The 69,845-nt window shown below is 48.3% G+C and overlaps 3 protein-coding genes across 7 annotated transcripts in view; all 3 read right to left on the bottom strand.

Moving 5' to 3' along the window:
• Positions 1 to 7,692, bottom strand: part of PLPBP (pyridoxal phosphate binding protein) — a 17,773-nt gene extending 10,081 nt beyond the window's left edge. Inside the window, exons 1-4 of the mRNA XM_028095341.2 lie at positions 7,577 to 7,692; positions 5,995 to 6,102; positions 5,881 to 5,916; positions 4,965 to 5,040 (exon numbers count right to left, since the gene is read on the bottom strand). Coding sequence (XP_027951142.1) covers positions 4,965 to 5,040; positions 5,881 to 5,916; positions 5,995 to 6,102; positions 7,577 to 7,675 — 319 coding nt within the window. The 5' untranslated portion in view covers positions 7,676 to 7,692. The remainder of the gene's footprint in view (positions 1 to 4,964; positions 5,041 to 5,880; positions 5,917 to 5,994; positions 6,103 to 7,576) is intronic.
• Positions 7,693 to 12,827: 5,135 nt separating this feature from the next.
• On the bottom strand, positions 12,828 to 30,079 carry ERLIN2 (ER lipid raft associated 2). Of its 5 annotated transcripts, XR_003607771.1 has the most exons (13): positions 29,013 to 29,259; positions 28,680 to 28,801; positions 27,103 to 27,184; positions 25,773 to 25,819; positions 24,052 to 24,113; positions 23,761 to 23,886; positions 20,492 to 20,565; positions 20,274 to 20,332; positions 19,630 to 19,721; positions 18,692 to 18,781; positions 16,689 to 16,768; positions 15,905 to 16,298; positions 12,828 to 15,341 (listed from the first exon to the last, which is right to left on the bottom strand). XR_003607771.1 is itself a non-coding variant. In XM_028095339.2 (12 exons), exons 2-12 carry the CDS (start codon positions 28,784 to 28,786, stop codon positions 16,104 to 16,106), a joined length of 1,014 nt encoding a protein of 337 aa, XP_027951140.1. In that variant the 5' UTR covers positions 28,787 to 28,801; positions 30,020 to 30,079; the 3' UTR covers positions 12,828 to 16,103. The 5 variants fall into 5 exon arrangements, 4 of the variants coding, with proteins under 4 accessions (XP_027951140.1, XP_027951141.1, XP_027951139.1 ...); XM_028095339.2 differs by lacking the exon at positions 29,013 to 29,259 and adding an exon at positions 30,020 to 30,079 and having other exon boundaries at positions 12,828 to 16,298; XM_028095340.2 differs by lacking the exon at positions 29,013 to 29,259 and adding an exon at positions 29,740 to 29,996 and having other exon boundaries at positions 12,828 to 16,298.
• Positions 30,080 to 60,642: 30,563 nt separating this feature from the next.
• Positions 60,643 to 63,665, bottom strand: ZNF703 (zinc finger protein 703). Its single transcript, XM_028095336.2, has 2 exons — positions 63,239 to 63,665; positions 60,643 to 62,241 (listed from the first exon to the last, which is right to left on the bottom strand). The coding sequence occupies exons 1-2, from the start codon at positions 63,479 to 63,481 to the stop codon at positions 60,709 to 60,711; spliced, it is 1,776 nt and encodes a 591-aa protein (XP_027951137.1). The 5' UTR covers positions 63,482 to 63,665; the 3' UTR covers positions 60,643 to 60,708.
• Positions 63,666 to 69,845: the final 6,180 nt, after the last annotated feature.

The following is a 69,845-nucleotide window of genomic DNA, read 5'->3' as shown; positions in this document are numbered from 1 at the left end:
GTACAAATGGCCAATAAACACATGAAAAAATGCTCAACTTCATTTGTCATTAGGAAATGCAAATCAAACCACAATGAGATACCATTTCACATATTTTTTATTACATCACTTTATCTCCTTTGTTGACTTATTAGCCATAACTCTCTATTGCGTTATTTTTTTGGTTGCTTTATTTTATTTTATTTTTTAAAGTAAGCTTTATGCCCAATGTGGGGCTTGAACTTATGACCCTGAGATCAAGTTGCAACGCTCTACCAACTGAGCCAGTCAGGCACCCTTATTGGTTGCTTTTAAAGTTGAACTTATACACAGTCTACCTTAAAATGGTGTCATACCACTTCATATAAAGTTTAAGAACCTGCTAATAGTGTACTTCTGTTTCTTACTTTCCTTTTTGTATGTTACTGTTTCAATGCACTTTACTTTTTCATGTTATAAATCCCACAATACATCATTATTTTTGTTTATATAACATATTATACTAATATAACAGCAGAGAAAAATTAATTAAACTAAAAGTAGTTCTCTGAGGAGACTGATAAACTTGATAAACCTCCAGCCAGATGGATTAGGAAAAAAAAGAGAAGACACAAATTACCAACATCAGGAATGAGTTGACATCACTACAGATTCTACAGATATTAAAAGGATAATAAAGAGATATCACAAACAACTTAATGCTCATAAATTTATTACTTTAGATGAAATGGGCAAACTCCTCGAAAAACATAAAGTAACAAAGCTCATTGAAGAAAAAACAGATTATGTGAATAGTCTATTAACAAAACTGAAACTATAGTTAAAAACCTTCCTACAAAGAAACTCCAGGCCTCACTGGTGAATTCTACCAAGCAGTTAAGGAAGGGACCATACCAATTCCACACAAGCTCTTTCACAAGACTCAAGAGGTGGGAATACTTTCCAGTTCATTCTATGAGGCCAGCATTATTCTGTTACCAAAGAAAAAAGATATTACAAGAAAACAACAGCCCATGTCTCTTATGAATGTAGATGCAAACATTCTAAGCAAAACTTAAATCAAATGCAACATTACAGTAAAAGGATAATACTGCCTGACCAAGTGAGCTTATTCCTAAGAATATAGGGGTGGTTTAACATTTGAAAATCAATAAATATAATTCAATATGTTAATAAACTGAAAAAGAAAAACCCATAGGATTATTTCAATGGATGCAATAAAGGCATCTGACAAAATCTAACACTGATTCTTGATAAAGCCTCTCAGCAAACTAGGATTAGAAGAGTAATTCCTCCTTCTGATAAAAGACATCAAGAAAAACATGCATGTACACTTATAGCATTTCTATTCAATACTGTATTAGAGGTATTAGCTAGTATAATAAGGCAAGAAAAAGAAATAAAAGGCATCCAGATTGGAAATTGTCTTTGTTTATAGGTAACATAATTGTCTACTTAGAAAATTATATGGAAATCTGCAAAAACAAAACAAAACAAAAAACCCAATACCCCCACTAGAATAAGTAGACTTAAAAAACTACTAAGAAACTACTAGAATAAGTAGAACTACCAGCATGGGTTTAACAAAGTTGCAGGACAGAAAATGAACATACAAAATCAATTGTATATTAGCAATTATATATTAGCAAAAAAAATCAGAAATTAAAGTAACAGCATCAATAATAGTATCAACAGAGAGCATCAAAATATAAGAAAAACTTAGATATAAATCAGACAAAAGATAAGGAAATTCTGCACAATGAAAACTACAAAATATTACTGAGAGAAATTAAAGAAGACCTAAATAAATACTGAGCTATACCCCCATTAATGTGTTGGGAGATTCAGTATTTTTACTATGTCGATGTTCTCCAAACTGATCTAGAGATTCAATATAATCCAATCAAATACCTGGCGGGATGTTTGTTTTGTTTTATTTTGGTAGAAATTGACAAACTGGTTTATATGGAAATGCAAAGGATCTAGAATAGCCAAAATAACTTTGAAAAAGAAGAACAAAGTTGGGTACTAACAATACTCAATTTCAAGAATTATTATAAAGCAGGGCGCCTGGGTGGCTCAGTCGTTAAGCGTCTGCCTTCGGCTCAGGTCATGATCACAGGGTCCTGGGATCAAGCCCCACATACCCCAGAGAGAGGGAACACAAGCAGGGGGAGTGGAAGAGGGAGAAGCAGGCTTCCCGCTGAGCAGGGAGCCCGATGAGGGGCTCGATCCCAGGACCATGGGATCACAACCTGAGCCGAAGGCAGACGCTTAACAACTGAGCCACCCAGGAGCCCCAATAAATAAAATCTTAAAAAAAAAATTATTATAAAGCTCCAGTAAATCAAAATAGCATGCTATCAGTGTAAAAGTAGGTAAGTAGATCAGTGGAACAGAGTAAATAGTCTAGAAATAAACCCATGGATAGCTGATTTTTGATAAAGGTGCAAAGGAATGAAATGGAGAAAGGACAGACTTTCCAATAAGTAGTGTTGGAACGATTAGATATTTATATGCAAAAAAACCCCTAACTTGGAATCATACGTTGCACCATTTACAATAATTAACTCAAAGTGAATAATGAAGCTTAATATAAGACTGAACAGTATAAAACTGCTAGGAGAAAATCTGTATGATTTGAACCATAGGGAAATATTTTTTAGACACAACACCTAAAGCACAGTCTATGAAAATATATATTGATAAAATGGACTTCATCAAATTAAAAACTTCTGCTCTTTAAAAGACACTGTTAAGAGAAGGAAAAGGCAAGCAATAGAGTGGGAGAAAAAATTTGCAAAGCCTGTATCTGATAAAGGACTATTATCCAGAATATATAAAGAATTCTCCTGTCTGAAAAGTAAAAAAATCCAATTAGAAAACAGGTAAAAGATTTTGATAGACACTTCACCAAAGAAGATAAATGGACACAAACATGTGAAAAGATGTTCCGTATCATTAGCCATTAGGGAAATGCAAGGACACCACCACATACCTACCAAAATGCTAAAATTAAAAGAACGACTACGTGAAGTGTGGACAAGGATGTGGAGGAACTTGAACCACTGCTGGTGGGAATGTACAACGGCACAACCACTTTGGAAGACAGCTTGGCAGTTTCTTCAAAAGTTAAACATACATGATGGGTAGCGGGTTTCAGTTCTAAGAGAGGAAAAGAATTCTAGAGGATGGATAGTAGTGATGGTTGCAAACAATGTGAATGAACTTGATGCCATTGAACTGTATACTTAAAAATAGTTAAGATGATTAGTTTTATGTTATGTGTATTTTACCAGAATTAAAAAAGTTAAACATATATTTATCATGTGATTCAGCCATTCTACTCCTAGGTATTTATTCCAAGAAGAAAAAGTCCAGGGGTGCCTGGGTGGTTCAGTCTGTTAAGCGTCCGCCTCCTGATTTCAGCTCAGGTCATGATCTCAGGGTAATGAGATCAAGCCCCACATAGGGCTCAGCGTGGAGTCTGCTTGTCCCTCCCCCCAACCCCTACTGCTCACATGCTCTTTCCCTCTCAAATAAAAATCTTAAAAAAAAAAATTCTTACAAAGATGTTCACAACAATTTTTCCCCCTCAACTCTATAATAATTTTATTTGTCATAGCCCCAAATTAGAAGAAACCCAAACGGCCATCAATAGGTGAATGGTTAAACTAAAAGGAGTGAACTACTGACACATAAATCAACAAGATTAACCTTAAAATAATTATGCTGAGTGGAAGAAGTCAGACCAAAAAAAGTACATACTATTTATGATTCCATTTATATAAAACTCTTAACAAGGTAAACTAATCTACAGTGACAGAAAGCAGGTAAGTAGTGCTGAAGGAGGGGGGTACCTGGGTGGCTCAGTTGGTTAAGCATCTGCCTTTGGCTCAAGTCATGATCCCAGGGTCCTGGGATCGAGCCCCGCATCGGGCTCCCTGCTCAGCGGGGAGTCTGCTTCTCCCTCTGCCCCTCCCCTCTGCTCATGCTCACGTTCTCTAAATAAATAAATAACAAAATCTTAAAAAAAAAAAAAGTAGTGTTGAAGGAGGAATTGGGGGAAGAAGCAGAAAGAAGGGGTTACAAAGGACATGAGGAAACTTTTTGGGGTGATGGACGTGTTTACTATCTTGACTGCTGTAATGGTTTCACAGGTACAATCATATGTTGAAACTAACCAAATTGTGCACTTTAAGTATATACAATTTACTGTAGGTCAATTATACTTCAATAAAGCTGCCTAAAAAAATAAAGGTTATTTTAATTTTGACACGTTGAGAGAAGTATTCAGTTCCTCAAACAGATCTCCACATGTCATTAGCATATGGTTAAATCCTTCCGTAGTTAATTCTTAATTTACTGTACTTTACTGTATTTTACCGTATATATTTTATTATTACATACCGTGTTTGTTTTATTGTATGTTATTATATTTACTGTAGCTTTTTTTTAAGATTTCATTTTTTTGACAGAGAGAGAGCACAAGCAGAGGGAGTGGCAGGCAGAGGGAGAAGAAGAAGCAGGTTCCCCACTGAGCAAGGACCTGATGTGGGGCTCGATCCCTGGACCCTGGGGATCACGACCTGAGCTCAAGGCAGACGCTTAACCGACTGAGCTACCCAAGCACCCCTATAGCCTTACATTTAAAGGGAAAAGGACAAAAATGTCTCCCTTGTCAAGTGAAAAATTTTATGGGCTATAATTCCTTATAATTTATTTGAAAGACCACCAAATGATACCTAACATTTCCAAGTAGGGTAGGTTTCCAAGTATAAACAACCCAGTCAACGGTGAATTCATTCTGTTCTTGATATGAGGCTTTTTCCTCATACTAAGAATTAAGATTTCTTTTCCCAAAAAACTCCAAAACACAAATGGTGAATTAGGACTATTCTAAAAGCTGTTCCCTTTTCCAAAGAAAGTAGTGTAAGTAATATAATGATAGAGATTTTGTCTTCATATTTAGAATTTTATCTTACCCATCAATTTGTTGACATTTTGTTTCTGTAGGTGCCCAATGAAGTGCCATCTGATATCAGGACATGAAGAAAGAATCTGAAGAGAAAAAGGTAACCATGTTTGACTTTGAATTTATGAAGGCCTTGCTGGCTCAAATACCTTACACACTCCCTTCTGTCTTTTCATGTCTATGCAACAAACCACTATCACCATCTTTAGCCAGGCAGGTTCCTAAGGATACTTAGAGAAAAACCTAAGGCTTCTACTCTGTTTCTCTTCCTTGTTCCCATCAGCTCCTTCTATCTTTTAGATATCATCCATGAAAAATGAACTGATTGTGGAGAACCTGGCTGGTTCAGTTGGTAGAGCACATGACTCTTGATCAGGGTGGTGAGTTCAAGCCACACATTGGGTGTGGAGCCTACTTTTTTTTTTTTTAAAGATTTTATTTATTTATTTATTTATTTGAGAGAGAGAGAGAGAGAAACAGCATGAGAGGGGATAGGGTCAGAGGGAGAAGCAGGCTCCCTGCTGAGCCGGGAGCCCGATGTGGGACTCGATCCCAGGACTCCAGGATCATGACCTGAGCCAAAGGCAGTCGCTTAACCAGCTGAGCCACCCAGGCACCCAGGTGTGGAGCCTACTTAAAAAAAAAAAAAAAGGATGAACTGATTAAAGCTTTCAAATCTCAAAAGGACCCAGGATTATAGCAAGCTCCTAAATCACCACATCCAAAAAGCTGCAAAGGAGAAAACTATAGTCTTAGTGTTAATAAAGAAAGAAAATCTAGCTGAGAAATATTTGGAGCTCAAGGTGAATGTAGACATTTCTACCACCAGTTGACCTTCCTGTAAAACTCAACCACCATAATGGGTCTAACTTTCAACTGAAGGGCCAAGATTAGATACAAACTGAAGGATTGAGGTATCCACTTACTTTAGGATTTGATGCTTTTTCTAGCAGTTCTTGAACCTAAAGGAAAAAAACAACACGAGTCAGAAGCCTGGCAATCACGACTCTTCCAAAGGCAGACTGGAAAAGGACTCTTACGTAGTTCTCCCCGAAAGTACGCTGGCCATGACTGTAGGCTTCAATCACCATGTCTGCAGGTTTGGTTTTGCTGACTGCTACTAGCCGGGGCTGGATGGCTGGGAGATCCTGCCAAGAGGGAAAGAGCCAAATGAGTGAATGTTTAGGAATATTATCCCAATGAGTTCTGTAAGATGGATCCCATAGAATCAATCGGCATAGGTCTTAACTTGACATCCAGTAAGCTCCATTATTCCAATACTGGAGGGAGACCAGCATCAAATAATGTTGATCCAATGTCTTTCAAATGTATGGCATCTAAATCCAGAGTGTTAGCTATTTTAACATCTAGTCTCTCTTAGGAGAACTGGGAAGGTAAGTAAAAGCAGTATTTCCTTAAAATGCGGTCTTTGACCAACTGCATCAGCATCATCCTGGTGCCACTCCAGACCTACTGAATCTGAATCTCTGGAGCTGGAGTCTGAGAATCTGCTATTTAAACAAACTCTCCAGATGATGCTCTTGTCTACCAAGGTTGGAGGTTTAAGAATCACTTCATTAAGGGAAGGCATTACCCTCTGACTAGAGGGGATGCCACTGCTGGCTTATGAAACTCCAAGTTAAGTTTTGGAAACTCATTCTGGGCCTGGTATATTCATTAACATTGCCCCCCACATTCCAAAGTGGCCTGTATGGCTTTGTAATTTACTGTGCAATCTATCAAGAACCAGTAGCAGAACTGAGGTAGGGACACCAAAAACTCTGGACTCAGGATTAGGCCCATATGACCCCCCGTATGATGTGTACGGCCATCACATAAAAAGCAGAGCTTCTCTGCATTCTGCTGCAACCAAATCTATACAGAGGCAACAAGAGATCCATCTATCCTCATATATCTCATTCATGTACCCCATCACCCCCTGCAATTTTTACAGAATTACTGTATTTTTTTTTTTCAAAGATCTCTTTTATTGTCTGTGTGTAAAACCAAGCAGAGGCTCATTTTTCTAAGGGCAGCAATGATACACTCACAGCGATTCAGTAGAAATGAATGAGGGACACGTCATGTCAGGCACAGTGGATCCTCCATTCACGTGGATTACTCTGCTGCTTAGAAAGACCCATAACTTAAAACAGGCACAACCTCATGTCTCTGAACACGACATGGAAGAAACCTTGAATGCTTTTTTCTAACATGATTGTGACAGCTAATTTTATGAGAATCACTATTTTCAAAGGCCCTGAAGAGAGAGGAGCGTCTGGGCACAGGACTGGCGCTGCTCCAGTCCGCTGAGGCTTTTGACCTTTACACAAGGCGGGGTGGGCAATGGCCGCGATGTCGGAGGTGGTCATTTTCTCGGGTGGTGGACACCTTCTGCTCCAACTGAACCAACCTCCAGAAAACCTGGCAGGCTCATTGCGAGGTCACGGAGGAAACCCTTCGCTAGCTTTGTGGGGGCTCTGCAACCCGCGCCGACGCCAAGGCGGCAGGACGGCTCGCCGCCAGAGGACCCCCTCTGCGTCACCGTGACGACCCATTCCCACGCGGGCGTCCCCTCCTGAAAGCAGCGGCCCACCGTCCCCACGCTGTCTCCTTCCTCACCCGCGGCCGCCGTGCCACCGCCTGCTGCACGCGCTCGTTCACTGTCCGCAGTGCGAACCCGACTCCCAGCTCCGCCGACATGCTGCCTGCTCTCCACATCCCCAGGGACCAACGCCGAGCCCAGACCCCTCGCACCCCCAGGCTGAGACCGCTTTCCGGTCCCGCCCAGCACGCGTCTTGTATGGTCCAATCGCCGCTTACCACCGAGTCGTCTCATCCAATCGACACTGGGGCGGGGGCGGGGCGGGGGCGGGATGGCGGGCGGCTCCGCCCCGCGGCGGCGGCCATCTTGGGGAGGGCGCCCGGGGCCTTGCTGGGGACATGCTGGCCGGGCTCCGGACGCGGGGCTGGGGTGTGGAGGCCGCCTCTGGAGTAGTCCCGGTGCGCCCCCCGCCCCGGCGAGCCTTCCACGTCCAGCTGCCTGAGCCGCCGCCCCTGGCCCTGTGGGAGCTTTCTGACGAAAAAAAAGAGGGCCTGTTCCTGGGTCCTTGTCCTTTTCCAAATGCCCCACAGATCTGCCCGTCCCTGGCGTTCAAAGAGCTGCGTGGGTACCAGGACTTGAAGCTGCTGGAGCGGGAGACATGGCTTTTAGTGTCTCAGATGAGTCTTGTGAGGAACCGGTTGTTAAGAGATATAAAAGAAAACTGTTTCTAAAGAACACGGCCTGATTCAAATGTGTGGTTATTTCTTCTTGTCATCCTTGAAACCAGTGCTGTCCAATTGAAATATGCGATCCACACAAGTAATTAAAGAATTTCCAGTAGGCGCATAAAAAGTAAAACATTTTAATGAATACATTTAACCCAGTACCTCCAAAGTTTCACTATGCAACCAATAGGAAAACTCAATGAGGTGTTTTTTTTTTTTTTTTTTTTTTAAATTTGGCAGAGAAAGAGCACAAGTAGGCAGAAAGGCAGGCTGAGCGAGAAGCAGACTCCCCGCTGAGCAGGGAGCCCAATGCGGGGCTCGATCCCAAAACCCTGGGATCATAACCGGAGCCAAAGGCAGACGCTTAATCGACGAGCCACCCAGGCACCCCCGAGATTTTTTTTTTTTTTAAGATTTTATTTTTAAGTAATCTCTATGCCCAAGTGCGGCTTGAATTTAACAACCGGAAGATCAAATGTCGCATGCTCTACCCATTGAGACAGCCAGGCGCCATGAGATTTTGTTTCATTGTACTTAACTTACAAAACTCGCTGTGTAGTTTTGATTTACAGCATGCCTCAGTTCGGGCTATCCATATTTCACAAGGTCAGTAGCCACCTGCGGCTGGCGCTCCTTACTGGAGGAGAGCACAGGCAGCTTTAGACGGCTAGCATGACCTCGGCACACATTCAGTCCAATTCTTGAGTGTCCTATGTGTCCAGCTCTGGGCCACATGAAGGTCATAAACATGAGGAGGAGCCAAACAATAAATTTTACTAATACAGTAAAATACAAAGTTTGATAGTCAGATGGTGAAATAGTAGGTGCTGTGGGTACGTAGAAAGAGATCAGTTGTGTTAAGGAAAGCGCTTTTGTACCTTTTAAAGATTCTCAGGCATTTCAACTTAATGAAGTGGGATGCTATTATGTTGGAGAAAAGGCTAAAGTTTGTTCCTCAGGTTGTCTTGGGGCCACTCGGCTTAACTTCGAATCTTCGGGAAATAAAGGGCAATATTCTTTCTTCTCTCACCGTCTTCCCAGACCCCAAGAATGAGATGAAATTTTGTATGTTGTGCTCTGGGAAAATCACTTTTGAACAGAACCTAGGGTGCTTGCCATCAAGGACTACTTTTTGGGAAGTTTCTCTTTACCAGGTACAGGTAACTGGGTTGTTTGTAAATTAGGGTTGCCAAAGACATTAGTAGGAATTATGTTGAAATAAAATGGCTCTGGACTTGATAATTTTTACTCCTGACAAAATGATAACAACACATGATTAGAACAGGCTTTCATGGTGTGAATAATTTGCTGTAGAGATAGGGAGTTGAAAGGCGCTAGGTAGCAGTCAGTGGTGGGAGGAACAAAGGGCATTATAGCGACTAAGACCGCGGTAAAGAGATGTATAAGGAAGGATTGGGTGAACATGACATACTTAAAGTGATAGGCTACTTCGAACACATTTATTTTCTTTTTTAAGGAAAGAGAGCACACAAGCAGGGAGGGGCACGGGGAGAGAGAGAATCTTAAGCAGGCTCCATGCCCAGCAGAGAGCCTGACATGGGGCTCCATCCCACGACCCTGAGATCATGACCTGAGCCAGAATCAAGAGTCGGATGCTTAACTGACTGAGGTGCACAGGTGCCCCTGGAAAACATTTTAAAAACCATAAATACCTCATCAGATCTAAAGGATGTGCATAGAATCCAGGGGATGGGTTATTATGACAACAAGCAGGAGTCTTCATTTAATAGATTTCATTTAATACGTCAGGTGTCTTCTTTGAATTTTAAGGCCAACCTCCCCCACTCCCATTCCCCATATTGATGCCAAAAAGGCATCGTTAGAGTGACTTAAGATTTCAAGTTAATAAGGACAGTGGTGCCAAGATTGGGTAGTGGTGGCATAGGACTGCCACACACTGAATCTTGGTTTCCTCACTAAACTGTGATCTTGGATAAGTTACTGAAGTTCTCAATTTTTCATTTATAAAATGGAGTCCGTGTCTCCTTCAGAGGTGCAGTGGGGATCAATCAAGATAACATGTGTAAGACACTTAGCAGAGTGCTCCCCCATAGCAAGTGCAAATGTTCAATAAATGTTAGTTTCTCCACCCTGCTCATCTATTCAGTCAACATATATATAGGGGCATTTCTCTGTAAAGATAACTTGGGGGGAGACCAGGATGAGTAAGACAGGCTTTACTGTGGATTCATTTCTAAGATGCTTTTCACCTCTAACATTCTATAACCTTATGAAAATGGAAGTAAAGATCAAGGTGACCCCAGTCTCATCATTTCACATTTCAGCTATGCTTCTGAATGAATTTTATTCCACTTTTTCCCCCTTATTTTCTAGTTTCTTCTCTTCCACTTCCTCAGACATCAACCATCTAATTTAACACTTCATTCTTCCCTAATCCTTGAAAAATGGAGGTCCACAATCACTTCATCACCCATAACTGTCTTCAAATTGCTCCAACAGTTTGCAAGGACAAAGAGGAAGAGAGAAAGATTAAAAAGCCAAACACCCAGAGGAACAGATTTTATAAATAATTTTATAAAAATGTAGTATACTTATTCACCGTAAATGCCATCAAGCATTTAAAACATTCACCTCTGTCATCTGAGGCCCTTAATTACGAGAAAAACATTCATGGATTTTAAAACTGTTTCCTTCTGAGCTTACTGTGATTCTTTTGGGAGTAAAAAAAGATAAAATAATAGAAAATTACAGTTGCTTGGTTACTTAGCTCTAAAGAGAAATGGAGAAATAATGCCCATGTCCCAGTTTAAATGAATTGAGGTGGAGAAGCCATCGCAACAATCCCTCAGCAAACATACGGTCACATTTGGCTTTTGAAATGTGAATACAGATTCCAGAACCATAGACCTGGGGGAGGACCTTTAGAGATCATTTGATCTTTCATATAGAATGACATTTAAACCATCCCAAACAGCATAGACTCTCCCCAATTTCTGAAGACCATCGGAGAAGAAAATGTTATTTATATTAATCCCTGGATTTATTTTCTATTTGCACGCAACTACTTCTCCTGATTTCAAATTTTAGCCAATCTTAAGTGAAATCCTCTAAAATACTTTATTCTGCAAGCTAATTTCCTCTTCATTGGTCTCAGAGGAGCTAGAGAATACCTAGCCAACCCTTATGCAACTTTTATAAAGCAAAGTCGTTAAATTCCCCTTCTGCCTTTTATGGGGTCAACACATGGGCTTTATTTTTAATTTTTTTATAAGAGTTTATTTGAGAGAGAGAGCGAGAGCGAGAGAGTGAGAATGCACACGAGCAGGGGCCTGGGGAGCAGAGGGAGAGGGAGAAGCAGAATCTCTGCTGAGCAAGGAGCTGGGCCCAACAGGGGTTCAATCCCAAGACTTGATCCCAGTCCTGATCCCAGGACTCTGGGATCATAACCTGAGCCGAAGGCAGACACTTAACCAAATGAGCCACCCAGGCGCCCCTGGTTTTATTTTTTTACTTTTTAAATTTTGGTTTTAACATTTTGTTTTGCTAGCCTCCTCTTAAAAGTCTTTTTTTCCAAATTGGAGCCCTGAACTGGGAATTCCCCTCAAGAGGGCCAAACCTGCTTATTTTGTACATATGACATTTCTGTAGATGTACGTATTCTCAATACTGTTCGCTGCATTCCAATATTGTTCCCTTTTTCCTCTTTGTGCTATGATCTTATTCTGTGTTATCACATTTTTTTGATTTTCTACTTAGTGGTACCCACTTAATAGCTGTGTGCTTTCTAGCCTGTTTTCCCAGCTGACTGAAAACGTTATACTCGGCAGGCCCAGTGCTAACCCCTTCACATGCAGGATTTCATTTAATCCACTCAACCCATTTTATAGATGAAGAAACTAAAGTTCAGAGAGGTTAAAGAATTTATTTAAGACCATATATACAGAAATGGTGGAGCAGGGATCTGAATCATGGCAGTCTAACCGAAGGGACTACATTCTTAACTTACCTATTTGATTGTAAGTTCATGTTATTTGTGTAGGGGATCTCAGACCAACAGAGAAAGTTTGAGAGCACCGTTAAAAAACCTGAGGAAGCCTGGGCTTGGGTTGCCATGTTTGGCAAATAAAAATGCAGGATATCCCGTTAAATGTGTGTGTCATATAAATAACAAATAATTTTTTAGTATGTCTCCTGCAGTATTTGAGACATACTTATACTAAAAGTTATTAGTTGTTTAAACGAAATTCAAATTGAAACAAGCATTGTGTATTTTATTTGGCAGCTTTAGGCTGGGCAGCTTTCCAGATTACAGACTGGGACTTTCTCACTGAATTGATATCAAAATGAGTTTTGGGTCAACTGAAAGCATCTCTACCTTTTGGGCCAGAATTGCAGCAGTGAATGGATTCTTTAAAATGATCAATTTCCATAGCACCTACCAAGAATCATGCCATGTTTACAAATTACTTATTGTTTCTACCTTGATAATGGGGATAGCCATCTGAATATATTTTTAGGGTGATCTTGCACTCCACTCACTAGGGAGGGACATTTTATTTCTTTATATCACCTATCCTAATATTATCAGTTATTGCTAAATTTCACTTTAAAAAAAAGTAAATACAAAGAAGAATGATTTTATTTAGCAAGACTAAAAATAAAACTGAGACATAAATTAACACCTTTAGTGTGGTCTAAAACAATTTCTCCAGCTATCAACCCAAGGTGATTAATCCAGCATATTATTTATAGAGTGATTAATAGAAGAATCATTTCTCGTTTACAAAGGGGGTCATTAAACTGTTGGGGCTCTTTGAAAGAAGAATTAGTTTTGACTATTCAATCACCAGCTTACACAAAAGCAGAAATAAAAAGAAATGGAAATCCAAACACAAACTGATTGGCTATTACTTCTTTTCTAAGGAAGCAATAGAAACAGTGGCTCGAACCCTACTGAGTAGAACTAATGAAGTAGCCCGTCAAGTTCAGACACACAGAGTAGTCACTAGCCAACAACACACAGGTTTATTCTCAACTGAGGATTGAGGTTTACCTTCAATCAAACTTAAATTGATAAGTCAGTAAAGACGATGATCTTACTTTCACTACTTACTCGCTGTAAATGGCAAAGTCATCAGTGCAGAAAGATACATAGACCCATAGAAATCACAACAGATCATTTAGAAAACAACTTTTTTTTTTGGATCAATATATTGCCAGAATTCTTTCAATTATCTTTTTTTCCTCCTTCAAGTTAATATGACCACAGATCCCTTCAAGTTTATATTAGTCTTATAAAAATTATTAACAAACTTTGGCTTCCTTGCAAATATTCTATCCTTATATTAAAAAAGTGATTAAAAACAGTACTGAATATGAACCACTTCTGTAAAGTTTAATGAGAAACATTCAACCAAGGTGACTTTTCCTTGGAAAAATCCTACAAAAAACTGAATTTTATAAACAGCTACTTATTTTGATAGAAGTTCCATTTACAAATAGCAGCCATGACTTTACTGCCTACAAAAGTGTAGGCTGTCACATTTTACACATTTAGAATTCAAATGTTTTAAGATCAGATTTTCTAGTGAGTGTTGAAGACACAGAATCGCACAGATTGGTTAGTCGTCCCATGCTGAGGAAACTGCTGACTTCCATGATTTTACTATTCAGGCAGGTGCAGATAACCACTGAATTTAAACTGAAGGGCACTATGACATTGATATTTTTTGTTCAAAGGGGAAGCAACATTAACATTGAGGGAGGCAGGGGCAGCAGGATTTTACTTCATTGAGGCTCTTCTGTGGTTAAAGTATATCTAGTGCAAGGGACAAGCTGTCACAGGATGTTAGTATTGGGCTTTCAAGTGAGGAACCTGAGCAAACGTGCTATTCAGAGGTGGAGATATTCTTGCTTTTTGTTCTATTGAAGTAGTGTTTTCTGAGCCCTAGGCAGCAAATCTCAGAGTAGAGGGAGCAAATATGTAAACTGGGGAAGCTGGATGTCATGTGTCATGTTGCTCCTAACAAGTGATTAAAGGCATTGAAATGGGAGGAGGGTGAGTATATCTTAATAATGGATACCCTATGTTGGCCTTGGGAGACTGTCTTCTGCAAGCACTTCTGAGCACATTAAAATCCATCATTCCCACGAACAGTTGGCTGCTTGCACAAAGTGTGACCAGGACCAGTGGTCTGAGAATACTAAGTCCCAGAAATTAGAACAGGGAAGGGCAACATTTGAATTAAGAGGAGTTAACATGCTGTTTCTACCTAAGCACGCTGAATGCTCCCCAGACTCTCAAGACAAGCCTGGTGCTACCTGGGAGCAAGGGGGCCTGAATTCCGGGGCCATTCAATAAAGCAGAAGTCTGGGCATGGGACCAAAAATGAGGTGGGGATCTGTGCCAGAAAGTATCGTTCATAGTATCACTGAGGGAAAAGGGGTACAGTGGTAGTTTCTTTGGTGGTGGTAGTGGGGAGGGCAGCTAAGAACAAGGCCAGATCCTAAGCCAGAGTTTGTCACAGAGAACACCGACATGCCTGCAAGTTAGATGGAGCTAAGCAAACAATTTGGTACACAACGCATGGCCATAGGCTGGATACCATCCCCCGACCCCAATTTCGGGACGTAAGAAAACCTTTCTTTCATGTTTGTTCTCCTCCATCCCAAATCTCCCAGAATGACACAAAATTTTCCTAATTAGAAATGAAGGAAAAAACCCAACAAAAACCCCAAAAAACCCAAACCCAAAACATTTGAACATTTTGATGCAGCCCTTCCAATCCAGGGACCTGGGCACGAACTCTTGACATGGACCCCACAAACTGTCTCCGGAGACAGAGCATTCAGTCTGACCCGTGTGGCTGTCGGTGCCCTAGATTTCAAAACATGTGCTACTTAGTGGGCTCCCTTTTTATCACTCTGTCAGACAGATGGCCGGCACAAGCTATAAGCTTAAGACTAGGAGATCCTTCAGGTGATCTCAGCCGCCAGAGGAGCTCTTCAACATAGAACCTCCACAATGAGAACATACGTCGTCTGCCAAGCAGGTACCATGGTGGCTGAGAGACGGAACGATCCCCCTTCAGCGGCTAGTAAGACACTTGGGTTGTTTGTTCCTATCTTCCTAATGCTGAGTGGAATCAACAGATTTGAGAGAGAAAAAAAACAAAACAAATCACAGAACAGGTGAAAAGTTTTAAAAAGAATTGTGGGGTGGTGCCCAAACCCTGACTCTGGAATGTAGTCAGAAACCACTGCTCTCTAAGCCCTGGGGCAAGGAGGGTAGGAGAGAAGAGCTTGCAAAACCTAGCACCAGTCCTTCCTTGTGAGGGCTCGAGAAAGCGTGCCTCTAAAATGACTCACATATGCCGACAAAAATACCAGCAAAGCCAAACGTTCTCTGCAGCTGTTCCCCTGCAGCTCTGTGGGCAGACTCACAAGCACACAGTTGCTCAGCTGCTGAGCCTCACCTACAGGCATCTCCCGCCTTGGAGGCAGAGGTGAGAAAATTGTACCGCGTTTTCCCAAATCGGGGAAAGCAAATCACCTGGAGGCAACACCCTCTATTTCTCCCACTCTGTAATGATTGAATCGCTACTTAAGCCAGCTTCAAAGGGCTAAAATTAGTGTCTGGAGGTCAAAGTTCAAACCCATGGTTTGCCCACCTTAACAGAAGTCATCTAAACCGCTTACCTGAATAAGACCCCAAATCAGCAATCCCTGCCCTCCCTTCCCAGGAAGGGGAATAGATTTAAATCCATTTCTTCTTTTTTCACCACAGAATGTGGAAGAGAGTCAAAGCAGGTAGTGTGGGAGGGAGGGGCATCTCGGTTCATCATTCAAAAATAAAGATCTCTTTTAAGTGTCATCCGAGGTTGTATACAAAAAACTTTCAATTCTCCTCAGGGTCTACGTCCAAGGGCTCATCATCGAAACTCAGCTTTTCAGCTAGCCCCTCAAACTGCTTGCCCAGATTGCCCGCAGAGTCCACGAACATATGCGGGATGTCTTTGCCAAAGTAAATCTTGCTGTTGGAAGCAATGGCTTTGTACTTCATCAGCTGCAGATACTCAGGCGTCAGCTTCAGCTGTAAGAAACAAACGAGAGCAGACTAGGTGGAGCCAGGTTCGAGAAGACTCTGGGTGGCATCCTTCACTTTTCACAAGGAGAGGGTCTCTGGCAAAGCAATGTGCCCTCTCGACTCTTCCTGGCCTCACTGTTCTACTAGTGACAGGGTACTAATGGATGTGCGAGGTCAGAGCTGCAAGTTTTAGGAGTTTCCTTGTTTCACACAACGATTAAACTTCTGCCGAGACTCGGCTAATGGGAAGGGCAGCACCTGTCCCCCACGGCACAGCAGCCACCCCTTCTGGCCAGGAGGGGCTTGGGTGGTGGTGGCCATCTGACACCGGGAATTCTCAAACATTAGCCCAAAGCCAGATATACCTTCTCTTCCCCAGATGGCCCTGGGCTTTACCTTGTTGGCTTCAGCGAGCTTCATAGCGGTGTAGCACTCCGCATCAGCCTTTGCCTTCTCCCGGGCCAGAAACGCAGCATCTGGGGACACGAAGGCAGTGAACGCGGTGCCGAAGCCACCAGAACACCGGGCCCTGGACCCTTCCCACCCCACCCCCCCTCTGCGACCTCGGGGAGACTGCTCTTTTTCCGCTCTGCTTTGGTTTCCTCTTCTGCAAAATGCAGAAGGAGGCATTTTCCCCTATTTCACAAATCATGGTGAAAATGAACCATGATAAAGAGGTGCTTGGACGGCATGTCCCTGTGGTGGGGACTAACAAGGAGCACGTCTGTGGCTGTGCCCAGCAACATCTCTGACAGTAGGCTGGAGAAGAGCACTGTCCAGGAGACACTTCCTGGTTCCCCACGCTTATGCCTCTTGCCGCTCCACGGCTGGGATGCTACATGGGCCCTGTCCCCATGTCCAGCTTCAGAGCTCTCCACCCCATCCCTCTTGTGCTGCACAGCCACAGCACCAGGAGCCCAGGGAGGGCTCTGAATACAGCCAGAGGTGGCTCCGCCTAAAACCCAATGCCACGAACATAAAACAGCTTGGTCCCTCTCCAGTTTCATTTCCCTTTTTATTTCCATCGATCATTTCAAAAAAGGTACTCTTTAACAGTGGTGAAGCCGACATAACTCTACCTAAGGCAACTACATGCCCTGGTCCAGACTAACACCTGTTTGCATGAAGACCTATTTCAACTTCCACTGTGCACAACTTCCTTAATCTGCTGAGACAAGATTCTGTCAAGCTGATGCAAAAAAAAAATTTTTTTAAGATTTTATTTATTTGACAGAAAGAGACACAGTGAGAGAGGAAACACAAGCAGGGGGAGTGCGAGAGGGAGAAGCAGGCTTCCTGCAGAGCAGGGAGCCCGATGCCGGGCTTGATCCCAGGACCCTGGGATCATGAGCTGAGCTGAAGGCAGACGCTTAGCTGATGGAGCCACCCAGGCACCACCTGATGCAAAATTTTTGATGCTTACTCTCTTGCCTTGGGAATGAGGCCAGCCTCCTGTGAGTAATATTTGTAGCCAGAAGCTTGGGAAGGACAGCCAGTCGGGGGGGGGGGGGCAGGTTTCTTCCTGCACACCCTCAGCACGATGCAGGGCGGAAGGAATGTGCAGTCTGGCTGGGGTGCTGGCTGCCTGTGGCCCACTCAAGCGGCCTTAGCACCTGATGACATGTTTTTATAAGAAATAAAAATGTCTTGTTTTGCTAAGAGCTCCCTAATGAGGAGCCACTAATCTGTAAAATCCTAGTTGGCTCCTCACCGGGCCCCCGCAAAACCTGACAGGCCCCATACCATAGTGAGTACAAGTGGACACAGCGCTTTGAAGCTGGGCCTCGAGGTCGCATTTTTGTCCTAGAATTTTCTTAACTTGAGGCACCACATGAAGGGAAGGGTAGGCGGTGGGAATGAGCTGAGGGCTTAGGGGCAGGGAACTGAACGTGAATCATGTTCAGAAAAGCCAGCAAAGCAAGCACTCTTTCTCCAGCTCCAGGGTTGTTGGTGCTGAAAAGGTGTCTTGGTAACCATGACAGGGGGTGCCGAGAGCAGACTTAAGAGGCCACAGCTGTGGTGTTCGCTGATGTGCAGGGGGCTAGGGAAGGCACAGGGAGGAGGTGCTGTTCTGGCCTCACCTCTTCGCTCACTTCCAAGGCTCTGAGATAGCAGGGACTTAAATGATTTCCTTTTCCCTTAGGCCTCACACAAGCGCGCCTAGCCGCACTTAGTGGACATCTGTTGAGCGAGCGAATGTTCTCTGAAGTGGAAAACTGACGGCAGCCTGGCTTCATATCTCCCCCAAACTCGATCAAAAGCACAGAGAAGTGATTTTCCAAAGAAATTATCACCTCTTAGAACAAAGATGAAGGAGCGAAGGAAATGACTCTCCCACCCCCTTGCCACAAGGTGTGGGGCCTGAAGAAACCTTGGACGTTCACTTCACCTGTGCTCACCTTCAATTTCTGAAATCTTCTTCTCTGTCTCCTTCTCCATCACCTTCTGCCCATAGGTGATTTCTGCGACCTGAGCCACTTTTTCTGCCTCTACAGAAATGAAGTTGAGAAAAGGCTCAGAGCACTGGTATTTCAAAAGCCAGACTGTTTGACCTTTCCTGAGTCCCTGATGCTGGCTGGTTGGTGGGTTAGCTCAGAGGGAGAGGCCTGCGACGGGCACATGTGGGCGCACATGGATTGTACCAGTGAGTGCAGTACCACAACATTAGCATAAGACAGTAAATGGAGAGACCTGGGCTCTCCGGCGGAAGCGAGGAGCAAGCCCTAACCTCTCCCCTAAGTCACAAGGGTATTTCTCCTAGAGGGATAGTCTAAGGAATGAGATACTGTCCAAACAGTTTCTTCCTGCCACTTCACTTTGGGAAGCAGTTAGTAGTGGTTGATAATCTGGTGTAGTGGTTACGAACCAGGTTCTGGACAGAGTCCCTGGGGTTGAACCCCGTTTCCCCCACTTACTTGCCATATGACCCTGGGCATGTTATTTAACCCCCCTGGTCTCCGGTTCAGGAAGATGAAGTTAACAGTAGTACCTGTCTCACCTTGTGGTTGTGAGGAGTGAGGTAATTCACATATAAGTGCTTAGAAAAGTATATGACTCATGATATCTGGTCGATAGGTATTAGCCATTATTATTACTCATTATGAATTAACAGGAAAGGTTCCTTTCATTTCAGGGATAAGGGGAGACTCAAAGCTCATTGCCCCTGGCCATGATCTGACAACTTCAGCTTTGCTTCCGGGAGTATGAATACCCCTCCTGCGCCTGGCAAGGGTTTGGAAGACTGTGATCTAGCTGTGCCTGAGGCGACCTCGCGGCTGCCCGCCACCCTCTTCAGCCTGCTCCGCCCTGTAAGGTGATCACAGAACCACATTCAGACCAATGAGGGCCTTCTTCCGCTCCGTCTCAGCTTCCTTCTCCACCACCTTCTGTTTCTGGGCTGCAATGAGAAGCTTCGTCTTCTCGCTTTCCCTGAAGGGAAAAAAGGTACGAAGCCGTGGGGCTACCATGGAAAAAGCTTCTGAGGAACGTCACTGTGCCCCGGAGAAGCCAGGCTTCTGCTGAGAGGCAAACTGTGAGTTCTTCCTCTCTCTTGGAAGGCTGTTCAATGTCCCAAGTGAAAGTAGATCTGTTGCAGACAGTAACATGGCTCTCTTTCTCCTCCAAAATAACTCACTTGTGGGAAATAAAGCATAATTTACTTTGGTAAAATGCACCTGCCAGCCCACTTAAGCATCTTTCGCTCCCATCTTCTTTGGTATGATCCATGAAGCACAAACAATACCCCCTGGCCCTTCCGTGAAAGAGCTGAAAGAGCTTCTCCTGTGGCTCTCCATCACAGTTCCAGAGCCCAGGTGGTTCTCCTGACACACCCGCTCCATCTTACAGAGCGATGGGCTGTAACGAACGCTCAAGAAGGGGAATGAGCGTCTGGTACGGCTTCGGTTAACTCTGGGATGGGATGAGGTGGGGGGTGGGGTGTGAGAGAGTGGTGGATATAGCTTGGGCAGAGGGAATACTCACATCAACTCGTAGTTTCTGCGGATTGCCTCAGGGATATTGGGCTTGGTCACCCGCACCGCCTGGAGAAGGATAAAAATAGCACGTGATGGGAAGGTGAGGGTGGTGAGGGACAGGAGCAGCTCCCACTAGCCCTTCATCTTCACGCAGAAAAAAGACATCCCTTGGAAGGCAGGGGGTGCCCCTTCAACAGAGGGTGCTCCCACTGTGGCAATGCTTACTTGGATGACAAGCCCGGGGGCCATGGAGGTCAGGTCCTGTTGTAAAGCCAGCTTGAGGTTTTCGTCAATCTGATCTGGAATCAAGAAAGACAGAAAAAGTTGTTCCACTTTGTAGGCAGGGTGGAGGAAAGCAGGTGGGTAGAGGACAAACTAAAACACTACTCAAGAATGCACCTGACAGGCCAAAGGGCTTTCCAAGGCAGAGTGCTTATCAGAGCCCAGAAATCCGAAGATCCCCAGGCACATCTTTCAAAGCAACACGCCTACACAGCCCCTCCACGCAAGCTGGATGTGAGAGTATCGTTTTCCTGTGGCCTCCAGATACAATCACCCGAGGCTGTAGAAAATAGCAACCTTGCCCGACAGGAAACTGAGCTTTAATAAGAAAAAGAACAAACAAATCTCGCACATTTCTTGAGTTGGGCGGCAGCCTTCCCCTAGACAACAGCAGCTAAAGAGAAGGCAGGCACCCCGTTTTCAAGAGGAAGGAAGGCTATGCTAGGTAGTTTGAAGAGAGCCAAGCCATTGAAATCCAGTCATTTTAGAAGTTTCTAAAAGAAAAACAGACTCTGACGTCAATGAAGGCCCCAAGGAAGACTATTTCCATTAAGAACTCCATCAAAGAACACAGGGGGGGAAAATGAAAATTTATGGTTCTGGAAACGAGCCCGAGTCTTCTGTTGTTTGCCTTGGCCCTCATTGCTCTGTCTGGAATTCACATGGGAGTTGGTTCATAGGCAAATGTAGGAGGAGCTCTGACTGACTCCTCCTTCTGGCTGGGGTCCTGCAGCACCCACAGCTGCCCTCTCTGGCCAGGGCCTTCTCTTCCTGACGCCCTGCCTGCGAGGTCCTCGGGAAGATCCTGGACGGTGCTGGGAAGACTCCACGGAACCAGGCTGGGATATCCGAACTGGATCACCTCCCTGTCGGCTGCCACCCGCTTTAAGTGGCCGTTTTTGGTCACTGGTGCCCAAAACAGGGGCCTCTGAGGAACAGCAAGTGGAACTCCCTGCCTTTAACAGATGCCCAGACCAGACTGAGGCCCATGGAAGTTCAGTGATGTGTTCAAGCTAGTTAGGAGCCAAAATAATACACTTGTTTAATTACTTGCTTTAATTTTTAGGGCTGTTTTATGCTTTAAAACAGCACTATCCTCTACTGTCATATCGGTAAGCAAGGGATTTTAACATTTCCACGCACTGGATATACTCTCACAGGCCTCTCAGCATGAGGGAGAAATGCCCCAAAAGGCAGCACCTCAGACCTGATATGTGTTTAACAATTTGACAGCATAGATAAACATCACATTTCATATTTTCTAACTTCAATAGGATACCAACCAAACTTTGAGATATTCTGTGCCCTCCCTAAGTTAATAACATATCGTCATTTATTAGACCAAATTATACCTGAGTTAAAGCAGACACCTGTGGTCCTGGGCTCATAACTTTCTAGGAAAATCTGGAAATTATTTTGCCAGGTGGTTTATTACCAAAGTAATATTGGTAATAAGTTGTTTATACATTACAGTCACACAGACAAGTGCAGATTAGGTTACATTACACAAAGAGGTTGCCGCAGGTCAACTGCTGAACAAGAACTATGAAATGTTTTTATAAGACGGACAGAGAGTATGCACTAGCGTAAGCAGTGATGAGAATTACACAGTAATGCGGGAAGTCAGGGCCGTGAGGCCTAAGCGGACAGAACTAGGGAAAACCTCCCACATTCTAGGAATGGGATTAGAGACATGAATTCCTCCTTTATAGACACAAACAGATTCTAAGCAAGACAGTGTTTGTTCAAAAGACATTAACTTTAAAAAAAGAAAATTTCAAAGCAATTACATTTTCCCAGCTTCTCTGTACAATAAGCTTCACTAAGCTATTAAGTTTATCTCTTGGGCAATATGAAACTTCCACTTTTTGGTCTTTTTTAAAGATTTTATTTTTTTGTAATCTCAACATCCAATGTGGGGCTCGAACCCATGACTCTGAGATCAAGAGCTGCATGCTCCACGAACTGCACCTTCCAGGGCCCTGGCAGTAAGAAGTTTTCTAACACAAAACAATTTCATATTTTCATTTTCTCTTCATGGAAGTTAGAGTCCTTTGTCTCTTGTTTCAAATGCTTTAAAGTGTTCCTTTAATGGCACAAGTTCTAAAACCAGGGCTACAGAGAAAACTGATGCTCTTTTATAAAATGCTCTGTTTGAGGTAAAACAAACAACACCAAATTTACAGAATCTTTCTTAAAAGTATACTGAATCTAAACCCTGTAAAGTGAATTTAGATTCATTTTCTACTGCAGAGAAATTAAAAGTGATTCTGATGATTTCCCCAATCAGAAACAGCGTGCAACGGGCTCTGGCTGAGATCACGGGCAGCACCGGGGTCCCTCCCTGCTCCTGTCTACTCCGTGGCACATTCTCTCAGGGTCCTATTTAATGAAGATTCCTGGGAAAAGACACTGTCCAGTCCTGGTATCAAGAATAGTTGTACTTTTCAGCACTGGCCACTAGAAAACTTCCGGCAGCAAGCTTACACAGAATACTTAACCACAAAAGAGCTAGAACAATTACTGAACTGTTTCTTTCCTTTGCTGCTAAAGTCAGGCTATATTTACTTTGACTGGTTAAAAAGGTCAAAAAGTATGTACTTAAGGACATGGATTCTTTTAGGTGTTTTCCCATTCATCGCTACATGCACAGGTTTACAGAAACTAGGAACTTCAAGCAGCTACAGTCCTCGTCCCACTTCTAGGTCCTCCTCACCTTTCCCCGGGGCCCTTCATGCAGGGTGGCGGGCTGAGAAGCACTCTGAAGCTAGAGCCAGGAGAGGAAGGTTCTAGCCGCAGCTCGGCTACCAACTAGCTCTGCATCTTTCTCTATGGGCCTCAGTCCCCTTCTCTGGAAATGAGGCCATTGGGCTGGATAATCTTGAAGGTTCTTCCTCTAGAATAGGCCCTGTCTTCATTATAGAAGGCTGTTTTAGGGACAGTGGGAATGCCCCTGCCTTCCAGTCCTCTGATTCGGGCCAGGAGTACCCTAGTCCACTGTGATCCCTGTGCCCAAGGCTCACCTGCTTTCACGACCTTCTGCCACTGCCATCAACATTTTCTAGAAATTTCACGTGGGACCAGTTCCTGGGCACGGGGGTTCTCTGACACTTTCTGTCCATGGGAACCCATCCTCCCCCACGGTGGCTCAAAAGCAGGCGGTGGGCGAAACAGCGGCTGAGGCATGCTACGGCCAGCAGAGGCTTTCTTACCAAAGAGCTCGATGTAGACCTCCTGAAGTGTGTGCACACTGCAGAACTGGTTCAGCTCGTGGTGGATCTTGTTGAAGATGAGGGCCTTGTCGTAGTCGGCAGTGTAGTTCTTCACGATGTCATACACTGGGAGGGAAGGCAGGATCGCAGTCAGAAAAGGCAGGACTCCCTTTCTCAGACACAGCGGCTCTCCCAGCCAGAGGTGCTTCGACAGACCTGGGGTGGGGGTGGGGATGGGGGGACATGCTGGGCAAAGTAAGCCTGTGGTGAAGGTCAACTGGAAAAACGTACCTGCGTTTGGGACCAAGAAGTTCACCACTTCAATTCGGTCAAAGTAGATCATCACACCACCACTGTCGGGGGAAGAATGAACAAAGAAGTCACCAGTCGGCTCTGGAATATAGTGCTGTCTCTCAGTGATGGCATCAGGTGTGTGACTTGGCAGAAAAGGAGCAGAGGGGTTCACAGGAGGCCAGAGGGCATGATATCTCCAAGTAGGAATCTTCAGAGCTTAGAGCAAGAACACAATCTCCTGAGAAACCACACCTCCTCAAAATATCTCCATAAGGAGAAAAGTAAAACTTCTGGCTGCCAGGAAGAAAACAATAGTTCGTATCTGTTGAATCTGCAATGCCTTTTGATGAAAACAGTCCACTGAAGGGAAAAGAAAAGTCAAGGAATTCTCAGAACTTGGAAGGCCACAGTGGGATTTTATGGTCACCGTTTCTCACTTTGTCTTCACCATCACTTTGTTTCAGCACCTTCCTTTCCCCACAAATATTCATTCTAATTTTAAGCATACAGAAACACTGAAAGAATAATACAACTAACGTCCATACACAAACACCTAAATTTAGCAATTGTTAACAGTTCACCTTATAGATTGATCTGCTTTTTTACGCTGAGCATTTCAAAAGTAAGTTGTAGTCATGATACTCTTTCTCTCTTAACACGTTAGTAACACTCACTGAGGAATAATGACATTCTATGTAGTCTGGCTCCATTCCCAAACCTAAGAACATTAGCAATAATTCCTTAACAGCCTCTAATACCCAGTCCTTATTCCAATTTCCCCAGTTGTTCCTGTTATGGACTGAACTGTGTGCTTTCCAAAAATCCATTTGCTGAAACTCTAAAACCCCCTTGTGACTGTATGAGATAGGGCCGTAAGGTGGTAATTAAGGCTCCATGAGGTCATAGGGGTGGGGCCCCAACCTGATGGGCTTGGTAAAGGAACAGAGGCAGACACCAGAGTTCTCCCTGTGTGCACTGAGGAAAGGCCATGCGAGGACACAGCAAAGTCGCCATCTGCCATCGAGGAAAAGAGGCTTCACCAGAAACCAACCCTGCTGGGTCCTTGGATGCAGTCTGCTGCACTCTCTATGGCCGCCCAAGCGGACTAATCCAGTTCCCCTGTCTTTCATAGATGGTATTTTTGAACCAGGTTCTAATTAAGGCTCACCATGGCTTTGTTTATGTCTTTTAGTTCTCCTTTTCAACCCAAAGCTCCTCCTTGTGATGCCATCAGGCCAGCTGTCCTGTGTGATGCCCTAATTCTGGATTTGCCTGCATGTTTCCTTGTGGTGGTGGTCTGTGATTCTATTCCAGTTTAGACCTTTTTTACTTTTCCACCAGACCACTAGAGTGGTCTTCTGTTTGGATTTCCAGACCCTGAGGTCACCCCCTACCTTTATGACATTCTCCATAGCTGGTTATGCTAAGCTTACCTTCCTCTACCAAGTCATTTATCTGCTGAAAGCTTTTGGTGGATCTTCACTTGTAACAGAAAAAGCCCACACTGAGCACAGCATTCAAGGCCCTCCTGAAGCTGTCTACCTTCTGTGATTTTCCCTACTGCACCGCACGGCCTAGTCAGATCAGAACCAAGGGAGCAAGGAGGCAGGGAACTTGGTAAAACCACCGAGAAGGAATGCTTCTCCTTTCACTGTCTCTAGGAGCCAGACAGCCCTTCCACCGACACAGGATTAGCTGCTTCACTCGGGGTACCTTACCTAGTCCCGCAAGGCACGTTCTTCACCTCATCTGTCTGCAGTGTGGTCTAGAAATAGAGGAGACATAAAATGCTGTAAAATGGGCAGTGACAAGCACAGTAACTTAGTTTGGGAACCCCAAACCCCCGGTCCTTGAGGTTATCTGGGTTGAGCTTTGGCCTTGTTAAACATGAATACTCCGCCTGGGTGGCTCCGTCGTTAGGCGTCTGCCTTCGGCTCAGGTCATGATCCCCGGGTCCTGGGATTGAGCCCCGCGTCGGGCTCCCTGCTCCGTGGGAAGCCTGCTTCTCCCTCTCCCACTCCCCCTGCTTGTGTTCCTGCTCTCGCTATCTCTCACTCTGTCAAATGAATAAATAAATAAACTCTTAAAAACAAAACAAAACCTGAATACTCCCCCAATCCTCTTTATTTACGCAGGGTGTGAGACTTAGATGAACAAAGGTACCTAGCCCAGCTTCACTGTAAGTGAATCACCATTCGAACAATCTAAGCAATAATGGTTTAGTAACAAAGGCCCTGGATTAGGAGTCTTCAGACCTGCCTCACCCCTACAGTCTTCCTTTACTAGTCTTGAAACAAGAGGATTCTGTATTTAACCTGGCCCGGCCCCTTCTCAGCATTACTGTGAGACTCCTAGGGTCCTGGGCACGAATGCACTCAGAAAACCATCAAACACAGGAAATGATAGAAGAAATGAACGTGGAGAATGCTGAGGAGGTGTCCCAGTGTATCTTCCTGGGTCAGTTTAAAAGTCATCCTCTAAATCTCATCCCTCTTGGCTGGACATACTTCAAAGACGGCTAGCTAGTCTATCTTAGTTAGGCTTTCTGTCCATCATAACTAATCCTACTCCTCCTTGAGATGTTATTTCCCTTCACCAAGTCCAACTTTCCTCTCCAAATTCTGTTCACATCTATGAAGTTCAAATAAGAACCAGCAAAACTACCATGTTTTATTTCCATTTATCTTGGTAACCTGTGATTGAAAACACAGACACACACCCCCTACTTTTCCTTCTGTACATTCGGAACAGATTCTTCTCTGGCTCTACCCTGAAGTGAAGAAATAATTCCCAGCTGGGGGCGAAGGGCCGAGGCAATGACCCTATTCAACTCTTTCAACAATCAAATAAAGCTCTAGGGTATGTGGTTCATGGAGCCTCATTCTTTATATATACATAGGATACACTAAATATATATATACATATATATATATATATGATTCCTTGAAGAAGCATTATACTCACCTAATGGGAAATAATTCCAAATTATGCATCTGCCAACACCCCAAACCTGCAGTGGCCCAAACATGCCCCACAAGCCCAGTTTACCTGCACAGACTTATATGATGTGATGAAAGGTAGCATGAGATGGAAACCCGGGCCGCTGGTGGAAGTCAGGAGGGCTCCGCCCCTGTAGAGGAGAAAGAGAGAGGCAGTTCAGCAATAGGTAACAATTGCAGCAACACTATTTGCATCGACCTTCTCTACGGCCCCATAAACATTTCATACGGAGTGAGACATGTGCCCGAGCCATTCCACAGACCCCTTCCTCTCAGCTTGACCCTGATATTCTAGGAAGCCTGATGGTAAAACATAAAGCCATTATTCATGCTTTTGCGGCAGGAAAAATAGGCACATGGGCTAAGTGGAATGAAGACAGCAGGATCCCTGGCAATCCTTAACAGAAGAGGAAGTCTTTTTAACTTTGTCATACCCGTTGAGTTTGGGGCAATCCATGGGGGCAGTTAAATCCAGTAATACATTTGTCAACTAACTGCACTAATGTTGGAGTCCAGGGGCATGAACAACCAAAAGAATAATTTTAAGAACGCTTTAAAAATAATTTACATACCTTTTTTGGGCAGTAGTATTACCTTTAGAGCCAAGTTATATGTAAAGGGTAACAAAATTAAAAGCCTTTTTTGGGGACACATGAGCAGAAGGTGGGGAGAAATAAAGGGGAGAGTGGAGGCCAATGAGACTTCTAGAACTTGCTATTGGCAATCCAGCAATAAGCATCTTGGGCACATATAAGAAGGAGTTTGTAAAAGACTTAAAGAAAAAACTTGGTTATGGAAGTTACTGAAAGGAAAGCAACCCAAGATTTATAAGTGCTTCCCTGCTTTGCGTTATGAAGGAAAAAATACATTATTTTTTTCAAAAATAGAGCAATAAAATAAACAGTGACATAACGGGCGCCTTTCTTATAAGAACCACTACTCTAGGGCTTGCCTTGATTAATATAGATCAATCTGCAGGATTCTTTTTTCCTGAAATGTTAATTTTCAAGAGTGGGTACAGATCAGCAGAGCAGGCTAGCTCCTCAAGTTGCCATCAAGAACTGGTTCTCATTGGAGGTAACCTTGTGGCGCCAAGATGCCCGGGAGGGATGTAGGAGAAGACAAGGTTTCAGAGATGATCTGCAAGCACTGGTTTCCTTTAGATCTTGTCTCTAAATTTCTAGACACATTTATTGTTCACCACCCATGGCATCAACTTAAGACTATTAAATTTTATATTTACATCTATACTGAGTGTGTGTGTGTGTATGTCCCCTTCCATGGTCACTGACACCACAGCTCAATCTTTAAAAAGACTCCTCTAGGGGCGCCTGGGTGGCTCAGTTGTTGGGCATCTGCCTTTGGCTCGGGTCATGATCCCAGGGTCCTGGGATGGAGCCCCGCGTTGGGCTCCCTGCTCTGCGGGAAGCCTGCTTCTCCCTCTCCCACTCCCCCTGCTTGTGTTCCCTCTCTCGCCGTGTCTCTCTGTCAAATAAATAAAATCTTTAAAAAAAATAAAAAGACTCCTCTATTCAATGGACACAGATAATCAACAGAATCTGCTAGACAGTGACTGGGAGAAAGAGACATTTAACAGGGAGTTGCAAGCTTCTGTCTCTTCCTTACCTGTAATACACCCCAATATGTCCCTCTTCTATCTTGTGCACGGCTGAGAAGAGAGATGCACAAAAGAAACTGGTAGCCACAGCCACAACTGCTCCCAACTGAGCCATCAGCGAACCTTTATCCTAGGGAAAAAGACACAGGAAGACGTGTGTAGTCCGACATGCAGGAGAAAAGCTATGACAGGGAGAGAACTTCACTGAGCTGAGCTCCCTGCAAGTGGCTCAGGCCAAGCCTGTCGTACTATGAACACAAGGCTAGATCTACAACTCTCTTCATCCTTTTTCTCAGGCAACATTCCCACTCCTTCCTTAGCTGTGGGATCATATTCCCTACCTCCCCAAGGCAGTGGCTCCAGATACAGCCAGGCCCCAAGAGAGAACCAGTGCCAACTGGGCAGCGTTCTCTTCCTGTGAACACGAATGTGCTGCCACTGGAGTCACTCATACTAGTAAAAGGGAAGAGAGGCAGCTGCAGTATGTTGCCCAAATTACAGAGGATGTCAAATGACAGGCAGTTGTGGTTATGTAATTCTGGCCAGAGCCTCCCAGTCCTAATTGCCTGCCATTTCAAAGGAAACCATTATTTACTCCTTTCAGATGCTGGAGAGACAGAGTCAGCATGTGAGCAGAGTTCACATGTTGGGATTCTCTGGCCTTTCGTCCACCTTCCCAGTTGTTCCTTTGGATCTAAACGGGGGAGGGCTCTGAATACACCCTCCCATACATTTGACCGGCACTTTGCACCTTACCGGTGCCCACGCCCATGGTTAGAGGAGAAAGAGGGTTCCCCAGGGTAGGAAGTCCGGCACTTGGCACCTCACCGGTGCCCATGCCCATGGTTAGAGGAGAAAGAGGGTTCCCCAGGGTGGGAAGCACCAGGACGAGAAAGAGCTGGCATCTGGAGACTCATTTCCTGAACACTGAAGGATCTGGAAAAACGACGGTAACTGACAGCAAAGTTCACAGCCAGGAGTGCCTGGGCCCACCCGCGCAGGGCGTGGATTCTGCCTCCCGGGGCTAACATAACTCGGGCTCAGACGTCTGCGAGGCGCTTATTTTACCGTAGCGGACTCCAGCTACCGATCTGCAGCTGCGTCCTTTCTGCAAATGCTCCCCTCCCCGCCCCCAACTCGCGCCCCTTCCCTGCCCTCTTCCGAGAGAGGGTCGCGCATCCCAAACGCCCTGGGGCTCGCGGGGAAGGGACGGAACAGAAAAGGGTTGCTTTCTCGCCCCGGAGGGAGAGAGGTTGCTAGGGCTGGGGCCCGGGAGAACCGCCGATGAGCTTCGGCCAGAAGCCGCAACTAGGCCCAGTGCGCACCCTAAGGGGCGGGGGCCGCGTACCAGGCTGTCCCTCCAGGCGCTCCGTACTCGTCCGAACCCCCGTGCAACCGTAGAAACCGCCACGCCCTCCACACGCTACTTCCTTCCGGGCCTGTCGCTTTGATGACGCCATTAGTTCACGCGAGAATACCCCCGCCTTAGTTCGTCAGCCCCGCCCCCGCGCTCCGAGCGGCCAGAGTCCGCGCCTGGCCGCCAGGGGGCGCCCGCGGCTCGGTCCGGCCGGTCAGGACCTCGGCTTAGGGTTTCCGGGGTGGGGACGGCGCGGAGTGCCTGGAGAGTGAGGCAGGGGAGGACGCTCGTGGCTGCGGGTGCTGAGTGACTGAGGGTGTCGCTTTCCGAGGTTCTAACTTTGGAATTTGCTCCGGACCCCCCCGGCCCCATTAGGTCAAGTGTGTTGTTTTCCGGAACAGGTACAAGCGAGTTGCCACCGTTCTAGCCCTCTGCTCGCGCTTGCCTATGGCGCCGCTGAACCAGGCTCTTCTTTCAATGCGTGGATTAGCCCCACTACGTCGTTCATCAACAAACAGTCCCTATTTTGAATGGCCCTTTATCCTTTTCTAGGAGCCTTGGCCTTTGAGGCCCCCACAGCACCATCCAACAGCTTAAGAAGGAATTACTATCCCAGTTTTAGCGATCAGAATCGAGCTCAGGGAAGTGGGAGGGTAACCGTGGATGGAACGCTCCTTGGCGCTTTCTTAACCTCGGGAGCTTAACTGCCTTTGTAACACCTGCCCGCAATCCACAGGGCTGGTGCGTGCCACCGTCTCCCAGGCTGGACTGTAGGTTCCCTGAGGGCGGGAACTGCGTCGGCATTTCCCGGTGCTTAGGTACTCAGTAAATGCAGGCTGCAGGCGTAGTGGCACCAGGAGCAGGATCTAGATCTCTCGTGTGCCTTAGTCTAAGGGCGTCGCGTTGTCCGCAGCCTTGGCTGTTCAGCAGCATCACATTGGGACATTTCTAATTCAGCCACTGAAGTTATTTTGTTTGCAGAAGAGAAAGAGTCCACTTAATTGCAGCGCTCAGTAAATGAAAAGCTTTTACACGGAGAAAATGGCAAGATGGTGGTGGTAGACAGATTTAGGACACAGGGAAAGGAAAGCGTAGGTTATCCAGGCATCTCAGCTTGGAATTCACCCTGGGGTTTGCTCTGGATGAGTCTGCGCTGGGATGTTTCAGCTTTGTATGGTTAAAAGCCCACAAGTGGGCGGCCTGGACTCTTTGTGTGCCCATAACTCTCAATGAGGGCTCTTGTCTCCTCACCCTGTCTCTACAAATCCCCTCTTCTCTCACCTGGCCAATCTCCTGAGTGATCCTGTCGGAACCTAGGAGCTTTTTGTCTCCATGTTCAGTATATAATTCAGCTGGGCATGCTTAATAACTTTAATAGTTGAGCGAATGAGTCAGAAATGGAAATATTGGGGTTTATCAGCCCAAGGAATGGGGCTTAGCCTGCAACATAAAGGATTTGAGTTAGTTGTAATTTAAGAATTTCCTGACTGTTAAACTTTGGAATGAACTATGAGTAGAAGTTGTGGGATTCTGTTCTCAGGAAGCTTTCTGCCAGTCCTGGGTTGTTTAACTGTGGCCTTACCTAGAGGCTGGGGAGGAACTTCCCATCATGCTAGATGATCTAGCATTTCCTAAACTCCCTGTCTTAAGGCCCCTGTGATTTTTCGAACAATATCCAGCATTATCAAGCAGGTAAGCCTGTGATGATTTCTTTAACAAAAGTGTTATAAAAATCCATTTTTTTAAAAAAACGTGCAGTAAAGAGTAGTGGTTAAGTGTAGATAGTCCACAGTCAGACTGCCTGGGTTTAAACCCTGCCCCTTCACCCCACCCCACACCTCTTATTAACTGTGTGACCTTGCAAAATGATTTAATCTGTCTGTACCTCAATTTCTTCATCTGTGAAATGGGGGTAATAATAGTTCGAAACTTCTAGGGCTGTTGTAAGCAATAAATGGCAGATCAAGGAAAGCACACACACACAATGAGATAACACCTCACACCAGTCAGAATGGCTAGAATCAAAAAGAAAAGAAATAATAGGGACAGGAGAGAAGAGAACCCTCGTACACTGTTGGTAGGAATGTAAATTGGTATGACCACTGTGGAAAGCAGTATGCAGGTTTCTCAAAAAATTAAAAGTTTTAGAAATACCATATGATCCAGTAATTCCACTACTGGGTATTTACCCGAAGAAGATGAAAACACTAATTTGAAAAGATACAGGTACCTCTCTGTTTATTGCAGCATTATTTGCCATAGTCATGATATGGAAGCAGCCCAAGTGTCCATCCCTGGATGAATGGATAAAGAAGATGTGGTATATATATATATACACAATGGAACATTACTCAGCCATTAAAAAGGAATGAAGTTTCAGGGCACCTGGGTGGCTCAGTTGTTATGCATCTGCCTTTGGCTCAGGTCATGATCCCATGGTCCTGGGATCGAGTCCCGCATTGGGCTCCTTGCTCAGCGGGGAGCCTGCTTCTTCCTCTCCCACTCCCCCTGCTTGTGTGCTTGTGTTCTCTCTCTCTCTGACAAATTAAAAAAAAAAACAAAAAACAAAACGAAATTTTGCCACTTGTGACAACACAGATGGACCTGGTGGGTATTATGGTAAGTGAAGTAAGTCAGACAGAGAAAGACAAATGCCATAGGATTTCACTTATATGTGGAATCTAAAAAACAAAACAAATGAACAAACCAACAAGAAACCAGACTCTTAAATACAGAGAACAAACTGGCACTTTCCAGAAGGGAGATGGGTGGGGGTACAGGGCGAAATAGATGAGGGGGATTAAGAGGTAGGAACTTCCTGTTATAAAATAATTAAGTCACGGAGATGAAAAGTACAGCATAGGGAATATGGTCCATAATATTGTAATAATGTTGTATGATGACAGATGGTGGCTACACTTACCATAGTGGGCTCTGAGTAACGTATAGAATTGTCAAATCACTGTGTTGTGCACCTGAAACTAATATAACATTGTATGTCACGTATACTTCAAGAAAAAAAGCACACACAATGTTGGACACGTTTTAAGTGTTCAATAACGTTAGCCGTTGCTGTTTTAAATAGCAAATTCCCGTAATGTGTTCTTGTCTGTTTGTGGATTTGGATTATTAATGTGACAGAAGGTGAGAGAGGGATAAGCTTAAAGTTATGTGGTATTGAGTAATAACAAAATGAAGGCTTATCAGAAGGAGAGATAAGGGACTCTGAAATTCTGCTTCAACAGATATTTACTTACAATACAAATTTCATAAAGCATTATCGAGTGCTTTCCATGTACCAGGCCCTACGCCATTCTCATTTTATATAATCTTGAGGTAAGCCCTTCGAGGTCAGCTCCATTCTAGAGGAGGAAGTTGAAGCTTAGAGAAGTCAAGGGATTGCCCAAGAGCACAGAGCTTGTAAATTGCAAAGCAGAATTCAAGTGATCCCAAGAAGATCTGTTTCTTCATTATAGTGAATGAATGAGAAAATAATGATTCAACTTAAAATGCACACACGCACGGAGTGACCACATTTATCTCACATGTAACCTTTCAGGAATGTAGACCAGTGGTCAGAAATTGCAAAACCTCTAAATCTTTTTTTTTTTTTAAAGATTTTATTTATTTGACAGAGACACAGCAAGAGAGGGAACACAAGCAGGGGGAGTGGGAGAGGGAGAAGCAGGCCCCCCGCTGGGATCATGACCTGAGCCAAAGGCAGACGCTTAACGACTCAGCCACCCAGGCGCCCCAAAATTGCAAAACCTTTAAATCGGGCCAGTTCATTTTACAGTTGTGGGTTGCAGCAGGATAAAAAAGTACTCCCACCCCAGCTACCCACCTCTTGCTATCTCTGGATTGCTGTTTGTTTAGTCCTCTTACCAAGCTTGTTGTTGGTGAGAGAGTCAGTCCAAAGGGAGAAGATACCCCCTTTTTTGCACAGAGCAGAATCATTAATAACCAGGTGAGCCCCAAAGGAACCAGGCAACTCTTAAAATCTTGGTCTTCACTTCATTTATATCACAAGATTGGAAGTTTCTGGAAAAAGTTTTTGATTTTTCTTCTTTATGCCCTAAAACAGGGAATAGAGGTCTTTTTTAAGGACATTTGATCCCAGTAAGATTTTGGTGAGCATGGGAGAAGAGAAGAACTATATCCTTAATAATGATGAAGGGGATTACTTACAACACTCCTCTCTTATTTTCAGTTGGAAAAACCAGGATTGGTGCCTTTTAAGAACAAAAGGATATTTGCTCGGGGCTAATAACGTTTCTTCAAAGGAGTTTGGTAAAGGGATCAAAGAGGAATCATGAAAAAAAATGGAGTTGGAAGTCGGTTGGAAGTCACCTAAAGATCATTTTGTGATGATATGTTTTTACAGCTTTATTGAGGTATAATTGCCCTACAATAAAGTACATATAGAGTGTACAACTTGATAAGTTTTGACATATGTATACACCTGTGAAACCATTACCACAATCCAGATAATGAACACATGCCTCATGCCCCCACATTTCCTCATGCCCCTTTCCAGTCTCTCCCTCCTACCCCTCTCCATGATCCTGCAACCCCGATTTTCAAGCAACAACTGATCTTGTCACTATAGATTAGTTTGCATTTTGTACAATTTTATACAAATGGAATTCACACAGTGTGGATTCTTTTTGGGAGAGTGTGTGTGTCTGGCTTCTTTTAAAAAAAATATATATATATTTTTTTTTACCCAGAATAATTATTTAGAGATTCGTCCATGTTGTTGAGTATATCAACAGTTCATTCCTTTTTACTGTTATGTTTTCCTCCATGGTCCAGCTATACAACAATTTGTTTACCCATTCATCTGTTGGTGGACATACACATCGTTGCCTGTGATTTTAATACAATCCATTTATGGAAGAACAGAAGGCAAAGGGGAGGAAGTCTCCAGCGCAGGGACTTGGTCAAGGTCCACGGTGCATTTGGGGAGTGAGAGAAAGCAGCTTGCTGCTCTGGGAAATGTCCAAGAGGCCTGGTGGTTTGAAGTGTGGCTTGGCCTCTTTTGCCTGGGATGACCATTTTTTTGACATCTCTGAATCCATAATAATATGAGGAGTTAAAAGAAAAGATTGTATGCATTTTGTCCATGTATATTTATCTATACATCTCTTTGTTTCATTGATAGACTCCTTTTTGCAGTGGACAAAGAGGTACCTTAGATACCTGGTATGTGCATCTCAGAGGATAAGGGAATCCATGTTCTATTCTCAGCCCGTCTTTTTCCACCTGGATTCCTCATTTCATCCCTCCTCTGTCCTCAGGGACTGAGAGCTTTCCATCATCTCCTCACTCCACCATCTCTTTGGATGTGGGATGAAGACAAACCAATCAGGTCGCAAACTGAACTGCTAGGTCCCCTCAGACGTACTCCTCCCATGGAACGCGTCACCATGCACTCAACCCTGCGAGCCAGCCACTCAGCCTCTATCTTAATCTGCCCCATTCCTTTAGTCACGAAGTTCTCATTGTTCCTTGACACTGCACCCCTCCTCTCTAGACATTGTTCTAGTTCACGGCTTTATCGTTTCTCACTTGGATTATTGTAAGAATTTGCCGTTAATGATTTCCTTACTCCACCTTGTAGCTTACCCTTAAATCAGCGCATCTTCTGCACTGTGTTCCATGTGATCTTCATGTACCCTTTCTGCTTAAAAACCTGATCATAGGGTGCCTAGTTGGTTCAGCGTCTGCCTTGGTGTGGGTCATGATCCCAGAGTCTTGGGATCGACTCCCGCATCGGGCTCCCCGCTCAGTGGGAAGTCTGCTTCTCCCTCTGCCCCTCCCCCCAGGCCCATGCTCTCTGTCTCTCGCAAGTATTAAATAAAATACTTTTAAAAACCCCAAATCTGATCCTATCGAGAAAAAACTTCCCATCTCTTAGCTAGTCATATACAATCTTCAGTGAGGTAATCCCCTACCTACACCTCCAGCTTTTGTGATATTATTCCCTGGCTTTTGTGTGTGTTTTAACAGACCAGCTCTTATTCACCCTTCAAGACCCTTCTAAATGCTTCGTCTTTGTGTTTTCACAACATCTGTGCATTCTTCTCCTATGGCACCCCCTCCAGTATGCTGAAACATTCTGGTTATGTCCGTACGCGTACAGGGATGGAAGCTCCCAGGTTCTCTTTTTCCTCTTTGTGTCTCCCACCCCCACCCTGCAGGTCTGCCAGAATTCCTAGTCTATAAGCAGTGCTCAATATGTGCTTGTTGAACAAAATAGTAAACATCACATGACCCTTTGGGACGTAAAAGGCGCTTTCAGTTACATGAGCTCATCTGAATCTCCTAACGGTCCGCGAGGATAGTACAACTGTAACTGCATTTTACAAACAAGGACGTGCAGGTGAGCCGGGTAAGTCACTTCCTCATGTGATTTTGATCCAATACCCCCTTCTCCTCCACATTTGTGAATTTGGAAAATGTCAGTGTATCAGGACAGACATTTAGTTCAACTCAGTATACTTTTATTAAACACCTACTAGCTGTGAGCTACAGTTCTACGTGTTGAAAGCATGGAGGAGTGAGCGAGGCCACCTGTACCAGCTGAGGTCCGATGGCAGGTTTCTCAACCCTGCTATTAACATTTGAGGCTGGATAGTTCTTCGGGGTTCTTTTGTGGGGGGAGGGCTATCCTGTGCATTGTTGGATCCTCTATCCCTAGATGCCACTAACAACTGTCTTTCTCCCCCATACCCAGTTGTGACACTCAGGTACATCCCCAGACATGGGCAAATGTCCCCTGGGCTGGTGGTGGTGGTGGTGGTGGGCCAAAATTCCCACCAGCCGAGAGCCACCGTCGTATAGCAAGACTTAGCAATGGGGTTCGAGAAAGAAAGCAAGCTTTTCCAGGCACGACAGATGTTGTCTGGGTGCAGTTCTGTGTGGGCTAAGAGAGTCTGGGGAGTGGAGTGTGGATGGAGAGGCCCTGAGGGTGGACGCAGGGCAGCAGAGCCCAGGAGTCAAGGACGGGGGGCAGGTATTGCTGGTGGGGTCCTAGGTATCCTGTATGAGGATAAAACCCCCGCAGGCTGGGGGCCGGGAAAGGTGGAAACAGTGTATGGGTGGGACATGTAGATCTCAGCTAACTTACTGAACAAAATTCCAAAGAGGGAAGCTCTGCCTTGGGGAGCGGCGAGGCTATAAATCCTAGAGGGGAGGACTTTAATGCCACTTAGAAATCAGGCCTGAAACACCCGTAATGTTTGTCAGTCCACATTTTAGTGTTCTTAAGTAAGTGTGCAGGGTGTGGGGGATGAAATATGGCAGGTATTTGATTTAAAAAGCCTGCACAGATTTAATGTCCTGATAAAATGTATTAAATCTTTTAAGGTTTTAATGAATCTAGTATGTGTTTCATAAATCAAGAACTCTGCTAAGCCGTCTCCTGGTTTAATAAGAGTAAACTAGGAAATTGCTCTGAGCAGAAGCAAAATACATTTATATCACACTGAAAAGTAATAGAGTTTTAAGCTGAGGGGGTCTTTCTGGGCCTTTTAAGCTGTTTGCTTATTACATTGCTCCAACTCCTTCAGATATTAAACCCCGGGCAAACACGTGCTTAACCGTATCAAGATGTGAACTAGCACAAAGGTAAGGATTATTTGTAAGAGAGCAGAAAACAAAGCCAGTGTTTCCTCACCCAGAGACCTCGGACCAAGTTGATTTCTGCACTGGAATCTAGCTTTGTGTATATCTGGGTTCAAGGGGGTGGGTTAAAAAACATTATTAACTGTTATTAAACCCTTTCCCTAAATTCCCTCACCTCTCCATCCTCACCTCCTCAACACATTCGCGGGAAAGAAGTGGCAAGTGTATAAAATACTTCTTGAATTTTACAGTTAACTGTGGAGTGGCTTGTTAAGGCTGTTGGTCAGACTGTCCAGAGCAAGCAGACAGAAGCGTCTTCCCCTTGTCTTAAACCAAGGGCTGTAATGTTTGCTTTTGTTTCTCTGCTTTCCTTTTTTTTTCGTGAACTCCCCCAATCCCACCGCTCAAGCTCCAGCAAGGGTGGGGAGGAGGCGCTTGGGGTGTGGGTGTAACAGATGGGTCTCTGTGAGCAGGGCTGGAGATTGAAACCCCTGTTACTCAGCTTCCTTTGTGGACGGGGCAGGTTCTGGGTGAGATGGGTGGTTCAGGGCATTGGGGGGAGGTAGTGATGGAGGAAGAAGTTGGGGGGGGGCTGGAACATTCCTGTGCACAAAAGCTGGCAGGGTTTGTGAGCTATGCAGGGGAGAGAGCCGGCCCCATAAAGCTCAGTGTGGAGAAGCCTGTCCAACCTCATTAGCTGTCACGGGCAACAATACTGATCTGGCAATAAAGGCGATTCCAAACCTGTTGGTCATTAATCACCCGCCTGACAGTTGCGAAAGGAAGTGGAAAAACCTCATCCCCCTCTGCCCTCCCCCTCCTTCCCTGGCCCAGTTCTGGGGTTTTGAGTTACCTCTCAGTATATATGGGGTTCTCTGCTGGGGGCTGGTTGCTTCCCCCTTGGCTCTTCAAGGGGACTCTTTCAGTGTGGAGAGGCCACAGGTTGGCCAGAGCCTGGCAGACCACGGTTCTGCACAGAGACCGAGGAGCGAAGGGGAGAAAGGAGGTGGCTTCAGAGAGAAAGGAGGTGGCTTCAGAGGTCAGCCCTGGGCTGTGACCCCTCTGGGATCCAGGGCTGAGCCTTGGCAAGCCTGTGGGGTTGGGGAAGCCTGTCATCAGCGCTCCGGCCTCGTCTTTCCACACCCTCCCCCTCGTTCCCTGGCACTCCCCACCCTCCCTCCTTCAGCCACTAAGTGCCAACACCTTTCCCTCTATGTTCCCTTTTGCTCCCCTTCCTTGCCCCCACTCTTCCCAAGTAAGCAGGTCCTGCGCTCAGGACAAGTTTTCATCTCAGTCAGTCCTGTACGTCTTACCCTCAGTGTAAGCCCGTGTCCCTTCTCAGAGGCGCGGGTACTGTCAGCTTCACCCCTAACGGTGGCAGGTGGCGAAAAGTGACTTTGGTGATGGCGCTACTTTGCGTGCAGAGGTGCAGTCAGCGGGCGGGCGGCGACAGGCCCAGGCTGCGCTGGCGCCCCTCATGGCGGCGCTGGGAAGTGCGCCTCTGTTGCCGGTCGGCTCAGGGCGGACACAGGGAGGGAAAAGCCTAGAAAAGTGGTGTGCCAGAGAGAGCATCTCCAGAGCAGGCCACCTGAGGACGCACATAGCCTTCAAGTTGCTGGTGTGCTCTTCAGTGTCCTTGAGCCAGGCTGTCTTTTAGAGCCAGGAGGTGCAAATTCTTCATTTCAGAGGATGTGGGGCAAGAGGAATGTGACGAATTAGCCAGGAATTTCTGAACCAGTAGCCTGAATATAATTGGTATACTTCTTGGCTCTTTGGATGGGCAGGCGCAAGATAGAGTAAACTGAATTCTAACAACCTGGCGGGGGGAGAGATTGCAACACAAGTTTCTCAGTGGTTTAAAATAGTCCTCTAGTTTCCCCGGACTTTTCTGATTCCCGTGGGTTCCGACTGACCCTGGCCGTGCCCACGTCTGTTGGCACTGCCTGTTCTCTCCAGGGCAGGGGGCAGAATCATCTGTCCACAGCGCCAGTCCATCCAGACTACTCCAACAAAGACAAATTCCCATGACAAATGAATAGAAACAAAATGGAAAAAAAAGGACAGACACGATAATAGTTTTTTAAGGCCTGTTTCCCAATATCTTTTATACCCCTTTTTCTTTTACTCCCCATTTCCCCCCTAATAGTATGGCTGTCCTTACCCCCCAGCTGCACATTAGAATCAGTTGAGGAGCTGTTACAAAACAGTGATGCCTCGGCCCCATTCCCTGGTACTCTGATAAAATTTTCTGGGCTCAGGCCTCCATGTGGAGTTACTGTTAAAAGCTCTTCAGGTGAGTCAGATCTCAGCCGGGCTGAGAACTACTGGTGTAATATCTTTAAGTTCATCCATGTCAATTCATACCACACAGTATCTTTGCTTTGGAGGTTTCGTGTGCCTGGAATGCCCTCCCCCTGTCTCTCTGACTGATGACCCAACAAATGGGAGCCACGTGTGTCGGTGGCCACGCCTGAACAGTGCTGACGTCATTCAAAGGAGAGAAGCAGCAAAAGACGTCCCTAATAATACACTGTGCACACATAGTGTTTTTATTTAAAGACTAAACTGTCTGATACAAAGTATATGTGCTCCAGGAGCTCAGAGGAGAGAGAAGTCAGGAAGATTGTATGGAGGAAGGGGATGGGGGCTGAGCATTGATGGGTGGGTAGGGTGTGGGTAAGGGGGCAGCAAGAGTAGAGGGCTGTAGGCAGAGGGCATGAGCAAGGGAGTATTCCGGAGGCTGGAATGATGCGGGCTGGTGCTGGGGACAAGGACAAGTTTTGCTTGATCAGATGGAAGGCTCAGTCTCCTTCCACCTGTACCCACCCCTGCCACGGCTCCTGCAGCATGACTGGGAATCCCATGTGGCCAAGTATCCTTGTGTATTGTTCATCTGCTCTCGTGTGTGTGTGTGTGTGTGTATGTGTGTGTGTGTGTGTCCCCTTCTAACCAACAGATCTGTCAGCAGCTGAAAGGCAGGGACTATACTTCATGTAAGTTGGGACGTGTCATTCAATTCTGTTTAAATCAATTCAACTCAACTCAACTCAATTCACTATATATTTAGCAAGTTCCAAGCATGTGCTTTTGGGATTCAACTAAATAGGTCAAAGCACTGGCCCTCCTGAGCCTGGATGCTAGCAGGGGTATACAAACAACAATGAATACAATAAATCATATAAACTAGTCTAGTGAAAGGTGCTAAGTACCAGAGAGAGAAAAGAAAAAGGGGATCAGGGTGGGTGTGGGTGGGTTAATATGCATGTGTGCCTAGGTTTGCACAGTTATCACATGGAAGGTATTAAATAGAAGGTTAGACCAGGTCTCGCTGAGGAGGTGAGAATTGATCAAAGGCTTGAGGGAAATGAAGGAGTTGACCACATGGCTATGAGGGAGAGAAGTTTTCCAGACAGAGGGGACAGCTAGAGCAAAGCCCCTAAGCGGAAGCCTGCCTAATGTGCCTGAGGGATGGCGGGGAGGCCCCGCTGCTGGAGCCCACAGTGGTGAGAGAGGACCTGGGAGGGGAACGGGGGGCTGGCTCATGTGGGGTCTTGGAAGCCACCCTTTGGATTTTGGCCTCCATTCCAGGTGAGACGGGAGCCCTTTCAGGGTTTCAAGCAGACGAGTGACATGATCTGGCTCTGGGGTTGCTGCGTTGAGGACAGAGTAGGGAGGTTCCGGTGGGCTGGAAGGCAAGGATGGAAGCAAGGAGGCCTACTGTGGGATTGCTTGCTACACATATGGCCAAACTCATGAAACTTGGTGGAAGAAGACCTTCAAAATATCCACAGGCGAGGGCTGCACATTATGCTTTATTAGAGCTTTATTAGAAGATGCACGTTATTTAGATTTTTGACCTGACCCAATAAGCCTGACCATCCAGCTTATGCACCGGGCTTGGCTTCAAAAGACATTTCTCTCACCTAATCAACACATAAAGATTTGTCATTGTCAGTAAAGAATGTGACCGACTTTGGAGATGGTTTTCAAAGAATGCCAAATTGTTTAGAGCATGATAAGGTATTTGAGTAAGTGTAGATCATTCCAAAGTAACTGTTTTGAATGGGACAGTATTTATTTTGATATCTAATTCCTGCTATGTTTGTTAAAAAAAATTCTATTACTTTATAGTGTTTCTCCTGTATTTGCCCTACAAAGTGAGCAGACGCTTGGCACTCAGCACACAGCATGCTCAGTAAGTAGTTGAGGAATGGAATTAAGCCCTGGGCATGCTGGTTTGTGCTAATTTGCAAGGCAGTATTAAAAATTCCATTTGAATTTCCAGATCCAACTGATTTTAAGGGGGCAAACTACCTTTTTTCCTCAAGAGAAAGGAAACATGCACATTTAAGAGAGGTCGGTTCCCTTCACCCCCTAAAAAGCAAAGGCGGCCACTTTCCTGTGATTTCCTTACAAGTCCATTTAAGTGAATGAGCAGCCCTGGGGGGTAATCAGCCCGTCACCCAGTAAGCAACACCACTGAGCGGTCTCTGTGAGTGTTAGTCACTGAGCAAGCATACAGAAGAGATAGAAACCACTGTCTCTGTCTTCATGCTGCCTTCAATCTGTGGAGAAATAGAGGAACCACAAAAACAAGAGGGCACTTGCAAAGACAAGCTGGTGGGTGCCTGGAGGAAAGGAGGCTCTTTAGGACCCTGTTTGTGTATCATCTGAAACTTTCCAACCTAGTAAAATACCCGTTATCGCATTTCATATGGCCCTCCCAATAATTCTCTGAAGTAAAACTGTGGACTCTTACAGCGGAAAGGGGCCTTAGAGATCATCCCTTTGATCCAATCCCCTCCCTCTACCGGGAGGAAACCAAGGCATGGATGTGGGATGTGCTTTGCCCTGGGTGGGGGCCCAGAGGAGCTAGAAGTGGAACCCGAGTGTCCTGGCTCCCCCTCGGCCCCTACACTGTCGGAGCAGGGTTGGCTTACGGGAGCAGTGAATGAAGGTGGGGGAACAGCCTAATTTGGCGGGGTGTGGGGCGGGTGGGGGAAGAAAAAGCAGCTAGTGGAAGAGCCCCTAATGGCTTGCCACTTCAAAGAGGAGAGGCCTAGGCAGGGAAGGTGTGGTGGCTCATGAAAAGGGGTTTGGAAGGTTGGGTCACAGCAAGGGCAGCCCCGGGCACAGAGTCTCAAGAGGAAACATTAGCTTTTAATGTTCTTTTTTTTTTTAAAGATTTTTTTAAAGATTTTATTTATTTATTTGACAGAGAGAGAATGAGAGAGAGACAGCACTAGAGGGAAGAGGGTCAGAGGGAGAATCAGACTCCCTGCCGAGCAGGGAGCCCGATGCGGGACTCGATCCCGGGACTCCAGGATCATGACCTGAGCCGAAAGCAGTTGTTTAACCAACTGAGCCACCCAGGCGCCCCAGCTTTTAATGATTCTTTTCTTTTTTTTTCTGTTTTAAGATTTTATTTATTTGACAGACGCAGTGAGAGAGGGAACACAAGCAGGGGGAGTGGGAGAGGGAGAAACAGGCTTTCCGCTGAGCCGGGAGCCCAATGCGGGGCTCGATCCCAGGACCTTGGGACCATGACCTGAGCCAAAGGCAGCTGCCCAGCGACTGAGCCACTCAGGCGCCCCTAATGATTATTTTCTGAGGCTGAGCCTCCCACAGCTAGGGTGGCAGGACCCAGGCGATCTGGGAGGTCAGGAGTGCCTGACAGAATGAAGGTCAGCGGTGGGCTGTAATTACACGGGGCCTCCATGATGAACTGAATTCCTCAGCATGGAGCATTTAGGTACCGACCACTGGGCCGGAGCAAAGAAGACTCCAGACCTGGGACACCCACAGGGGAAAGTCACCTGCTCCTGCCTGTGACTCCAGCCTTCCAGCCTGCAGTGGGGGCAGCAGGGGTGAGGCTCGCAAAGTCGCCCAGGGCCTTCCTGTGGTAGCGAGGCCTGAGACAGGCTGTCCAGCCATCCTGACCTGCCCCTGCTCCAAATGGAAAGGAGCAACCAAAGCACGGGATCCACATTGACGATCCTCCAAAGGGTTCCAGCCTTGGAGCAGGCCATAGGGTGTGAAGCAAGGTGGACAGGACAGATGCTGTAGTCTTGGTCTTCTTCCAGGCTTGAGTGGGACCCAGCGGACACTGCGGGACGTAGCGGTACGGTGGACGAATGTCAGCCGTATCAGTTCCTGGGTCAGGCCTGCTACCTGTGCGTGGCTTCCTGACCAGGGCATTTAGAGCTTATCAACCTTTATCAAACTTTGACATGCATGCAGATAATCTGGGGATCTTGTTCAAAGGCAGGTTTAGAGCCACAGGTCAGGTGTGGGGCCTGAGATTCTGCATTTCTAACAGGTGCCAAGGCCATGGTGATGTCACTGATGTTAGGGCCATACTTGCAGGAACAAGGCTTTAAAGGGGGGGGGGATTAATGGCAACTCAAATGTTCAAAGCCCTCACCTGGATAATGGCCTTGCTAGCTCTTTCTACCTGAGGGCCTCCATCTTTCAAATAGTTTACATATTTTCTGCCTTTTCTAGACATTTCTAGCCCCCGACTCCGAGCTGACCTCTCCTCTGAATGCTGGAGACACTGACCACCTCCTGCTGCCCATTTGGCCCTTAGCATCCACTGTCCAGGCTGTTCTTCTGTGTCCGTTTTCTATTTCCCCAACTAGAGTGCTGGCTGCCTGGGTCTCACCTCCTTCTCTGCATTCCCGAAAGGCCACACCACAGACGGTGACTAGAGCCAGGCCTCCGAGAGCACAGACTCCTTGCCTCGAGCCCACATCTCCTTTTCTCTGCGCCCTTCGTCACCTTGCTCAGCTGGCCCGCAGAACCCTCGCTGGGCCAGTCTCTCTGTCCCTATTGCCAGGGACTCTTGTTCTAGAACAATAAGATGGATTCCGTTCCTCTCCTAAGAGCGTGTTGAGTTCCGGAACGGGGGTAACCGTTCTGTCTTGGCAAAGGAGAAGCCGCCCAGTCAGGCGGGCCAAGGGACCATTGATCTGAGTCCAGTGAAAAAGTGGCTTCTCGAGCGCCCTGGATCCAGGCCCACTTCTAGACAACTTCTTCTTTCAACTCTCTTTCATGTGTTTTCACTTCACAAACATGCCAGTTCCCAGCTGCCCCTGAGAGACCACGGTGATGCTGGTGGGTGGTGGTGGGGAGACCACAGCGGTCGTCAGAGGCGCTGGTGGGGTGGGGAGGGGGCGGCGGGAGCTGCCGCCGCATCGGACTTGCCTGCCAGGGACTGAGGTCATCTTGCGGGTCTGCGGATACAGTCCTATGCACTCACTCCACCTGACTCGTGGGATCACACAGTTACACACATATTAAAATAGAGGTGACCCTGTAGGGCAAATTCACACAGCGACATCGACATCTTATCCCTTTCTTCTGCACTTTATACCTCCCTCTCTCTCTCTCTCTCTCTCTCTCTCTCTCTCTCTCTCTCTCACACACACACACACACACACACACACACACACACACACACACAAATACTTAACCAATTAAATCTGTTGAGCGCTATTTGCAGATGATGGTGTGGAATTGTGCTGGACTTGTGTCCGGCCTCATTAAATGTCAGCATTAACAATACGGCACTTGGCAATCAAGGCTGTTCTGTGGCTGTTAGTCATTAATCACCATCTGACAGTCCTGAATTGGAAACGAGGAGCCTGTTCACATGTGCTCTGTGTACCTAGTTACCCTCTTGGTAATCAGTCTCGGAAAAGTTTCCTTTGACTCCCTGCCTGTGAGGAGGGCCTCTGTCCTAGCAAGGGGGCAAAGGGTCATTAGGCTCTGCTCTCCTCCTCCTCCTCACAGGGAAAAGAGGTTGAGGTCCTAAGAAAACGGGGGGAGGGGGGAGAAGAGCATATTGTTTTTGGCCTACTCTTTCCCTCTTAGGCCTGTTTTATGTAGCCTTGTTTTTATATTCTGGCCCAATGGCCAGGAAAATTCTTTTTCTCCCTCAAGAAATCCTGAAAGACAGCAGGGAGGTCGGTTCTGCTTCAAAAGCTGGTGTGGTAAGTTTGCAAATGTCTCCTTTCCAAGCTGCTCAGGTGTGGACCTCTGTCTGCTAGATGGGAGTGCTTGGCTCATGTCGGGGATGGCTTCCAGCAACGTGGGTCTGAATGTCCACAGGTCTTCTGGGTCCCTTTGCAGAATTGAGAGCAAGGACTAGTTTCTCCTTGGGGTCCCTTCTTAGCACCTTCTTACAGCCTTATTAATTTATTTGTTTATTCAGGAAATCTCTGTTGAGTGCCTGCTGCATGCTGGGCACAGACTGGACACTGTGGGTACAGCAGTAAACACAGGGCATGGTCCCTCCCTCGTGGTGGTGGCTTTTCGTGGGTGAGATAAGTATCAAATAGAGAGTCGGTACTGAGGCAGGGTCGCTCCTTGAAGGGAAGTCTTCTGGCCCTGCCTTCTGGCTGCCAGGTCCTCCCTGGAGGTAACAACCCTGGAGCTGCCATTCCTGGGAAAATGTTCATGTTCCAGAGCTTTCCTGACCAGACCCCTTGAGAGTCTGACATCCCATGCCTGGTAGCCCTGCTGTCCATCTGCTTAGGTGCAGCCTGTTCCCAAACAGGTTTAGTGAACACTGATGTCTTAAGAGGGGTGTCTTCTCCCTCTACCCCATTCCCAGAACATTTTTGCGATCTTTTTTTTTTTTCCAGGACTTTGCTCCTTAACTCCAAGAAATGAATTGGGGTGGGGGGAGTGAGGAATTCCAGCCACCATGGCAAATAGGCAGAGGAAGGTGGTCACTGATGGCCCATACTTCAGTGGGCATCCTCTGCCAGCCTCTAGGGTTTGCCATGATAGCCAAGGTCCTCAGAGTGACCCTCTGCCCTCAGGACCACCTCTCTTGTTCTGGGTATGTGGGGACCAATGAGAGAATGAGAGAAGGGAAGGCTTCTGGAGCAACTGGCCACTGGGCCACTGGTAAAAGGTGTGCATCTTTTTTTTTCTCTCTTTCCTGATTTCTCTTTTGTCCCTCTTGTTCCTTCTTTGAATTTTACCTCCCAGGTCTCTTCTCTCATCAAATTAGTCATTTCAGCTCAAAGATGTTGACAACTGCTTAAGTTCTTTAGCTCTTTTCCAATTAAATGGAGTTCGGCAAGCATTTATTGTCTACCTTGTGCCTGGCCCTGTCCTAGGATGTGAGTGTGTGTAAAGGACCCTTCCTGGCTTTAAGGAACTTATGGTCCAGTGATGGGTGATGAGGGGTCCTGACATACAGAAGGACTATAAGAGAGATAAAATAAGGGGTTCATGGGATTCAGAGCAAGGGGAAACTGCAACCAATTGGGGTAAAAAATGAGACCAGTGAATTTGTCGGCGGGGGATAGGCTTTTTAGGAGGAAGGAACAACAACTGGATGCAAGAGCTGGATGTCTAGGAAACAGTGAGTCGTCATGTTTGGCTCCTGCGAAGGTTCCGGCAGGGGTGGGTAGAAAGGTGTGGGGGCCATTCCATGGAGGACTCGATTGCTAGGTTAAAGGTTTGGCCTCTATTAGACAGTGGGGAGCCAATAAAGGCCTATGGGTTTCCAAGAGTAAGAAACACATTCTCCTGTATTTCATTAAAATATTATCTTGGAAGAGAGAAAGCCAGGTCTCCCATAAGCTTCACTCTTGGGCAAGAATCTTGTAATTATATGTTAATTTGTGTCATCGTTAGTTCAATTTCTATCTCCATCAGCAGCTGCCCACATCACAGTTCCAGGAGGTAGAGAACCTCAAAACTTGGCCCCAGGGCATTCCCTGAAACTCCAGGGAAGAGGTCCTGTCAGCCCCAGATCAGTCTCCAGTCTCCCTCTTGCTTGCCGAGATGGTTGGTTGTGCCCCGGACTGTGGAGTGACTGGGTGGTCACCTTCTCCTCCCAGCTCCTTCCCCTTCTGGTTCTTCCAGAGCTTGGGCTGAGTTACTGAGTTTTTGTCCTTTCATGGAGGCACGGCTACAAGGAAAGCATCTCACGACAGGAGCATTCGGCTGATGTTCAGGTGTGGATTTCCCTAGCCTGAGACACTCTTCCTTTTTTATTACCTGGCTGACCCTGCTCAGCCTTCAGGTCTCAGCTTCATGGTCACGATCCCACAGAGGCTCTCTCTGACCTTTGTTCTAAACAAGGGTTCTTTGCTACACCCTCTCTGGATGCACTGTAAAAGACACTCTGCGTTTCCTTCATTGCTACTACCACAATTTATAATCCTACATTGATCTGTTTCATTTTTTTTTCTTATTATTAGTCTGTAAGCTTCATGAAAGCAGGGGCTGTGTGTCTTTTTGCTCACTATTGTAGGCCCAGATTGGAGCCCAGTACCTGGTAGGTACTAGATGCTCAGTAGATGGTACTGAATGAAGGCACTGATGGTGCTGGGTCCATCTGGGGGCTGGAGCACCTGGCCACTGACTGGGCCATTGATAAAGGGTGGGGTTGGGCATTTACCCAGTGGCTTGGGAGTGGGTAAACTATGGGTTTTTTTTCTTATCTTTTTCAGAAGGAAAGGGAGAGAAGAAAACATGGAGTGAGGAGAGTAGGTTTGGGTTGGTATTCTTGGAAACCCTCTCTCATGGCCTGGCCCCATGGAATCTGCTCCACAAGAGATCATGGGAGATGGCATTGGTTATAGGAACTCTGCTTCTCCTCCAATAGAGTCCCCGGACCTTGCAGCCTGGCTTGAAAAAGAAATATATGGATGTTCCGAAAAGAAACAGCATATTCCTGACCCCAACTACTTGTCATTGGCCTGTTCCTGAAGGATTCTGAGCTTGGAAAGCCCAAAGAGGTTTTGGGCACGCTTCTTTCACCCGAAGCGTGGTTAAGCTGTAATCTGCTGGGGAAAATAGGAATGCAGAAGAGGAAGGGAAGACTAAAGCGTTTCAAGTAGGGCTGATCTGCGGCAAGCAGCGGAGGGGAAAGGTTAGTATTGAGGTGGGTGGGAGAACACCCTTCTTTCCTTCTCTCTCCTCCTTCAAGGTGCTCTCCCCACTGAATGACGTTGAGGGTTGTGAGAGCTGGAGGAGGCAGAGGGGAGGGCAAGGCCCTCAAGACACGAGGGAGGCAGGGAGGCAGGGAGGCAGGGAGACTTTTTATCCTAAGGGTGTTTCTCCTGCAGGGCTGGGACCACCCCCAGGGGCATTTGGAGTTGTAGGGGATGGCTGTGGTTATCTCCATGACTGTGGTTGCTACAAACGAGTAGTGTCTTGAGGCCAAGGATGCTAAATCTTCTGCCCTACACCAGAGGGTCCTGCTCAATAAAGAATTGTCTTGCTCCAAATGGCAATTGCATCCCCTCTGAGAAATCGAATGAGCCGAGTGCGGAAAAGCAAGGACTTTAAGGCTTTATCTCTCTGGGGACTTAGACACCCCATGGTTTCTGTCCCCAGGGCTCTTGAGGTCCATGGAGGAAAAGGGGACAGGCCTACCCTGTCCACTGGAGCATGTGACATGGTGCTCAAGGAGAACCTGGGCGACTGTCCTGTTTGGTGCCCTCTCAGCCCTCCCTCTGTGCCCCTCAAACTTGCCAAGCTCTCAGGGGGCCCCGTTCGCTCACGCCAGACCTCACTCAGCTGTGCTGGTTAACTTTTTCCATATGCCGGGGCTGCTCCTGCACCAGAAAATGAGGGAGGATGGGCGAGAGATGTGCGGCCAGAGTGGTTGTGGGTGGAGGCGAGGGGTGGCCACGGCGATGTCCAAGGGTTGGTGGGAGAGGTTTTTTGGGGGGGCGTCGCCGTGAGGGGAATGTGTGGTGGTGGTGGGGGGGAGTCAACGGCAACACGTTCTAGCCTGTTGGGAGGACGGCTGTTGGCACCAGGAGAAATCCATCCAGCGGAGCCAACCCTCATTAATCATCCGGGCGGCTGAACTGCCAGGTCCTTTCAAGATCTTTCAGGAAGGGTTTTCACCCAAAATAGAGTTGAAAATGTGCTGGGCCCTACTCAGAATCTCATCAGTCTGGGCATTATGGGAAGTGTCAGGCAGGCTGTGACAGACAAGGCCCACTCTGTTCAAGGGGTCCTGACTCCCACGGCCTGTCATATCAAGCGCCTGATCAAATTTGACAGCTTCATTTGTACCTACAGAATAGATAAAAGGGGCTGTTCATTGAAACAAATGGAGGGGAAGGGGTGGGGGAGGGAAGGGAGGTGAGAAGGAGTGTGTGCGTGCGTGCGTGTGCGTGTGTGTGTGTATGCGCATGCGCGTGTGCGTGCGTGTGCGTGCGTGTGTGTGTGTGTGTGTGTGTGTGTCGGGGGGAGGAATGGCACTGGGGGTGGGACAGAGGAGAGGGTGATGTTCGGAGCACGGGGTGCAAAGGAGGATGCTCTCCAAGAACATTTGCTCTAACACTCCCAGAGAAGGGAACGGGGGTCAGGGAAGACAGGTGAGTATCAGGCAAGGGATGGGTGTGAAGGACCCACCTATCACCGCGACCCTCTCTGTGCGCTGGTCCCTGACGCTGTCACTGGGGCCATTCCTGGAGCACCCAGGGCGGGTGGCTGGAACTGGACGAGCAGGGCCAGCACATGTGATGCATGTTTCAGTTCCGAGCCTTGAACTGAATTGTGCAGAGCCTCACTTCCCTCCGCCACAGCCCCTTCACTGTGCTTACCTGTGCTCTGTCCACCCGGAGGCTGTTGCCCTCCTTTGCCGGGGTTGGGGTTGCCGGGTGCCGTACCTGTCCTGGTGGTCCCCGAAGCACGGACTGCGTGAAGCCATACTGGCCTTCGTGCTCCCTGCTGATGGAAGCCTGTGGGTGTGAGCTGGAGGGACATCCTCCCACACAGTCCAGCTTTGGGCTTTGCTCAGGCTACCCCACTGGCCTCAAAGACCTCTCCCCTTCTTCCTCTGGGGGCCGGGTGAACGAATGAATCCTTCCAGCTCCCAGGGTGCTCTGGACACCTGGCACTTTCTGTGAGTCCCCTTCACATGTTATTGTCAGACCTTATTTCACATTATTAGTATGTGTTTGTACGGTTTTCCCTACTAGACTGTACACTTTGATAGGAGGGGCCATGTCTTATCCATCTTCTGTCCTTTGATAGCACTTAGCCCGGGTAGTAGGTTCTCAAGAAATATCTCTGCAAGTACAAGTGCACTGCAAAGTTCAGGTGTGACCGTCAGGAGGTGAGCCTGGGATCAGGGGATTTAAAGTTCTTTTCTGACCTGTAGTCTTTAGAGGAGAGGGTCTGAAGTTGGCACGGCTCTGCCTACCCTGCCCCCACCCATCTGGTGCCTTTGGGAGGTTTCGAGAAAGTCCTCTTTTGATGCTAATGCAGCCAGGCCAGGTGTGATTGGCTGTGGACACCTCACTTGCACCCTTGGCTGGATGCTCTCGTGCAGGACACCAGCCTCACAAGAGCACATGGTGGCCCTTGTGACCAGAGTATAGGTTTTGGGAATCAGATAGACTTGCTAGGGAATCTTGCTTCTATGGCTTACTGGCTTTGTCACCTTGAGCAAAATGTGTTCCCTAATAGACTCACCGCAGAGAATTGTTGCCAAGAGTAAATGAAGCCTTGTGTGGAAGGTGCTTAGCACAGTGCCTGGTGCACTGTGAGCACTCCATCAGTGTTAGAGAAGGAGAAGGCCGTGTCTGGTCCCTGTTGCCCAGACTGTTTTCCTTTCAATGGAGAGCACATACAGTTCATCAAACAGTACTTGTTTGCCAGTGACCATCGATCATTATCATTTTCAGTCAATCCTTACCTTTTCGTAAGTTTCACAGATGAAAGAGTTCCTAGAGTTCAATACACGGGAGGTCCCTACCCTTCTCGTAAGGAGGGCTTGTCAATATGCTGCCTCAGTGCTCCAGTAGGTGGTTCTTTGCAAGCCACCTGGTGCAGATCTGAGGACTACAAAGTATGCAGAAGGTCACAAATCTCTTTGAACTTCAAGGTCTCATAGCTCTGAGATGTCTGTCCTAACAGTGGCAAGGCCACGCTTGTCTGGCTGGAGCATTCCATCCCTGGAGGCACCTATTTCCCATGATTTCGGATGCAAACTTTCTCCAGGTAAACAGGGCTCAGTGGGTTTGGAAGGAGTTTCTGTTTGTTGAGGCCCAAGGAAGCAGTGTGGAGGTGAGCTGGAGGGAGGGAGAGGAGAGTTCGGCCTTACTCACGAGTGGCCATGGGCAGTCATTCATACTTTCATCTCAAGCACAGATTCAGCTTCCCCCTGTGTACAATGAGCATGGGGAGGGCAGGATGGAAGCTGGTCAGAGCTCCCAGGGAGCACCTGTGTAACCCCCTCCAGTGCTTCTCTCCTTCTGGGCACAAGGCAGGGGGTCAGCATCTTCCTGTCCTCGCAGTTAGGAGGGGCCGGGTGATTGGTTCTAGCCAGAGGAGTATGAACAGATGAAGAGAAGTGACATATGTCATTTTGGCCTGAAACATGGAATTGTTTGTACAAAATTCTTCAGCTCTTCCCCTGCCGTGACTGAGGATGTTCCTTCATTAGTCACTGGGTCTGAGAAATTATGTGCAACCCTGTGATGATTTCTGATGTGTCATCTTGGTTAGACAGTCCCTGGTTATCTGAGAAGGAATTTTGCAGCTATGATTGTAGTTCCTAATCAGTTGACTTTAAGTACATCAAAAGGGAGGCTGTCTGGGGGTGGGCCTGACTTAATCAGGAAAGCCCTTTAAAAGAGAGGCTAAGCTTTCCCTGAATTTAGAGGGAATTCTCTGCTCAAACCCTGACTGATACAGAGATCCTTGTCAATGAGGGAGGTGCAGTAGAAATGAGAAATAAGCCTTTGTTGTGGTAAGTCCCTGAGATTTGGGTGTTTGTTTGTTACTGCAGCATAATCTGGCCTATACTGACCACCACAACAGTATTAATAGAACTCTTGGTCCATCATATATTTTAGCTTGCACATCTGTCTCCGACTGGAATGTAGGATCCTTGAGGCAAGGCCCATGTCTCTCTCATCTTTCTAGACCCCAGAGAAGACCACAGTTCCTAGTATGCAGTGGGGACTCTGTAATGTTTCCCCAGTGAGTCAAACCCCTTGCACTGAGCAGCATCCTGGCTCTTGGAAGGGAGAGGCAGGACCGAGGTAGTTGGAAGTGCATCTAGCACAGTCCCAACCCATGCAGGCATACTGGCCAAAACGTTTTGATGGGACAGATCCCCGTAGTCTATCCACCTGTACCATCTAGACTCCCTTTGAAACAAAGTTTGAAGCTATTGGCTTAGTGCAAAGAGTTTTATAATCAGAACTGTGTTAGCATCCTGGTTCCACAGCTCTTTAACTGTGAGACTTTCGGCAATTTGCTTAACCTCTCCACATGGTGGTTTTCTCAGCAAAGGGAACTAGGGGTTTATTGTAAGTATTAAATGCCCAGCATATATCATTACATTTAACCATGCTATGGAGCACTCAAAATGATGCTTCTTGAGAAACCCTAGGTGGGCCTGGCCTATTGCTTCTGCACATTTGTTTAGCGGTCTTTATATTTGAAATTGTCAAAGGTAAAAAGGAAGAGCATGATCACACCGTTTATTTATGGACAGGGTATAAACCTGTATGTAACTCGCACTACACACACGCACACATTTATAGGTACACATACCCAGGAGTGCAAACGGGACACAGGGAATGGGCATTGACATTTTCCAAGTTACTATTTGCATTCTAAAATCTGGCTCTGAGTTAAACTCCGGAAGGATCATTTTATCTTATGTTCCAAAGAGCTGTGAAGATACCCAGTGCCCACTCAGAGCAGAAGTCCCCCCCACCCCTCTGTGGTTTGATTTTTATCTATTTTTCACTTCTTCTCTTGCCAGTTCCATCTTCCAAAAGCAATCAGCTGTAGGTTACAAAACATGTGATTCTTTTCATAGACCTTGGTTTAACCTCCTAGGAGTCTGCACATTATTTTAAATAATTTTTGACCCACTTAAGCACCCGGTCTTTGAAATACCTGTATCACCCGAAACTCAGCATCTCCTCAAATTAAAAACATATTTTCATAATTCACTTTGTTGGAGTCACTTCTCTGGGTGAAAAATTCACATGACAATATTTTTCTCTGTACACTCCACCAGCTGCACACCCCCCCCCACCCCCGCTGCCCCATCAGTGAGGTAAAGTCACAAAGTTTCTTTCCCTGGATCTTTCACACTCACTGTCCTGACAGGAACTTTAGAATTCTATTTGACTGGGGACCAGGGACCAAGAAACTCAGAATATTCCAGTTAGAAAGGGCTTCAAGATTATTGGGCCCAACAGCTTCATTTTAGAAATAGAAAAATAGACTGAGATTAAGTGACTTGCTCAAAGTCACACAGCAATTAAATTCCAGAGCTAGAAGAAAATCCCAGTTTTCCGACTCCCATGTCTTTCTACCAGATATGCAGTGACTAGACTTTCTGGAGTTTCCTAGAGTGTCCTAAAGTTTACCAAAGTCTACTTCTACCATTTGTCTCTATTTTGAAGTTTATGAAATATGGTCACTTCATTCTTTCTCAGCCAGTAGGTTCAACTTCTTTCCTCCTCCTCCTTCCTCTTTTTAAGATTTTATTCATTTATTTTAGAGAGGAGAGAGAGAGAGAGAGAGAGAGAGAGAAGCAGGCTCTGTACTTAGCACAGGGCTTGATCCCAGGACCCTGAGATCATGACCTGAGCTGAAATCAAGAGTTGGATGCTTAACCGACGGAGCCACCCAGGCGCCCCTCAACTTCTTTTTTTTTTTTTTTTAAGAGAAAGTTTTCCTAGCTCATCTGTGATCCAAATCCACTGACAGCTTTTCCTGTTTTAGGAAGTGTTAATAATGCTGGTGATATACCTCCACCCTGGGAAAACTTGGAAAGGCACTTCATTTAGGAAGAAGTACAAACCATTTCCATGCCTGGAACGCTCTGTGGAAGGTGCAAGTGGATTAGGGAGAAAGCGGGTGGAAGGAAATTCAGATGTGCTGTATGTCGTGTTAGTGAAGCCTTAGAAATGGAAATTACCGGCTCAGGGGCTCAAGTTCCAGCTCTCTTATCCCTATGGAATGAAGGCCTCATCCATCTTCCAGCCTTCAAAAGAGGAAGGGCCTCCAAAGAGCTGGGGGGCCTCCCAACAGATTGGAGCGTCCACGGCAGGGCCCCCCCACATCAGCCCCAGTGGTCTCCCCCTCTGGCCCCTGCAGCCCGCCCTTCTGATCGTCACAATTAGTACCGGATCACATGCTGTCCTCATCTCCACTGTCTGCACGGTGCGATTCAGCACTTGATTAGATCAGCATAAATGCAGTTATATGTAATGCTGTCTTGTTCCCTGTCTCATGGGTGTGTCTTGTCTCCCCCAACTAAATCAGACCAGAATTTCGTCTGAGTTTTCTCCCATGTCTCATGGCATCCAGCACTGTGCTGGGCACATAATAGGAATCCTGCAGATTCTGTGGCCTTCGATGACTGACCGTCTGGAAGTATAAGTCCCCAGATACCAGGACTCTAGTGTCAGGCTGCCATTTCTCTACTTTTGTCATTGGATACCTCACTTGTTAAAACATTAAATGTGCGGTTGGAAAGAGGTAGATACCACTCTTGTGGTCCCTCGAACTCTTTTGAAAAGTTGAAATCAATCTCTGGGCTCTATCAATCAGTTTCCCACAAAGCCCCTGGCCTGGCTCCCACCCCCGGACCTGGGCAGACGTGTGTGTGTGTGTGTGTGTGTGTGTGTGTGTGTGTGTGTGTGTGTGTGTGTGTGTGTGTGTGTGTGGGGGGGGTTGCGTTAGTTCTCTGTTTTTGGCCTGGCCACACCCCTCTCCTCTGCAGCCTCTCCCTCCTGTGCTCAGACCCAGTGGCCGACAGCTGGTCTGGGGGGACTGGAAGAGGAAATGTGGGCATGCTGAGTGTCACAATGGGACAGGCTTTGTCCAGGGGCCATGGTGAGTCTCCACTGACCTTGGAATGGAGTGACTGGGGACAACTGAGGGGAGACGGCTTCCTTCCCTCTCCGGGCTGCAGGGTTGTAATGTGTCCTTTGTTGGTCTGGGCCCCCAGAGACTGCCCCGAAGGGAGAGACTCGAGGCTGTTCCCTCCCTCCCGGACAAAATGGCGCATGCTTTTCCTGTTTAAACAGGGCACAGTTGTGAAGAGCCCTGACTCCGCACACACCAGGGCCCGGCAACGGCTGCAATAAATCAATAGGAAAATAGAAGCTGCCAGTTAGACTAAACAAGTGCATTTGCAAAGACAGCTAGCCCTCATTAATCACTCTGACAGTCCTAAAAACACATTTCCCCTTTAATGACTGTATTTGGATAATCAGTGCTTTTTCCTCCTCAGTCAGAGTTTGAGTAACAGACAGCTGGCGTTATTACAGCCATTGGGGAGGGAGGGCTGGGATTAGGGTCTACGGAGAGCCATCCACTGGAGGTCTCCTCAAACCGGGTTGGCTGCAAAGCTGTTGTTACACAATAATGAGGGGGAGCTTTGTATTGCCATTGATGGCTCCCGGGCAGCCATGTGCGAGTTCCCCCCAAACCTTGACACCCACCTGCATTATGTGAACACAAAAGCTTCATGTTGGGTTTTATGAGCTTTGGCAGATTTAGCCCGGGCTGGGGAGGCAGGAGTTTCTCTGGCAGCGAGGTAAGAAGATGGGTCGATGTGATTTGGCTTTGTTTCCTTTAGGTGACTTTGGCTTTCAGGAGAAAGTTTGAAACCCAGCACATTCCTCTTTATAAATGATGTAACACATTAATGCACAGCACATTATGAAAATGGTAATTCAAACCCATAGTGCTCCAAATTAAACCATACATTATCGGATGCACTCAACCATCTATTTTGCAAAAAGACAGGATGAATGAAATCAAATCAAACAGAAAACTGGAGAGCAGCTTCCCCTACAGAATGATTAATAAAGTGCAGAGCCTCAGGATTATTGCAAGACGAATTCCACGGTAACCCAGACATACATCAGGCAGGAGTTAGCTCATATATTGAGAGACACGTCACAGTGTGCTGGGTAGGGCAAGGCAATTATGGCAGCCCCAGCCTCCCCCTTGGGCTGTGGATTTCTCAGGAGGTGGGTTTGGGGGCCGGGGCGACGACGACTGGCAAGTTAAAAACCGAACACCACGCTGTTCTGTTTGTGTCAAACCTGTATCCGAGAGCGAGACTCTCCTCCTCCCTCTCCTCCCACTGCTGCCCACGAGGCCACAAAAATAACCAGGCGTGAGGTGTGAAAATCTGACCCGGAGCCAGGAACGTCCAGGGTCTCAAGTTCCAGCTCCGAGCTTCCACCCTTCCTCGTGCCTTGGGAACACAGGCCCCATTTCTGGCGCCTGGGAGAGATTAGGAGGAAGAGGGGGGAGGAGGGCTAGGAAGAGAAGGGGGTGGAGAAGTAGAAGGTAGAGGTGATTCTTGAAGAAAAGAGTTGCTGGATGAATTAATTATGCAAATAAGCAGTTGGTGGGGAGTATTATCTCTATTAAAACAGCAACTTTGTTTAATGAGAATTTAGCTATTGAAAGTAACCAACTCCCCACCAGCTAATTAAAACAGCCACGTTTCCTAGGAACTGGCACCCATTTCTGGTGAGGAGGGCTGACATTTCAGGGTGAGAACTGGGCCACTCCAGAATACCCTGTTTGCCCTTTGATGTCACAATGGTAGCTGGGGACAGCCCATTCCAACGAGGCACACGGCATCCTTCCCAGTCTGCGAAGACCACCAATATATTTTCTGGGGAAACTCAACAGTCTGAGGGGTTTCTAAGCTCCGGGTGAGCCAAGCAGCTCTAGAAACGTGACTTTTGCTATAAAGAGAGTTCACTCTGGGAGACAGTGAATCTATTTCTTTCTCTATCCCAACAAGAGGAACTTAGCTACGGAGGTCTGGGAGAGGCTAAGTTTAAGAAAGAGAAAAGCTCAAGTCTTCCTGCAGAGGGAGCAATTTCCAGCAGTTTTAGCAGGCATTAAAAAAAAAAAAAGGTATCTGAAGGAAAAGGAAGGACTTGAGAAGAAGGGAAGATGGGAAATAACCAACAGCAAAAAAAAAAACAACAAAAACAACAACAACAACAAAAAACAGAAACAAAAAACAACAGAGAGAAAGAAAAAAAGCAAAGCAACTCGTAACATTTCAGGTCTTTTAAAGATTCTGGCCAATTTGAACTTTGAGAACTCGGAGAAGGATAATTCCCCGGGAAGACCCTGAGCTGGTCCCAGGGCGGCTTCTCCAGCCCTTCTCCCTGACTCCCCCGGTGGCCCCCACGTGCCCAAAGACACCAGCAGCCCAGGTCCCTTCCCCTGGGACACACGTAAGTTCTTACGGTGGCCAGCACTGACGTTTTCTGCAGAAGCAGACTGAAGTTCTCTTGATTAATGAAGGAATTTTGGCCAGAAACAAAGATATAGTGGCAAAACTTCAAAAAACCGTAATCCAACACCCCCCCCCCCCGAAAAAAACATCTAACGTTGGGGTTTTGTCAAGTCCCGAGGCCCTCCTGCGATTCTCTAGCGGGGTGTGGCGTGGTCTCAAGCAACGCGGGTGGGCGGAGAGAGCATCCTTCCCACACCGCCCTTCCGCACTTGACCTCCGGTCTACCGACGTTTCAGAGGCACGCAGTTCGCGGAGCACCAACTGCCCGGTAAGTCTCAATCCTCACAGAAAAAGCCAAGCAAAACTGCAGCGCAACAACCGATCCCAAAGCTGCACGGGGCCGACGCGGAGAGCGGCCAGGAGGGGGCGAGGCAGCCCACTTTGAAGTGCGCCCAACAGGTGACCAGGTGCGTCCCCGGCCTGGTGCGCCCGGAGCCGGCGGCCTTGGCGGCTCACCGCTGGGGATGGACGTGCAGGTGGCCCGTCCTCTCTTCCGGGCTCGCGGAGTGCCCGCGCAGGGGGGAGGTGCCCGGCCCTGGTCCCAGCATCCTGGTAAACGGCACCCCATCCTCGCCTGCCCGAGGATGCCCAATCCAGTCAGTCGTGTGAGCTCAAGACAACAGGGACCGAGAGTGGCTTCAGAGTCCCGAGTAATCACCGCGCCTTTTCAACAAAACCCAAACCCTGTCCAGAGAAGTCTCTGGAGGCGCGAATGACTAGGGTCGACAACCCAGCGATAGCCTTGGGGAGCCCCCAGGCCTTGCCAACCACCAGTCTCAGCAGGCGCATTTACTCTTTGGTTTCAAGGTGTATAAAAGGTAGTCAAGAAGAGGAAATTATTCGCATTTCGAGTGGGAAGCGCGGAAGGCGTCGTCGGGGCTGGCACCCGTCACTCGTTTTTCTGCCACTAGGTGGCGCCAGAGGCACGTCAACTTTGCATACCTGCAGGGCTCTGGGGCCGGTGCTGCCAGGGGTCTGAGCCCCGCGTCCTGGTTCCTTTCCCAGCCCCTTGTACCTCGACTCTAGGCCCAGAGGAAAAACCACATCTACAGACTCCCTCCACCCTGTCCCCAGGAAATGTCAAGGACTTTGAAGGGAGTCTGGGAGCTAAATAACCAAGTGGAAAAGAAAAAAAGAACCATAAAGGCAGTTTTATGTTATTTATGCGTTAGCAGAAGTTTTGTGTCCCGCCCCCCCCCTTTCTTGAGGAAAGGCATTAAACTCGACCTTGAATGGAAATCTCAGAAGGAAACCATAAGCTATTTAAACAAGAATAAAAGAAGGACATCTACTCAGGTGTCTGGAAGTGGGACAGTGGGTGAGGCAAGAGAGAAACACACCACGGTGTGAATATAGCCAAGTATTCCATTTATTAACAAAATAAGTCTTACCAAGGGAGAGCTCTATTCATCCCAAACAGGCCCCACAGCCCCCCCGCACTGCTGCATAAGACCAGGAGGGAGGGAAGTTGTGGGGAGAAGACCCAGGGGTCCGAGTCTTCAATCCCAGTCACTGAGGGAGCCCATGGAAGCCCACGGCCAACTTTGGGGATTCTGCTGGGTCAGGCCTGGGAGGGGGGGGATGGGGCTACTGTGATCCCTGTACTCCCCGACTCCCCAACTGTCCCCCAGTGGAGCTACCAAGGTTGTATCGCCCTCTGATATTGCCACTGGTCTGCTTTGGAGGGATCTAGCAAGAATCACTGACCCTACCCCTACCATCAGGAGAGGGATCACTGCCCCAATAATGGAGAATAAAACAGGACTATCAATGCACTTTGCAAAAAATAAAGAGCAAAGTTTCACACCAGCAGGGCCTCCTAGGACTTTTAATTGAATAAGATGAGCCCTACAGGTCCCCCACCTGCAGGCAGTGTGACTACTGAGTGTTTGGGGCCATGAAAAGTCTGGAAGGTAGAAAGGCTGTTCAGAGGCCACTTGGGCCTCTCTCTCAGGGGGGAGCCTCCTGGTGGGGTTAGGGCTCTCAGTGCTCAGAGCAAGACAGAGGAGCAAGGCTCTAATTTTGGGGGCCAGGGTGCAGACCAAGGATCCCAGAAGGAGAGGGTTGCAGGGGACGAATCACAGAGCAGAGTTCTGGGTCAATAGAACACAAGACCTCTTGCCACCAAGGTGGATCCCTGAACCCCCCAAACACGTTAACAAAAAAATATCTCCTCTCTGTTTCTTGTACAAAGGATAAAACAGAACCTCAAATGTAAGGAAACAAGAAGAAATGAAGGGGAAAGAGGGGAAAAGAGAAGGGGGAAATGTAGTCTTAATGGTTAGGAAGCATGCAAGAAACTCCCCAGGAAGGGAAAACAAATAGAAGAACCCCAGAATCCCAACTCTCCCTCCTCCCCCTAAAACCAAACCAATCAAAAAAAAAAGAAAAAAAAAAACAAGCAAAAGGAAAAAAAGAACCTTACACCTAAGAAAAAGAAAAAAAAAAAATAAAAGAAAGGAAGAGGGGCGGGGAACATGTAGTTATTTGTGTGATTAATATTATTATTTGGGGAACACAGACTTTTTGCATACCATTGACTCGTGTGGGCCGTTAATGCACTTATATTCCCAGCTTGTAAGCTAACATTATAGTAAATAAATACACAGTCCGGTGGGGAGGGTCTGGGCGGGGGATCCCGGCAGGGACAAGCAGAAGTGGAGGTTGCAGCGGCGAGGCGGTGGGTGGGGGCGGGGAGGGAGGCGGAGGGGGGGAAAGGAGAGGAGCGGCGGGTGGGTGCCAAGAGCTGTAGTTACTGGTATCCCAGTGCGGAGGCTGAGGCTAGTCTCTGTCCGTACAGCGCATACGGTGAGTAGTAGGGTCCGGCTGTGGGGAGGGAGGGCACGGCCAGGCCCCCAGCTGTGGATAAGTGGCTCTTGCCATAGGGGTGGTACCGGCTTAGCCCCAAAGTGTGTGGACTCCGCAATGACAGCGACCCGGGGCTGCCGGGGGCGGTGGGCGGGGGGAGGTGCAGATGGCAGGAGGCTGCGGCCGCGGCGGCTGCGGCGGCGCTGCCCAGGCCCGAAGCCCCGGGGTAGGCGGCCAGAAGTTTCTCGGCGCCCGGGAGGGCCGTGTGAGTCCGTAGGTGGCTGAGCAGCTCCTCCGAGGTGGCGAAGCGCTTGTCACACGGCCCGCTGGCCGCCACCCAGTTGCAGCTGTGCGGCAGCGGTTCGTTCTGCAGCATGAAGCCGTAGGTGTAGAGTGGGTGGCCGGGGAGCGCGGCCTGGGCGGCGCTGGACGAGAGCGCAGCGGGCTGTAGCGGGTGCCCGGGGTACACCAGCGGGTAGCCCCCCGCCTTCAGGCCGGGCCCCGCGGGCTCGTGCGCGCTGCAGGTGGAGCAGCTGGAGCCGCCGAGGTGCGAGGCGCTGTGGTAACCTCCCAGGCAGTAGGGGTCGCGGCATAATCCCTGCAGGAAGGAGGGCGGGGAGGCCCCGGTGAGCGGGCTGGAGCTTGGGGGCTTGCCCGGTGGCAGGCCCAGGCCCCCCGACAGCTGGCCTCCCACCAGGCCAGACTTGCTAGGATCCAGGCCAGGCACGAACTGAGACGGGTAGCCGGCGTAGGCGCCCACGATGGAGCCGTGGTAGCCGATGCTGGAGGGTGGCAGCGGGAACACGGAGTGGCCCGGTTTGTAGGGGGACACGGGCGCCACGTGGCCGGCCCCCACCAGCGCCGAGGGCGGCTCGGACTTGCGCCCCGAGGCCCCAGCCTCCGCGCCACCCCCGTGTGCGCTGGGCTCTGCACCGCTGCCGCGGCTCACGGCCGCAGCCTCCGGGCTGGGCTTGGGCTCCTGGTCTTTCTTGTCCAGCTCCCCGCCGCCACCCCCGCCGCCGTTCTTGCAGTCAGAGTGGTGCGGGGAGCCGCCCCGAGAGCCACCAGGCGAGGAGGACGACGACGACGCAGAGACCGGCGCTCCATGCGGGGGGAAGGGCGTGCAGGCGGCGCTGGGGACCCTGAAGCCCGCCTTGTCTCCTGGGGACAGGGAGGACGAGGAAGAGGTGGAGGACACGGAGGAGGAACCGCCGTCTTTGCGGGAGTCGCCGCCGCCGGAGCCCTTGGAGTAGGGCTTGAAGCTGGACTTGTCCTCGGCAGGGGAGTCCCCCAGCTGCTTGAGGGCGGCAGACGCGGAGGCGGCGCCCGTGGCGGAGCGGCCGGGGTCCTTCTCCGCTCCCAGCCCGTTGGCCGCTGCTGCTACCGAGTTGAGCTTGGACGAGGGCGGCGGGTCCGGCTTGCCGATCTGCGAGCAAGTCTGGGCCAGCAGCGCCAATGGACTCTTCTTGGCGTCCAGCTGTGGGAGACAGCGGCAAGGGAAGGGAGAAGGGGGTGAGACCGGTACGACGGAGCAAGCGGGATGTCTGGGGAGCTGGGTGGGCGCGGAGAGCCCCGGCGGCGGCGGCGCGACGGGACGGGAAGGCCTGGGGTAGACGGTCTGAGAGCAAGGGCCGGGCGGGGCGGCGCAGCAGGCTGGAACTGCGCTCGCAGAGCACGAGTGGGATCTCTCGTTCCCTCGGGTCCCAGAGCGCGGCACAGGCCCGGGGAAATGGGGCAGGGGAAGTGGTCCACCAGAGGCCGCCGCGGGAGCAGGTGACTGGTCTGGAGTCGGGGCTGGGGGAGGGGCTGTGACTCGCCCCCTACCCTCTAATCTCCCCCTCCCCTGTGCCCAGGAGAAAACTTATTCCTTCAGTTTGGGGAACTTCGCTTGGGACGGGTTTCTGGCCGTGGCGCCGCGAGGTAGGAGCCGGGAGAAGCGCATTCTAAAGCTAGGGCTGCCGTTGGCGCTCTCCTAGTAGCCCCTCCCTCCCGGGGAGGGCACCCAGGCAAGTGGGAGGAAGAAAGACCTGGGATCGGGAGTGCCGGGGCGTAGTGCGCTCTAACCGGATGGGACAGAGGCGGAGTGGGACGGGGGCGATCCGGCTTGAAAGAGACCAAACCGGTGTGTGTGGGGGGGTGGGGTGGGGGGTGAGGGGGGGAGGCAGGAAAGGAGAGATCATCTCTAGCCTGGAAACTGGGTGCCAGAGGAAAAGTAAAGGACCCAGTGGAGACTCCAAGAGCAAACACGTAGCTCTGAAAGGCGAGTGTGGAAGGGGAAACCTTCCACGGAGAAGCCTGGGGAGAACCCGGTGGACTCCGATCCCTGTTCCTTCGGTCCCCCCTCACCCCGTCCGCCGGCGTGGCCGGACCTGGGCGTCACACCGAGCCCCCGGGCGCAGGGAGTAGGGCCGCGGGCCCGGCAGTGGTGGGTGGAATGGGGCCCGCGCTGGGCGGGCAGCGACCAGGAGACTGACCTCAATGGGGCTGACGGGAGTGGAGGACAGCGGTTGCAGGTACTCCGGGTGCAGGAGGTGGCCGGTGTGAGCGCTCAGCATCTTCAGGACCCTGATAGGGAGCCGGTTCGCCTGGCGCAGGGGGTCCGCCGGGGGCAAGAGGGACACCGCCGCCGGCACCGCCGGCCTCTTCCCGCCGCCGCCGCTGCCGCTGCCGCTGCTTTCGGGTGTCCTTGGGTTAGATCCAGCGGGCGAATCGCTCATTTGGAGGAGGCAGCGCCACTGGGGGGGCGGGGAGGGAGGGGGAGCACCAGGGAGGCGAGCTCCCGGGGCGGGTGGGCTCGCTCCGCAGCGTCGAGCGCGGTGCAGCAGTCGCTGCGCCTCCACCCCTCCTCCACCGACGCCGCCGCAGCCGCCGCAGCCGCCGCTAGCCCCGGCGAGCAACACAAAAACCTTCGCCTTCCCCGAGCCGCACGTCAAATAGCCGCGATCGGCAGCCACACTTCAAAGGGATCGCCGCGCCCGCCCAATCGCAGCTCTCGCCGGGACCCCGGGGCGGGGAGAGCGGCGGGCGGAGGCCGGCGCCGCCGGTGGGAGGGGAGAACCTTAAAGGGGCCTCGCCCGCGCGCCGCCGCAGCCTCGGCGTCTACCACCCGCGGTACTCCTTCCCTCCCCCGAGCCGGGCCGCCCTTGCCCCGGGGTCCCATAGAGGACGAGACTTCTCCAGGACCTTGGGCTCCGCACCCTATCCTCCGCTGGCTTTCCTGTCTCCCTCCCCTCTCCCTTCACACCGCCGGGGGTGGTGCTGGCCGGGTCAGTCACCCGCCAGCAGAGAGTGTCTGGGGTGGGGCGGATTGGGGTGGGGCGTGGGGGGTGGGTAAGGGCGCTAGGCGCTGGCTCCGTCGAAGCCGAGTCCCAGCCTCTCCCGGAGGCCGCCTAGGGGCGGGCCACGCCTCCAGAGCGCCCGCCTAGCTCGGCCCTGCTCCCGCTCTGCTCCGGCTCAGCTCCGGCTCTGCTCCGGTCCAGCTCTCTTTCCCTAATTGGCTTCTCCCTGGTGTGCTCACTTGGAAGCGCCCGAGCCTTGGAGGCGTCCACGGCTCTCGGGACGCGGCGTCGCCGCTCCAACTACTTTGAGCCTGTCCTGTCCGAAGCCTGCAAGTTTGAGGACTCCCTTCCGGGGTGAGATGGTCGCGACGAAGCGCGGTGTTCTAGGCTGTGCCCACCGCCCGGACGCGCCTGGCGAGCGTTGCCTGCACACTGATTTATAGGTTCGGTCCTGGGTGTGTTTCAGGTTTCTTACAGTGTCTGTTTAGAGGCGCACAATTCCCTTACTGCAGCGCGCCTAGCTGCTATTTTGGGGGGACCCAGGATCACTGGAGAGGCCAGTATCCCAGAGGAGGGGGGTGGAATCTCTCTCTACGTGCTGCACGTCGATACAGACTCCAGAGTTGCGCCTTCCCATTCCCATCTTTTCTTCTCGTGGGGGGAAAATGCACTAGCTTTTCCCAGGGAAATCTTGGAATAAAAACTTTTTGTTAAAAATAACAATACCCTCCCCCTCCGTCCCCCCGCCTTTTAGATTAAGTGTGTATTGCCGGCTTCGCGCTTGGCAGAGATTTTACAGAGTCATAAGTACTGACATTAAAGTTCCCGGTTGGCGGATCATCAGAAGGTGAAGCTGGTCCTTTGTGCGCCGGCCTCTAGGGAGACCACTTTCCCGTGCTCTCAGCGGCCAGTGGAGGCGCGCTGGTGACACTGCCTCCCTTCGAGTACCACTTTCTCAGACCCAATCCATCACGCTGATTGTCAGGCCTGTCACTCGGGGCATATTGCTCTGGGACTAACCCTCCCTGACTCTGCCGCGTTGATCTATGCCTTGAAACAACATGAGAACCCAAGATGGGGATAGGTGATTTCAGAGGGGTCCTCCAAACGGAAAGAAAGAACCCTCTCGGAAATAACAAATAGCAATCCCAGACATTTATCATGCTCAGGAAAGGAGGCAGCAGGCACCACTCCCGGGCCATATCAATCATACACTAAACTAAATGTACTCCCTGTATCCCTGCTGCTTTTTGGGGTATGCATGGACCTCTTAGAAATTACACAGGCTCTGCCTACCCCAGTTTTAATCCTGGTAAAGTCAGGTTGAAACCAATGCTAAGGGATGCCTGGGCTGTGAGGTATCTTCCATATTGCAGCAAGAGGGGTACAAGAAGGGGGGGTGATCCCATCTATGTGGTGGTCTCTGTGCCCCCCCCCCCAATGCCAGCCTCTGTGCTTTCTGACTTCACTGCCAAGGCCAGTACCTCATTTAAAAGTCCATGGCAGGGCTGCTGCAACCTACAAGGCTATTTGGCTTTGGGGAAATTGCTACCCAGACCGAGAACAGAAGAAAGCCTTACAGACTGGAAAAGGGTGGGCCTCTATAGGCACCCTAGAGGAGGACGAGCTGGGAAGAGAGGAGACCCAGGAGGCAGAGAGAGATGAAAGACTCCTTCTTGATTATTGTATCCAGCCCAGCTGTGAGAGCCAGCCAAAAAATCCTTCCAGGACCCAAGCAGATGTGTTAGGGATGATTAATGGGAAATCATTGGGGAGAGAGAAGAGGAATTTGGAAGGAAAAGAGGGGTAGGAGGCCGCAGAGAGGAGAGAGGGGAGAATAGAGGATGATAGAATGTTTAGAGGAAAAGAGAAGAAAAAGGTAGTGAATGATTGAAAGGGAAGGAGAAAAGAGGGGATGAGGGTAGACTGGGCAGGCTCTGGGTGGGAGGTGAGCAATTTGCCTCGGTATTAACATATTGTCCTTAAACGCCCACGCCCACAAAACCCCACCCACGTTCTTAGCTCAGAGCAGTGATCACAGATAGAACAGTGGATACCTGACAGCACTGAGGCCACACCAGGCCTGTTTCCCCTCTCCTGGAAAGTGCTAGCAAGGGAATGGGGACACCTTTCCTTTCAGGGTGCTGGTGAGAGCAGCAGTTCTCTGGCTTAATCCACCTAATTGCCTTAGGAGAGAAAATGGGTTACCATACTTAGACCAGGGGCCTAATTAAAACACGAAGAGACAATGATTGCAGTCGGTATTTGACATTCATTTAGCTGAAGCCCTAACCTATGGAGTCCTAACTGGGACCCCAGTGGCCTACAGCAAGGGCAGTATTCAGAGGAATGGCTTGCCACCTGGCAGAGAGTAAGGCTCAGTATTGAGTTAGGCCATATTTATTTCAGGCATGAAATATATAGCATGGCGCTATAGGGGTGTGGTTGAAAAGCCCCTGCAAGATGTTGTACAGGACATACAGCCCATGTCCTGGCCTTGCAGAAAAGTGGCAGATGTATGGTTAAGGAGCCTTCCCCTCTCCAGGACCTGCTCAGGTTGCCCTGGGAGTGAGCAGCACCATTAAGATAGGATGGGGTGAAGGCTGCTGGAGGATGGCCCATGCCATTCTGTGTGTCAGGCACTCTATAAGCCTTAGGTACTGTTCTCCCCATTTCCAGCTGAAGAGAGTGAGGCTGGAAAGGTTAGTCCCTTCCCCAAGGTCACTTGACCCGTGAGTGGCAGAGCGGTCACTTGGAATCGGGTCTGTCAGAGCCAGGCCTTTGAACCATGCTGCTGTGGTGGGCCTGGGCCAGGGCAAGTCAACCTCCCTTCCCTTTTCCCCACGTATCATTTGAAATGTAAGAGTGGCCTCCAAGAGTCAGGAAACCAGAAGCAGACAATGTGTGTCCACATGTTCAGCCCTTGGTACAAGGGGAGTCCCAGGTGAATGATGGCTGTGATCCATGCATCCGTGGCCTGGCACTCTGGAGACCAGTCTCGGCAGTAACTGGATCCGGAGCCTCTCAGCACTGGGGACCGCCTGCCCGCAAGACCCAAGCTGTCCCAGAATTTGACCCGAAATGAGAGTAGCCCTCCCCCAGCCTCCAGTCAAAATGTGTCTTTTTAAAAAATGTCCCCCACCCCCAAGCCATCAAGAAAATCCTTTAGGAATTCTGAATATTTATAGATTTTTTTTTCACTACTTCAATTTACATAAAATTCACCGCCCAGGAGAAAATGCCTGAGTCAGGCTGAGAGCTAGAGGTGGTGAATTTGTTGTGTGGGGGTTAATGTGGAGTTTTCAGTCCTCGCTGAGGCAGAATTGCCTGAATGATCGCCTCTCTCTGCCTAACACTCAAACCCTAATGGCAACAACATGAAATAATATCTCACTGGGTAACTATTTACATTTTTTTTTTTTTTTTAACAAGCTGTAAGAACTCTGAAAAGTCTGCCTCATAGAGAACTTGGTTTTCCTCCCTGGCGCTTAATATCTTTCAGCGGCTGACAATTACCGCCTTGGCCAGGAGCCCTGATTTAGAGCCCTGCGCTCAGGGCCCTCGCAGGCACTTCCTCCGTCTGCCCCATCCCCAGCTTCAGACACAGCCCCGGGCAGGAGAGGGCCCGAGGGGCGAGAACAGCCAGCCTCGCGGGGAGCCTGCCCAAGGAGCTCCGTCCTCTGTGCTCTCACCGCCCCGCTGTGTCCTATAATTACACTTCGCACTCAGCATCTGCCCTCGTTTGTCGACTTGCCCATTCTCCCATTGGACTGTGGCTGCTTCTGAATTGTCCGCGGCCTCTTTGTATTCTCACTGCCTAGCAATAGCTTCACAGTAGCCAGCACCGAGAGCCAAGCATCGTTGCAAGCACTTTGCCCACAGTATCTCATCTAATCCTTGTAGAAGCTGGAAGAGATGGGTCTTCTCTCACCCTGTTTCCCAGAGGAGGATGTGGGGGTTCAGTCACTTGCCCAAAGTCCCAGCTCCTGAGACGTGGGGCTGGGAGGTGAATCTAGGCTGTCTGTCATAAGTGAATGTTTGTTGCTGAATGAATGAGGATTTTAGCTGTAGAGGGCTATTTGTTTACATCTCACCTCACTGGATTCCCAAAAAGATTCAAGGTGGATAACTTGGTGTTTTTCAAAATGTCAACTATACAAACATGTGAAAGTATCTTTTCCCAAATCTGTGTTTCCGTGTCATCATCCTCCCTTCCGCACCCCCCCCAACAATTTGCTGAGTTATTTTGGGCAGGTGTTTTCATCCCTTTAGACTGATGAAGAACAGGACACCAAGAATTTTATGGGGGAGCCTAAAGTCACACAGTGAATCGCTGGCAGAGCCCCCGAGAAAAGGGCCCCCCCTTCTCCTATCAGGGCCCATTGTGGTGTAGTGGGGAGGTAATTCCTTTTGATAAAAGAAAGAGGAATTAACTACTTTTCCTCCCCCTAGAATTTCCTTTGGAGATGTGGTGGGAAGGAATGGACAAAGGAAATGTAGGCTGGAGCTTATCTTCCAAGCCCTGGTGTTTGATCCCTGTCCTTGAGGAGGGTGCTTTGAAGAAGTGGTTTGTTTCATTTATCTCCTATCAGCCCCCAGGGAGATAGGCAGGGCTGGCCTGGGAGAGCAGTGGGAGTAGGTGTGCTTTTGAAGCTCTTCTCCCTTCCTCTGCCCCGCCCCGTACGCCCCACAGCAGCCTCAGCCCTGGGCATTCGCCCTTGACTACTTTGCTCCTTTGGGCCTTCAAATTTCTTAGGGATTCCTCTTAAATTGCAAATATTCCTATTTTAATAGTCAGCCAATGCCTCAGTTATGATTAGCAGACAGTGAGTGTGTCACCCAGGGTGATAATAACATGTATTGAGCACCTACTGTGTGCCAGACGCTGTTCTGAGCTCCTTGCGTGTGATAACTCATTTAGGTGGGCACTACTATTATGCCTGTGTGATAGGCGAGGTGCTGAGGCCCAGAGCTGTGAAGTAACTTGTCCAAGGTACACAGCTAGAATGTTGTAGAACCAGGATTCAAACCCAAGTAGTTGCTTCCTGAGCCAATCTACTGTGTGCAGAACTGAGGGAGAAGGAGGCCTCTAGCAGGGAGAAACTGAAAACAAATGACTTTAATTGTTTTCCGGAGTGCTGGTCTTCTCAATCAGGAATTCCCTTTCATCCCTAGGAAGGACAAGATGGCGGAGAGACAATGGAGGCAGAGAAAGAAGTGAGGGGAGCATTCATTGAATTAAGGAAACTGGATTGAATTAATCCATTCAATGACTGTTTATTGACCACTTGGTAGGCACAGGCCTGAGGTGATCCCCCAAGGTGGGTGAGGACCAGAGCAAGCCAGCATGCACAGTCCACAGCTCCTGAAATGCCGGGCAGCCCTTGCTTCTGAAGGGAAGGATATGTGTGCTTCTTTGCTGATTAAAAAGAAAAAAAAAAGTCAGGAGGGCTGAACTTAATCCTGCTCAGTACCCCGTAGTTTAGTTACCCACTGTTCTTAAGTGCATTTACTCAAAGTTAAATTCAGATCCACTGACATTAAGTGAGCACCCTGTCGGTGCCACCTAGAAACCATCCTAGGTGTGTTCAGGTGCCGTCTCTTGCTTAGTTATAAGGGGAGTCCTGGAGTAGAGCGAAGGCCCCTGAAAGAGATGCAGGGAATGTGCCTGCTGAGCTTCCAACAGCTGGAGCCAGTGGGCACCCCAGGCCCTCCAGAAGACCTCGCTTGGCAGGTGGCAGACTGTGAGAATGATGTTTCTCCGGCCCCTCACCTCTGCCAGGTAAGCCTTTACACTTGCCAA

This window comes from Eumetopias jubatus, unplaced genomic scaffold (assembly GCF_037043125.1).
Source record: "Eumetopias jubatus isolate StellerSeaLion01/CBP00866 unplaced genomic scaffold, mEumJub1_p1.0 scaffold_2, whole genome shotgun sequence".
Classification (NCBI taxonomy): Eukaryota; Metazoa; Chordata; class Mammalia; order Carnivora; family Otariidae; genus Eumetopias; species Eumetopias jubatus.
The sequence above is the reverse complement of the archived record's forward strand: the minus strand, read 5'-3'. Positions and strand labels throughout refer to the sequence as shown.

What these genes read in the sequence shown, in the direction of transcription:
- ERLIN2 (XM_028095337.1), bottom strand. Translation starts at nt 29,123, where the DNA reads ATGAGTGACTCCAGTGGCAGCACATTCGTGTTCACAGGAAGAGAACGC. An exon ending in CCCCCGGGCTTGTCATCCAA is followed by an intron (nt 20,333 to 20,491) that starts GTAAGCATTGCC and finishes ATCCTTCTCCAG; the next exon opens with GCGGTGCGGGTGACCAAGCC. An exon ending in GAAGATTTCAGAAATTGAAG is followed by an intron (nt 16,769 to 18,691) that starts GTGAGCACAGGT and finishes TCGTGTCCCCAG; the next exon opens with ATGCTGCGTTTCTGGCCCGG.
- ZNF703 (XM_028095336.2), bottom strand. Translation starts at nt 63,481, where the DNA reads ATGAGCGATTCGCCCGCTGGATCTAACCCAAGGACACCCGAAAGCAGC. An exon ending in CTCCCGTCAGCCCCATTGAG is followed by an intron (nt 62,242 to 63,238) that starts GTCAGTCTCCTG and finishes TGTCTCCCACAG; the next exon opens with CTGGACGCCAAGAAGAGTCC.